The following is a 70,889-nucleotide window of genomic DNA, read 5'->3' as shown; positions in this document are numbered from 1 at the left end:
AGGGGTCGGAACGATTTTGTGTTTGACAACCGGAACGGTTTGCAAAGAGGGGTCGGAACGATTTTGTGTTTAGGGAGTAAGGAGATTGAAAGATATAGAATTACACAACGATTTATAGTGGTTCGACTTTCTCAACCAAAGTCTACGTCCACTAACTTAGCTCCTCACCAAGGATTTTCCAACAAATTCACTAATTTGTTCTTTCTTTTGAGGATAAAGAGTAACCTTACAAACTCTCTAGTTTTTTCAGGCTAAACTAGAACCTTTCCCTAGCTTTTACACGGGCTAAGCTAGAACATTTCCCCTTTACAAAAGGATAAAAGATGTAAACAAGAAAACCTCTCTAAGGTAGGTGTTTACAAGAATTAAGCTCACAAGAACAAAATATTTACAAGAGAAAGATGAAATAAGAATGAAAAACTCTTCTCTTGTGTTTGATTGCTTGGATGGTTGTTCTCTTCCTTCTTCAAGTATCCTTGCTTGTATTTATAGCTTCGAATGTGTTTGAAGTCGTATATAGTTGTTGGGGATATTTTGGAGCTGTTTGGGGATGAGAATCAATTAATAAAACAGCTTGGAGCGTGGGGGAATCGATTCCCTAAATATAAAATTCAAATATTTCGACTGTTAAACAGGGGGGAATCGGTACCCCCTTGGGGGAGAATCGGTTCCCTCCGAGCATTTTGTTTTTCTCAGAACCAAACCATTCAGTGGGAATCGGTACCCCCTTGGGGGGAATAGGTTCCCTCTGGACAATCTGGAATTTTTGGCTTTGAAACGGTTTGAAATTCTTTGTAAAATTGTTTTGAAATTATTTTAAGATCAAAACTTAATTTTACACTTGAGTAAGGATTAAAAATGACATTTGAAAGATTTGGAGTAATATTTTGATATTCGAATAATTATATCGAATATACTTAGAAAATCTTTTATAAAATCTAAAAATTCATTAACACTTAATTTGTTATATCGAAACATTAAAATGTTTTCAACAATCTCCCTCTTTTTGATATAACAAAACATTTTAGTAATTTTAAGATTTTCTAATTGAAAATCATTTTTGAAATCAAGTTTGAAAAATTACTCCCCCTTACTCTAACACTTCTCCCCCTTTTTGTTAAATAAAAAATAATCCAATCTTTGAAGTTCAAAATAACTTTGGAGAGTAAGTAGTAAATTTCACATTTAAAATTTATTTGAAAAATAAAAGCTCCCCCTCAATAAATGTATTCCAAATAAAATTATGCTTTTAAGATCTTGACACTTAAACAAAATTGAATTTCAACAAAGAATAACAAACATGTTAGTAGCACATGAAATTCAATGTATCCAAGTCTAAAATACTTTATGCAATACCAATTGTTGAATTTAAGATCATATGCATAAAGTTTTCCACAAAAAAATGTTATGCATTTGAAAAAATTTGATATCATTTGTTAGAGAAATATCATTTTCATTTAAACCACATGCATAAACATTCAAATTTAGGTCAAAAATTTAAAATTTGTAAATTCAAAGTATTGGAAAAGTTGATATCAATTGTTAGAGAGATATCATTTGCATTTAAATCCAATTTGACCAAAATTTTATTATGATGAACTAAAAATTCTTAAAAATTAATATATCTTTAAAATGTTCATCATAATCATATTTTCAACATACATGAGATTAAAAAAATGATGCATAATCATTTAAAACCAAAACTCATGCATGCTTAAAATCAAATGAACAACCAAATAACCAAAATTAAAAGCATTAAGCTTAGAGGTTACCCATTCCTTTTTCATGTGTGGCTAGCGCATCTTGAATATCATCACTTTCATCACCATTGCTCCCACACACCTACAAGAGACGTTTAAGTAGATTTTGGTATCCAAATTGCTTTGGATCCCTGAACGTTAGTTTCAATGCCTCTTGTTCCTTTAGGAATCCACACTTGTCTAATTTTAAAACGTTTTCCTTTCTTCAAAGGACAAGTATGTTCCATATGACCATGATAATGGCAATGTGAGCATTTTGCCATATTTAAACATAATAGGTTGTTTTTAGAAATTAATTATTTTTCTTTTATTAAGATTTCAAGCTTAACTCCTAACTCAAAATTTTCTTTTTCTAAATCATTTATTTTGATTTTTGAAAGCTCTAAATTATTTTTCAAAATTTTATTTTGTTTTTCAAAATCAACTTTTGCTTTCAAAATCAAATTATCTTTAATTTTGAGTTTTGAAATTAATTTTGTATATTTGGAATTCATGGTCTCAAATCCCAAATACAACATATTATAAGCATCTTGTAACTCATCAAAAGTAAATGAATTAAATTCATTTGAGTTAGAAGATACGTCGAATTCTTCTTGAGTGGTCATGAGGCATAGGTTGACTACTTCATCTTCATCATTGGAATCATCTTCATCGCTCCAAGATGCAACAAATACCTTATTCCCCTTTTTCTTTAGAAGAGGAAACCGAGGGACTCTTCTTATTGGTTGATTCATGTTCCACTTTCTTGGAAATCATGAATCTCTTGAGTTCCTTCAAGAGATTGACCATCTCTTCTTTTTGTTCATCATCATCATCATTCACCTCATCAATTGAATCTTGATAGCTTTCATTGATGGATTTGAAGGAAATACCTACCTCCTCATTCTTCTTCTTCTTCTTCTTTTTATTCTCTTCCCTTTCTTTATCTTCCTTCACCATCATCTCATGAGTGATAAGGGAACCAATTAGCTCATCGAGAGTGAGAGACTTTAAGTTTCTTGCTTCGATAATGGTCGTCTTCTTCGATTGTCACTCCTTTGGAAGAGAGTAGATCATCTTCCTCACAAGTTTCTCATTTGGGATTACTTCTCCATTTCCTTGAGACTGTTGACAATCACGGAAAATCTATCCATCATAGCTTTGATGTCTTCATCGGGTTTCATCTTTAAGTTCTCGTAGCTATGGTTGAGAAGACTTTTCTTTGATTCTCTTACTTCGTCGGTTCCTACATGAGTAACTTGGAGCTTATCCCAAATCTCTTTGGCACTGGAACAAGATGATATTCTTCCATATTTATTTGGGCCTAAAGCACATAATAGAATATGTATAGCCTTAGAATTAAGCTAAAAATTTTTCTTCTCTTCTCTACTCCAATCGTTGTACTTGCCGGGTGGAGAGGAGTAAACGTCCATGATTGAGTTCCAAGCTCCTAGATTGTAGGATTGAATAAAGTACATCATCTTATTCTTCCAATGTGCATTATTTGCTACATTGAAGAAGGGTGGCTTGTTGACCGGTTGTGAATCCATAATAGGATATTCTTTAAGATAATAAGCACCGGAGGAAAAAGTCATTTCTTTGTCGGTTGCGTCGGGAATTGGTAGAGTGTAACACCCCAACCCATACCCGACCTGAATACGAGTCCGAGATGTCACATTGACATTTTCAAAACCTTTATTCTTGTAAAATAACTGAACATTTGAATTTATATTAAGAAAATATAATCATATGTTGTATTTGTGTTTGGTATAAAATTTTGAGATAAAAATATGTTTATGAACAGTGAAATACGGTATGAACAATACCGTGAACAGTAATGAATAGTACTACAGTAACCTGCTACAGTGCTATAGTGTATCGATGCATTGCTACAGTGCATCGATGCATAAAACTTTGAATGGCTAAAGTGCATCGATGCATTGCTACAGTGCATCGATACACTGCTACAGTACACAAAATTGCACTATGGGTGCATCGGTACCCCTTGGGGGGGAATCGTTTCCCTCCGAGCATTCTGTTTTTCTTGGAGCCAAACCATTGAGGGGGAATCGGTACCCCATTGGGGGGGATCGGTTCCCTCTGGACAATATGGAATTTTTGGCTTTGAAACAGTTCGAAATACTTTGTAAAATTGTTTTGAAATTATTTTAAGATTAAAACTTAATTTTACAATTGAGTAAGGATTAAAAATGACATTTGAAAGATTTGGAGTAATATTTTGATATTCGAATAATTATATCGAATATACTTAGAAAATCTTTTGTAAAATCTTAAAATTCATTAACACTTAATTTGTTATATCAAAACATCAAAATGTTTTCAACAATCTCCCTCTTTTTGATATAACAAAACATTTTAGTAATTTGAAGATTTTCTAATTGAAAATCATTTTTGAAATCAAGTTTGAAAAATTACTCCCCCTTACTCTAACACTTCTCCCCTTTTTGTTAAATCAAAAATAATTCATTCTTTGAAGTTCAAAATAACTTTGGAGAGTAAGTAATAAATTTGACATTTAAAAACCATTTGAAAAATCAAAGCTCCCCCTCAATAAATGAATTCCAAATAAAATTATGATTTTATGATATTGACACTTAAACAAAATTGAATTTCAACAAAGAATAACAAACATGTTAGTAGCACATGAAATTCAATGTATCCAAGTCTAAAATACTTTATGCAATACCAATTGTTGAATTTAAGATCATATGCATAAAGTTTTCCACTAAAAAATGTTATGCATTTGAAAAAATTTGATATCAATTGTTAGAGAAATATCATTTTCATTTAAACCACATGCATAAACATTCAAATTTAGGTCAAAAATTTAAAATTTGTAAAATCAAAGTATTTGAAAAGTTGATATCAATTATTAGAGAGATATCATTTGCATTTAAATCCAATTTAACCAAAATTTTATTATGATGAACTAAAAATTCTTAAAAATTAATATATCTTTAAAATGTTTATCATAATCATCTTTTCAACATACATAATATTAAAAACAATGATGCATAATCATTTAAAACCAAAACTCATGCATGCTTAAAATCAAATGAACAACCAAATAACCAAAATTAAAAGCATTAAGCTTAGAGGTTACCCATTCCTTTTTCATGTGTAGCTAGCGCATCTTGAATATCATCACTTTCATCACCATTGCTCCCACATACCTACAAGAGACGTTTAAGTAGATTTTGGTATCCAAATTGCTTTGGATCCTTGAACGTTAGTTTCAATTCCTCTTGTTCCTTTAGGAATCCACACTTGTCTAATTTTAAAATGTTTTTCTTTCTTCAAAGGACAAGTATGTTCCATATGACCATGATAATGGCAATGTGAGCATTTTGCCATATTTAAACATAATAGGTTGTTTTCAGAAATTAATTCTTTTTCTTTTATTAAGATTTCAAGCTTAATTTCTATCTCAAAATTTTCTTTTTCTAAATCATTTATTTTGATTTTTGAAAGCTCTAAATTTTTTTTCAAAATTTCATTTTGTTTTTCAAAATCAACTTTTGCTTTCAAAATCAAATTATCTTTAATTTTGAGTTTTGAAATTAATTTTGTATATTTGGAATTCATGGTCTCAAATCCCAAATACAACATATTATAAGCATCTTGTAACTCATTAAAAGTAAATGAATTAAATTCATTTGAGTTAGAAGATACCTCGAATTCTTCTTGAGTGGTCATGAGGCATAGGTTGACTACTTCATCTTCATCATTGGAATCATCTTCATCGCTCCAAGATGCAACAAATGCCTTCTTACCCTTTTTCTTCAGATGAGGACATTCATACTTGACATGCCCCTTTCTTTGACATTTAAAGCAAATCGATGGACTCTTCTTCTTGGTTGATTCATGTTCCACTTCCTTGGAAATCATGAATCTCTTGAGTTCCTTCAAGCGATTGATCATCTCTTCTTTTTGTTCATCGTCATCTTCATCCACCTCATCACTTGAATCTTGATAGCTTTCATTGGTGGATTTGAAGGCAATGCCTACCTCCTCATTCTTCTTCTTCTTCTTGTTTTTATTCTCTTCCCTTTCTTCATCTTCCTTCACCATCATCTCATGAGTGAGAAGGGAACCAATTAGCTCGTCGAGAGTGAGAGACTTTAAGTTTCTTGCTTCGATAATGGTCGTCTTCTTCGATTGCCACTCCTTTGGAAGAGAGTAGATCATCTTCCCCACAAGTTTCTCATTTGGGATTACTTCTCCATATCCCTTGAGACTGTTGACAATCATGGAAAATCTATCCATCATAGCTTTGATGTCTTCATCGGGTTTCATCTTGAAGTTCTCGTAGCTATGGTTGAGAAGACTTTTCTTTGATTCCCTCACTTCGTCGATTCCTACATGAGTAACTTGGAGCTTATCCCAAATCTCTTTGGCACTGGAACAAGATGATATTCTTCCATATTTATTTGGGCCTAAAGCACATAATAGAATATGTATAGCCTTAGAATTACGTTGAAAATTTTTCTTCTCTTCTGATTGAGTTCCAAGCTCCTAGATTGTAGGATTGAATAAAGTACATCATCTTGTTCTTCCAATGTGCATAATTTGTTCCATTGAAGAAGGGTGGCTTGTTGACCGGTTGTGAATCCATAATAGGATATTCTTCAAGATAATAAACACCGAAAGAAAAAAGTCATTTCTTTGTCGGTTGCATCGGGAATTGGTAGAGCTTCTTCGAGGATCGTCTCAAGGTGGTTAAACCTTCTTAACGAGTTAGGCTCTGATGCCAATTGTTGGGATTTTCGAAAGCTCGAATCGATAACCAGAATGGTTTACAAAGAGGGGTCGAAACAATTTTGTGTTTTGAGAGTAAGGAGATTGAAAGATAGAGAATTATACAATGATTTATAGTGGTTCGACTTTCTCAACCAAAGTCTACGTCCACTACCTTAGCTCCTCACCAAGGATTTTCCAACAAATTCACTAATTTGTTCTTTCTTTTGAGGATAAAGAGTAACCTTACAAACTCCCTAGTTTTTTCGGGCTAAACTAGAACCTTTCCCTAGCTTTTACACGGGCTAAGCTAGAACCTTTCCCCTTTACAAAAGGATAAAAGATGTAAACAAGAAAATCTCTCTAAGGTAGGTGTTTACAAGAATTAAGCTCACAAGAACAAAATATTTACAAGAGAAAGATGAAATAAAAATGAAAAACACTTATCTTGTGTTTGATTGCTTGGATGGTTGTTCTCTTCCTTCTTCAAGTGTCCTTAGCTTGTATTTATAGCTTGGAATGTGTTTGAAGTCGTATATAACTGTTGGGGATGTTTTGGAGCCGTTTGGGGATGAGAATCAATTAATAAAACAGCTTGGAGCGTGGGGGGAATCGGTACCCCCTCATAGGGAATCGATTCCCTAAGTATAAAATTCAAATATTTCGACCGTTAAACATGGGGGAATCGGTACCCCCTTGGGGGGAATCGGTTCCCTCCGAGCATTCTATTTTTCTTGGAGCCAAACCATTCAGGGGAAATCGGTACCCCCTTGGGAGGGATCGGTTCCCTCTGGACAATCTGAAATTTTTGGCTTTGAAACGGTTCGAAATACTTTGTAAAATTGTTTTGAAATTATTTTAAGATTAAAACTTAATTTTATACTTGAGTAAGGATTAAAAATGACATTTGAAAGATTTGGAGTAATATTTTGATATTCGAATAATTATATCGAATATACTTAGAAAATCTTTTGTAAAATCTTAAAATTCATTAACACTTAATTTGTTATATCGAAACATCAAAAAATTTTCAACACGTCTGTTGAAGAACAAAGAAGTTGATTTTTCGCATGACGCCACTGTTTGATTAACCCGCAAGATTGACATATTATTTATTAAAAAAGCGGGGTATGATTTTGTTGAAAAACTCGATTAGAAGCGTGTCAAGGAGGTTGGATTAGATTAATAGAGGGAGGAAATGGACTCCATTGGCCATGATGATGAGCAACCAATTGGAGACGCAATGATGGAAGAAGCTCTAGAAGCTCCAGTTGAAGACGATGTCAAAATTAAGACCGTGATGGAATACATGGTCAATTTTCGGGAGCATATTGATTCCCTTGTGAGTGGAATACGAGCTGATATTTCATCATTGCGCGATAAAGTCTCCATGTTGTGTGACAAATTACGTCAACGACATTAAACGAGTTAGGTAATTCATTATTTATGTTTCTAAACATTTACACGTTCTGAAATGTATTTTATTTTCTTTTAACAGATGTGGACAACCAAGTGGTCAATGAAGATGACGATGATGATGATGATGATCCAAACAAGTATATCGTGTCAAGAAAACTTTTAATTTTTGATCTCAATGGTGTCCTTGCCTACATCCCAAGACTACCTGCATGTTTTAATTCTGTTCTTTTGTATCTATTATTTTAACATATAAGCGTAGAACTTTAATCTCATTTTCTTCATGTTGTAGATGTTGTCCTCAGAATAGGATTATTTGAATTTATGCAATTTTGTGTAGACAATTTTGTTGTTGCCATTTGGTCTTCCAAGAATTATTTATGAGCATTTTCTATTCGTTTGGGTAAGATGAATGTCATTACAGTTTGCTGACTTTTCTTTGTCTATGATTCCTACATATTTATGTTCGACTGTTTGTGAACATGATCAAGCAAAATGCAAAACATACGATAATGTTACCTACTGTAAAGATCTCAATGATGTTTGGAACGCGTGTCCTGATTTTAACGAGCTAAATACACTTTTGGTTGATGATTCAGCGGAAAAAATGATTCAGCGGAAAAAATGATTTATAATCTGGTAAGTTGCATTTATGTAATATGTCCACATACTTTTGACGCTGCTTCCCATTTGAACGACAGTGCTTTAGGTATGACACAAATTTATTCATGCTTATGCGAATTTAGTTTATTGTTTGTAAAATTGCACCTCATTAGTTTGATAATTGAAATTATTTATGTATGTCCTCAGAAAAAGGCGGAAACATACGAGAGTATTTAGAAAATTTGTTGAAGGCGCCTAATGTTCCGGACTTCGTTAGAAATAACCCTTTTTCATCGGATTAATTTCGTTGTCGGTACATTATTTGAACATTATTGTGTATGTATCTTTTGGTTTGATTATATTGTGTGTATATTTTCTTTAATTATTCCATATTTGCTTCTCTGTATACAGATACATCTGAGGATTGTTGAAATATCAATACTAGTTATTAATGTATTTTACATCTGCGTGCAAATGTATCGAAACACATTATTAAAGAAATGTTTTCTATGATCTCCACAACAAAGTTTTCATACTTAGAAATATTGGTATATTTATAATCGTTTTCTATATTGTATCCAAACTTAAAGTTTCCCATAAAGTGTCGATTCATATATAAAAAGTAACGACCCCAAAAACATCGAAACCGATAATTATAATGTAATGGGTAATTTTTCAATGTAACCGGTATAAATATACCAGTTTTATGAAAAAATAGGTCTACAACATGTATCGACACTTAATAATATTGTGTCGATACTTTTTATCCAGAATGGATGCCAAAAAGGGTGAACGCATAAAGTGTCGATACATTTTCAAAGAGTGTCGATCCAAAAGGGTTGCACGCATAAAGTTTCGATACATTTATTAAAAGTGTCAATCCCAAAAATATTGAAACTCATAATTATAATGTAATAGGTAATTTTGTAATATAACCGATATACATATACCGGTTTTATGAGATAATAGGTCTATAACATGTATCGACACTTCTTAATATTGTATCGATAATTTTTGTCCAGAATGGATGCCAAAAAGGGTGAACGCATAAAGTGTCGATATATTTTCAAAAAGTGTCGATCCCGAAAACATCAAAACTCATAATTATAATGTAATAGGTAAATTTACAATGTAACCGGTATAAATATACCGGTTTTATGAGAGAATAGGTCTATAATATGTATCGACACTATATAAATTTGTGTCGATACTTTTTGTCTAGAATAGATGCCAAAAAGGAAGAACGCACAAAGTGTCGATACATTTATTAAAAGTGTCGATCCCGAAAACATCGAAACCCATAATTATAATGTAATAGGTAATTTTGTAATATAATCGGTATAAATATATCGATTTTATGAGAGAATAGGTCTACAACATGTATCGACACTTTTTAATATTGTGTCGATACTTTATGTCCAGAATGGATGCCAAAAAGGGTTATATGGAGATGAGAAAAGTTAACAATTAGTTCTTGTACATGTTTCTTATACACAATAGGAGTCATATTGATACTTACGATATATGGAGATCGTTTTCATTCCATTCCGTCTTCGAAAAAATCAGTTGATGTAGGTTGTGTGCTTGTATTCAAACTGAGCTTGACTTGAGGACATGTTAGTTTGCTATCTCCCTCACCGTTGCAGTACCCACATCGCCTAATTTTTTTCTCGACCTTGTTCTTCGGTACTTCTTTTCGCTTGCGTTGTTTTCGTTGAGGGTCACGAACATTGTTTACTACAATGCTCTGGTTGACTGAATCATTCAAACCAAATGATTTTTCTAATTCTTCTATTAGTCTTTTCATCTCATCTCTTGCGGTTTTGAAAGACTCGTCTGTGTTTGATGCAATGTAGCATAACCTACTTGACGTTGAACGTAGAACAACGAACATTGCCATTTGTATCACTTCTGGAGACACATTCAAGTCAACATAACTGGGTGCAGAAGCCTTCGCATCATTAGTCTACCTACTTTGAATCAAAGTGCCGGGCAAATATGTGTAATACAAGTGCTTCAAAATGTGAAGTTGATGGCGACACAGAAGTCCAACGGTCTCGAATTTTTTATAGGAGCAAATTAAGGTTTTCGTACGAGAATCAAAACTAATTTCAAATTTCCTATTTTTTTCTTTGTACTTTGACAAAATATAATGTTGACATTCATATGATAAAGACTGAATCTCTGCCTCAATCCGGTACAATGTCTCCTGTAGAAGTTCATCTTGGAACGCACGAAAAGATTCGCGGGTAAAAATCACAGCAGTATGGCTTTCAAGGTCGACCAGTTTTGTGATCTGGAAAAGCTTCGTATGGGAACTTAAGTAATCTACTTTCAACTCGTTCATACGCATTCTACTAATTCCATCTTCAATTGCATGAACAACATCTAAATATGTCTTCTTGTGTTTCAGTGCAATCGCTAGTGAAGCATTCATATACTCGCACCTTTGAGTTGAGTGAATATTGGCAAAGAAATGACCGGTTAGATATGCTTGTGCCCATAAGTGCCTTGTATTTCCCTTCTCAATCACACATGGATGCTTTTCGACGTTGAATTATGAAACAACCGAACGTCATTGAATATCAAATTCCTCGGTTGTCTACCAGGAAGCCATGCATTTTGAGAATGTTGCTGTAAATTTTGGGTCACCAATGTTAGCTTGTGCATTACGAGAAAGATGCCAAGAACATAATCTGTGCTTAGCATAAGGGATAACAGATTTGATAGCCCTTTGCATTGCCCTATCCCCATCGGTGACAACTGAAATAGGTGATTTATTCATCATGGATTCTAAAAAATTCTGTAGCACCCACTCGAAAGATTGAGACGTCTTATCAGCGATTATGGCAGTGGAAAACACAATTGTGTTATGGTGATGATTGACACCGACAATAGGCATAATTGGTCGACCATACAAATTATCTTTGTATGTTGTGTCGAACGCAATTACATCACCGAAGCATGTGTAATCCGATCTCAATGTAGAATCTGACCAAATAAGATTATGCAATGCCCCTGATTCATCTATCGAGTATGTCATAAAAAACCCAGGATCATCATGTTTCTTATAATAAAAGTAGGCAATAAGCGCATTCACATCCCCATCGACAATTTCCTTTGCTTAACCTCTTTGAAGCGCATTGTAGAGGTCTTTATGTGTAAATCCAACATTATGATAGCCCCTGCCTGCTGCGTTAAATAGTTCATTACTTGTGACGTGCCAACACCGACCTCTTTCAATGTTGTTGCCTCATCGATATCAGCCTTACTTACAGCTCTGTTAGAACGCATAAATGGTGTCATAGCAGGTGTGCACAATGCATGATTATGTTTCTGATAAGACTTACTTATAACCCACTGATCGTTTGTATTTGTTGCTATAACTACGACTCTAGCCTTACATCATGTTCTTGTGACTGGCGTATAAGCACGTTGACGATCAACAATATTGACTTTTGATACTCGAAACCCTTCTTTAGAACAACAAAATTCTTGTGTCTTCACATTCCCTTCCACGTCAAGCCGTGTTGTTCCCTTACTTGCACTAAACCCATGTTCCCGTGTGAATCCCTTGTAAAAGTACCAAGCTTGATCACGTGAACAGAAGAGCTGACCAACCAATCTGTCAGATTCATCAACATTATGTACTTAATGGCATTCCTCGGTTGGCTTAACATTGTCTGCATCAATATGATCTATGGCAAAAGTTTTGTTGTGCAAGTTTAGTGGTCCCAGAGTTGATGGAGATGTAAGCAAAGGTTCATTGAACATGTTTCAGTTGTACTGCTTTCAATAGGATGTGGTATTGGTAGTGGTAGTTAAATGGTGGGTACAACATTAAATTCGCAGTACATATTTAGGTATGTACAATAACTACCTAAATATGTGTCGATATATTTTCTACAAGTATCGACCCAACAAACATCAAAACCAATAATTATAATGTAATAGGTAAATTAACAATGTAACCGGTATAAGTATACCGGTTAATTAGAAAACATGTCAACATAATGTATCGACACTTGTGGAATTTGTGTCGATACTTATTGTCCAGGATGAATGCACAAACGAGGTGCACGCATAAAGTGTCGATACATTTATTAAAAGTATCGATCCCAAAAACATCGATACCGATAATTATAATGTATTAGGTAAATTTACAATGTAACCGATATAAATATATCGGTTTTATGATAAAATAGGTCCGCATAAAGTATCGACACTTGTAAATTTGTGTCGATACTTTTGGTCCAGAATGAATGTCGAAAAGGGTGCAACCATAAAGTGTCGATACATTTATAAAAAGTATCGATCACAGAAACATCGAAACCCATAAGTATAATGTAATAGGTAAATTTTCAATGTAACCGATATAAATATACCGGTTTTATGAGAGAATAGGTCTAAATCATGTATCGACACTTTGTTAGTTTGTGCCGATACTTTTTTCCAGAATGAAATATGAATGTCCAACGAGGTGCAAGCATAAAGTGTCGATACATTTAAAATTGTATCGATATAAAAAACATCGAAACCGATAATAATAATGTAATAGGTAAATTTGCAATGTTACCGGTATAAATATACCGGTTTACTTCGAAAATAGGTTAATATAAGCGCTACCTATTACATTATATAAGAGCTACCTAATATGTTATTGTACTTGATAATATTTCTGGTTAAATGCTTATTTTATTATATAAGCGCTACCTATTACATTATATAAGCGCTACCTAATATGTTATTGTACTTGATAATATTTCTGGTTAAATGATATAATATTACCGGTCACGCCATTTTTTAACCGTTTTTAACCGCCGTACAAAAAAACTTTTAAAAAGAACAACATCCATAAGAGGGATAAAAAAAATCTATTATGAGTTCATCACAATCATTTAAAAAGAAATTTTAATTGGATATATCCAAACGATCAGCCAGTCAAAGTAAAATTAAAAAAAAAAAGATGCAAATAAAACATTATATAAAGCTTTGCGATAATAAGTGCCCAACCAATATAAAATATTTGTATTTACATTATCCAAGTAGTTCAATTAAACATGTATTTAAAAAAAATTAAAAATGTCTTTTGGGATTTATACCCTTGTACTTGTTCCACATACAATATTAAGAATATAGTAATATAATATTAAAATAAATAATATAAATAAAAGATTCAATTAAACTTCTAAACTATTCAAATATTGTATTGAAATATTTAAATTATATGAACTAATTAAATTTGAATTTCCAAACTCAAATATTATTTTGCAATATTCAAATAGAAAAAAGGTGAAAGTGGTAATAACTTTCAAAATTATATATTCATAAGAGAATAACCTAATTAATAAACGAAAGCATCCTAAATTCCTAATTGTGAAATTGAAAGCTGCCATGCAAAAACTCAATTTGACGGCCCATTTACCATTAAAGTCGTATGTACACGTAACAAAAGAATGTCAAAAAGAAAAGGGTAAACTACACGTTTAGTATTTGAACTATTATTTTTATTATTTTTTACTATTTAAACTTTATTTATTTTTAAAATTATACCTAACGTTTAATTTAATTTATATTTCAATTTGGCATCCTGATATTAAAAAATTAATAGAACTGTCGAAGTGACTTTTTTTTTACTCTATCCATCCTATTAAATACGTTTCTTTTAATTTTTAAAATTATGATATTCAAAATGTACTATTAAAAAAAGTCAACAAACAACAACACTTATATTTTCTTTTTTACCTTTGTATGTCCTATTCTTTTATACCTATAAAAAATAAATCTATCAATTACTTTTTAAGGATAATTTTATCATTTCTCTTGATTAAATATATCTCCTAAAACTATATGTATAATCAATACGAGACACAAATTATGGGATGAAAGGAGTATTTTTTTTTCTTCTAAATGATGATTTGACATTATCTTATGGTGATACGTCAATATCATCGTAAAATTTTTAATGATAGAATACTAAAATAAAATTTAAAGTAAATGTTATATATGATTTTAAAAAAATAAAATTTAAATAGTAAATAACAATTTAAGTTATAAAAATGTATAGTTTTCCTAAAAGAAAAAAAGGTTGAAAGTCAAAATAGAAAATTAAACGGAAAACCATAATCATCGTCGTCGTTCTCATTCGTCAGCCCCCTCTCCCTTCCCCTTCCCCAAGAAATAAAACAAAAATCAATTTCTTTTCAAACAAGGAAAAGGGTTATAAATACACAAACCAACCCATCACCTCTAAATATAATCTCTTCCAAAGCTTCCCATTTTTATTCATTTCCTTCTTTTCTTTTGTTTGGATCAGAATTCTTAGTTTTCCCAAACCAAAAAAAAAAAGCCCCAGAAAAAAAAACAAATTATTTCAGCTCTAGTATTGGCTTCACACTTGAGGATTCAGATATGCATCTCTATAATGCGTGGCTGCCCCCACCCGTTGCTGAAGAGACTAAGAAGGAGAAGGAATCTTTCTCTCGTGTCGTTGCTTCTCTCAAGGATATTTATCGACCCGATGACCCGGATTCCGTTCAACCCACTATCAAATGGATCTCTGTTATCGACCTGTAACCTTCTAATTCCTCCTTCTCTCTTTCTTCTCGCATGCCTTGTCTTTCCTTTTGCATTAATTTTTTATGTCGAGATTTGATTTCCGAAGAGTATCAGTTGGCTACTTGTTTGTCAGTTTCGATTTTAGTCTTGGTTGAATTTATATTCAGTAATGACTCCAAGGGCATCTTTTCTTTTTTCCTAAAAATTTAGATTACCCAATATAGTTAGTTAAGTTATTTTTTATGGGATTTTGACTGATCATTGAGTTCTTATTGAGGTGAAGAGTAAGGGATCTAAAACAGGTAGGTTGGAGGAAGATGCTTACCGTTAGTTTATGCTGGCATTCAATCTTGAAGAGCTATGTGGTGATTGCAACTTTGATTTTTTGTTGTTGTTGACGCCTTCAATCTAGAACTTTTGGTATTCAGAGTTGGGTAGGGATGGTGTTACTTTAGTTACGGGTCCTATAATCCCTTACCCTAATTGAGAAGGTTTACAATCACTTGTGCAGTTGGAACCATCTCGAATGCAACCAAGATGGCTGGCATTGCACATGGAAAACATGAAATCAATTATAGACTAAGCTCTTCCTTCACAGTCAATTTTGTTTAACTCCATCATACGTACTTGCTAGCAGATACATAGTCTTCTTGTTGCCTCTGATCAGAATAGAGTGTAGAGAGTAATCTGACAGTCAAGTGTTGTCACAAGTAATCTCCTTCCAAAAGACATGTCTGAATAGGATGTACAGCGTCACCACTTTTAAACTTCAGGATCTCTTTTTATTTCTGTGATTTGTCTCCTTTTTTGGAGCATAGGGCATGTCATATGACTATGTATGCTGAATTTGTTGGATGTTAATTTGGACATATTCCCTTGCATGTCTGTCCTATCAACATAAGAGACTTTGGTGTTCACTACAAAAAATGGCATTGTGCAGTACAGACACCGATGCTTGAGCATCTATGCTATCAATAAAGCTTGGTTGAGTTGCTCTCACAAGTGAAGTGACACCAACTTAGTTGGTTAAGGGAAAAAGGAAAAAAAAACTAAATCATACTAAATATGTAAATGTGACATATAAAAGTATAAATGAGGATTTAGCTACTTTTGAATTACCGTTATTTGATAAACTATAATGCATACAATTGCAAAAATAGTTCATTCCTATAGTTAGGTAACTGTTCTTTCATCAACCTTTTTTCTTACGAAATTTATTTTCTTCAACAGTTTTTTTTTATTTCACTCATTCACCTACGTAGTATGTGTTTCAAAATTTAGTCTTGATAGTGCTATTTATTTTTAAGGTATTCAGGAATTACATGTATGAACTTCTAGGTGCCATAAGGAGATGTTCAAAGCTGTTACTGCCTTACTGGATGAACTTTTTCATTCTTATTCTTAGTTGGACTGATCTATATTTGCTATACATAATTCATGAAGTACTTCCCCTCTAACTAAAAACTTCTTACGAGTGTCTATAATGTATTCAAGCTTATGTAAATATTTAGTTTAATGCTTACTTGCACCTTGATTATATGTGTCAAAATATAGTTGCTGTGAGTAGTTGGTGACATGGACTGCCTGTTTTTATTGGTATATATAGACGAGCTGCTACCGTTCTTTACACGCAATTAATGGTTAAGTACTTATTCTGCTTCAATTTTTTTAAAAAAAAAAGTAATCTGTCTTTTTGTCATGTGCTAAATGGTGTCTCTATGATTATTATTCTTGTCTACTATAGATTCAGTACTATGATTCTGAATTTATGCAAGTGTAGACTTCTTCATCTTTCCCTGGTTGTCTCTAGATGGCAGAAGAAGAGAGTATAACTTGCATGCATTGTGTCTTGACCGAATAAACTTTTTTCATAAATGTTTTTTTTTGTATTTATCTCTTGTTTATGGCACGGTTGTGCTTGTTCCCTTTTTTAAGTCCATGATAAGTCATAGTCAGTTATGAGTGCATCAGATCACTTTCAGCAAAAAGGATTTTAGTGTACTATGTGTTGTGCACCACACCTCGAGAGAAAGGTGAATTACAGGGTGTCGAATCTGACTTAGTAGTTATTTCTTTGCAGTTTTATAAAGGCCAAAAGTGATATATCTTTGGAAGATGTAGTTTCAGTTATTGACATTGGCTTAGAATTATTCCACAAATCGCAGAGCAAGCTATATGTGCAGGTAGTATTGAATACTAGAAAAAATGATCTTTTTATTAGTTCTATCAATCTTTCCTCTTTTTAATTGATTGCTCCTTGTAACATCTTAGGTTAGATGGGGAAACATCTTAGTCAGATTGCTTAATAAGTATCGAAAGAAGTTGTCCTTGAAAGTTTCGTGGCGTCCTTTGTATGATACTCTTATTCATACACATTTCACAAGGTTAGTTATTCGACATGTGCATATAGTACACAACCTTTGTATTTTTTTAATCCAAATTATTGGTAGATTTCTGGTTAACAAAAGCTTATTTTCCTCAATAAATCATCCCCATTTAAATTTCAGTCTATACTGTATCCTTTCTTCACTACTTAAAGTCACTCAATAGGTTAATATGATGGAATTATGCGTTCAATTCAATTTTCTATATGCTGCTTGTCCTTTGATTACGTATATTTTTCAGGAATACAGGTCCAGAGGGATGGAGATTGAGACAGCGGCATTTTGAGATGGTTACTTCCCTTGTTCGATCATGCCGGCGGTTTTTTCCAGCTGGTTCTGCTTTTGAAATTTGGTTAGAGTTTAGGCAAGTTATCTGAGGTTTTCTCAATTAGTTTTAGCCACGTTTTGGTTCTCCATATACTTCTGTGTTTTTTGTTTTGTAAATTGATGTCAATCTGTCTTAAGAAAATTAGTTGTTGTTTCATATGTTTCTGTTGAGTCAATCTATCAATGAATGTGGCCAAGAGGGGAGTGAATTGGCTATTAAAAATTGGTGGAAGTTTTTGCAAAGAATGAAAGATTGGCACAATCAATTTTAGAGTGGTTCAATTTCTAAACCAAGTCTACATCAACTACCTTAGCTATCACACTAAGGATTTCACAAATTCACTAGTTTTAGACATGCACGAATCGTTTTGTTTTACTGTTTATTGGAATGGAAATGAAGTCAGTAACAATGTTTTCATTTTTGTCAATGGAGTTCCTCTGTTCGCAGTATCAAAATTTTGAATCCTCTATAATACTATTCTTACGCTAAAAATTGGCTAGCCAATAAGAAATCAAAGTGGTTGCTACAGTCTTTGTATTGGGACCTTATTGGTCTCTTCATTTAGTATTCATGGTTCTCACAAGAACTCTAGGTTTGGTTTTTCCAGTACCTTGTGAAATACAATTATCTTCTATGTAATTGTTGCTGAGATTTTTTAATTGCTCCAATGAGTTTCCAATTCTCATTTTTCTTAAAAAAAAATATTCTCAGATCTCTTTTGGAAAATCCATGGCACAATGCAACCTTTGAAGGAGCTGGATTTGTGAGACTCTTCCTTCCTACAAATGCAGAAAATCAAGATTTCTTCTCAGAGTAAGGAAAACATTTATTTGGGAGCTGTCGTATGTTGTTTTCACCCGGGTACCTTGAGAAAACTAATTTCCAATTTTTTGACATGGCAGAAATTGGATTAGAGAGTGTATGGAACTCTGGGACTCAATCCCAAATTGTCAATTCTGGAACAGTCAATGGACTGCTATTGTGGCTCGTGTAGTGAAGAATTGCAAATTTATCAACTGGGAACGTTTCTTACCAACACTATTTACTAGATTTTTGAACATGTTTGAGGTGAGTGTATATTTCGAGTGATTGATCCTTATTATTGTTGGCTTGAAAGAAATGATCATATTCAAATAGTTGCAGTTGCTTAAACTCCTAGATACATGCACCCTTGCTGAAGAGCGATACAGAAATTCTTTCTTTGGGAACTATTTATCGTAGACAAATTTTTAAAACTGAAGCTATCTTAGCCTTATATAATAAAGGCTTCAATATGCTTTTCCTTGCTTATGCAAGTAATCTTTTGTCCCTTCTTTATCTCAATTCTTCTTTCCTGCTAGCTTTTTGGTTCTCTTGGATTTGATTGCAAGTTTCAGTTTCAATCAGCTTTGTTGTTGTTATTCCGCCCCTTCTTTTTCTCAATTCTTCTTTCCCGTTGGCTTTTTGGCTCTCTTGGAGTTGATTGTCTATTTCAGTTTCTATCAGCTTTGTTGATATTCAGACTATTCTTAATTTTTATATGTTAAATTTCTCATGCCCTCTCTGGCTGTTCCAGGTTCCTGTGGCAAGTGGAAGTGGATCTTATCCTTTTTCTGTGGATGTACCCAGAAATACTAGGTTCTTGTTCTCCAATAAGACAGTCACTCCTGCAAAGGCCATTGCAAAATCAGTTGTAAGATGAAAAAACCATGGCTCGTGTATTCAGGAATTTTGAATCGATGCTCATTTATGGTTCCTGTTGTAGTTTTTTATACTTAATTTGGCACATAATTTTTCAGGTGTATCTATTAAAACCTAGTAGTGTGGCACAAGAGCACTTTGAGAAATTGGTCAACCTTTTGGAACAGTTAGTTTACCACAATTTTTATATGCTTTAGTTCTGTTTTAAGTTATATGTTCTACTCAACTGGTTCTATCTGTTAATCCTCATTTTTTTTCTTGTTTTCTTTGTAGATATTATCATCCGTCTAATGGTGGTAGGTGGACATATTCATTGGAGCGATTTTTGATCTATTTGGTGATTACATTCCAAAAGCGCTTACAGCATGAGCAGCAGTAAGAATTTTCTGAAAAAATTGTGTATGCGATTTTTATTTGGAATGCTTTCCACTTATATGCTTTGATTTCAGGAACGTGGATAATAATATTCAGGTTGAGCTTTCCTTAGGAAAATCAGAAAGGACTGCATTTGTCAATGTACTGCTGAGGTTAATTGATCGTGGTCAGTATAGCAAAAATGAACATCTTTCTGAGACTGTTGCTACGGCAACATCGATCTTATCCTATATGGAGCCCTCTCTGGTTCTTCCATTTTTGGCTTCTCGATTCCATATGGCTTTGGAGACGGTTAGTAATGTCATATGCATTTTTTGTGCAATAGTGTTGTTAAAACTTTTTTGTTGGCTCATTTATTGTTCGATATGTTTTAATCTTAATAGTACATTGGTCCGACTTATATAACTCAGTTCTCGTAGCTTTTAAATGTATGCTTCTTTACTTGTGTTAACTTCTTTTGTCAACGTTTTGTCTATTAGATGACTGCCACACACCAACTGAAAACTGCTGTGATGTCGGTAGCATTTGCTGGGCGTCCTCTTTTTTTCACATCCCTATCAAGTAGTTCAGTTAAGTCGGTTGATCTTGAAGGTGGTGATGATACATTCATTGCTCTTCTCGTGATTTCATTATCAAATGCCCTACTTGGTATGGATGCCAACGATCCTCCTAAAACCTTAGCAACTATGCAACTAATAGGCTCCATCTTTTCCAATGTAAGCTTCAAGCCCCTAATTCTTGCAGTAAATTGGCTCATGTTTAATCTCTTTCAGAGACTTGTTCTTTTAATTATTTTTTGGTTTTATTCCCTCTAATCCACTTGTAATTTTAGATGGCTATGCTGGATGATAATATGGACGAGCTCTCCTTCATGCCCATGATTCGCTTTTCTGAATGGCTAGATGAATTCTTTTGCCGCCTATTTTCATTACTTCTACATCTGGAACCTAGCAGTGTTCTGTAAGTGATGGGTGCTAATTTGTTGACAATGTTTAGTTCAATTATTTTGGAATCATTTGTTTCTGTTTTTTCAGGAATGAAGGCCTTCATTCATCAGCAACATCAGGAACTTTTCTAGTTGAAGATGGTCCATACTACTATTGCATGCTTGAAATCTTACTCGGGAGACTTTCAAAACAATTATATAATCAGGTTCCTTCTTTTGGTTCAAATCATAAGGTCATGTATTTTTCTTTTCTGGAATTTGTTCCTGTTAACTTGTACTTATAATTGAAATAGGCTTTAAAAAAAATCTCCAAGTTTGTTCGTACAAATATTCTTCCCGGAGCAATTGCAGAGGTTGGACTACTTTGTTGTGCATGTGTTCATTCAAATCCAGAAGAGGCAGTTGTTCACCTTGTAGAACCAATTTTATCATCTGTTTTATCCTCTTTGAATGGAACTCCTGCTACAGGATTTGGAGGAAGAGGAACTCTGGATCCCTCGGCTTCAACCAAGGTGTTTTTTTCTCTCTTTCTCCCTCGTCAATGGTGTTCTTGGTAGCTTATTTGCTCTTCCATATTTTTGTGGTGGAAGTTGATATATATTTTCCTTTGTAGGCTAAACCCACCCTTTCTCCAGCTCTTGAAACGGCAATTGATTATCAATTAAAAATATTATCAGTTGCCATCAGTTACGGAGGCTCTGCACTTCTCCGTTATAAGGATCAATTCAAGGAAGTGATTGTTTCTGCATTTGACTCCCCATCTTGGAAGGTTACCCGCTCTTCGAATTAGATGTTTTATGGAAATATCTTGTTTTGCTTCACTATTTTTTTTTACATTGTATTTTTCTTTTGACTGACTTGTTTCTAAAAACAGGTTAACGGGGCTGGTGATCATCTTCTTCGCTCCCTGCTTGGAAGTCTGGTCCTTTATTATCCTACGGATCAGTACAAGTATTCTAAATTCATTTCATATGGTCAAATTATTATGAATATTCTTTTTAGTTTTTCAACTTGCCTTAGAACAAAATAAAGGAGATTCTGGCTTTTAGGTGCACCTTCATTCACCCTGCTGCTGCTGCATTAGAGGAATGGATCAGCGCAAAAGATTATTCTGATGGAGAACTGAAGGGACCTAAGTGGCATGTTCCAAGTGATGAAGAAGTTCAGTTTGCTAATGAACTTTTGACTCTCCATTTTCAATCGGCCTTAGATGATCTTTTAAGAATATGCCAAACTAAGATACATTCTGATCCAGGTAAAACACAATCTTGTTAAATAGTGTAGAAGTCTGATATCTGAAAAATTCAGGAAAACCCATAAGGTGAAGGGTGCTAATGTTTTTCATATTTCATTTTTGGGGATGTTCATGAAGTATTTATTTTCCAACAGTCATGGATTAATTCACATGATAGAATATTTTTTTCTTTTTGACATATACATGCAATTTTTCATGCAGGCAATGAGAAAGAGCACTTGAAAGTGACTCTTCTACGAATTGACTCTTGCTTGCAAGGTGTACTATCATGCTTGCCTGATTTCAGTCCACCTTCCAGGAATGGCATGATCCAAGACTCCAGTTATCCTTCTTTTCTAATAGCTGGAGCTACAGGTGCAAGGGTTGGCAGCACTCAACTGCGAGAAAAGGCTGCTGAGGTCATACACACTGCCAGCAAGTAATAGTTCTAATTTCTTTGTTTCTGAGCTTTACAATCTAGGCAGCTACAGTTTCTGAATCTTCTGCTTTTGCTACGTGCACAGATACTTACTAGAGGAAAAATCAGATGACAGCATTTTATTGATTCTCATTATACGTATCATGGATGCTCTTGGAAACTACGGTAATGGACAGTACATATGGATGAAATGAATATTTTAAACTTATGGGGGATACCGATAGTAAACAATAATTTGCTTTAACTGTTTTCCCCCTTTCTGACCTGTATCATCTTTCTCACATTAATTTATTTTCCAACCTGTTTAATATAGGAAGTTTGGAATATGACGAGTGGTCAAATCATAGGCAGGCTTGGAAGTTGGAATCTGCTGCCATTATAGAGCCTCCAATAAATTTTGTAGTGTCTTCACATTCTAAAGGAAAGAGAAGGTACAGTGTTCTATCTTGATGTTCCTTGTGGCAATTACTTGTACAATGCTAAAGAGGACCACGCCATCTAAATTCTAAAGCTATTTCTGCATTACAGGCCTAGGTGGGCTCTCATTGACAAGGCAGATATGCACAGCACTTGGAGATCATCGCAATCGTCTTATCATCTGTTTCGCACAAGTGGAAATTTCTCTCCACCAGACCATGTAATTCTGTTGATGGATGATCTTTTAAATCTTTCTTTGCATAACTATCAAAGTGTTCGCATGTAAGTCTTCTGCATATTTTAAGCTGTTTGGAGAGTACATCCTTGTCAAAACATGTTTTTGATCTTACTTGGAAATTGCTCTTTCTTGGTTGTTATAGGCTTGCTGGAAAATCTCTGTTGAAGATAATGAAGAGGTGGCCATCTTTGATTTCGAAGTGTGTACTCTCTCTGTCTGAGAATCTGAGGAAACCTAATTCACCTGAACATGCCGTTTTAGGTTCTTGTGCAGTGCTTTCTACACAGACAGTTCTCAAGCACTTGACAATGGTAATCATTCTGCACAAAGTGGTCTTAGTTATATTCTAAAATACTAGTTTGCTTATAACCATTCTTTATTTCAGGATCCAAAAGCATTCTCCTCATTTCTCCTGGCTATTCTATTAAGGTGACCTAGATTTCTTTGCTAGATTTACTTTAAACTGTTCATAAAGTTATATTAAATGTCATTGGTTTTATGCTTTTTCCTCGAATTTCAGCTCCCATCATGAATCACTGAAAGCCCAGAAAGCAATCAATGAGGTATAGTCTTGTCCTGTGGTAATATTTTGGAGGTCACTGTCAAATTTGTTGCTTATAATTTCTTTATGCTTCCAGCTTTTTGTCAAATACAATATCCACTTTTCTGGTGTTTCTAAAAGCATATTTAGGACGATGGACAATCATATAGATACCCCAGATTTTGCAGATTTGGTGTCTCAAATTGGTTCAATGAGTTTTGATTCTACAGGTTTGCATTGGCGGTAAGGATAACTGTTTGTGCAATTGATATGCTGTTCTTGCTTGCTTCTTTCTTATTAGTTGCCGACATTTATGTGGACTGCCGTGCATTTCAACTTTTGTTATAAATTGCACATGTGCATTATTTTCATTTTACAATTTTAAGAATTAGTTTCTACCAGACCTTGATATGTTGTGATATCAGACTAAGTCTCTTTTCTTCTTTTTGTTGGTGTTTTATTCTTTGGTTCCAGGTATAATCTGATGGCTAATAGAGTTTTGCTATTGTTGGCTATGGTTTGTCACAGTGACCTACACGTTTCACCAAAAATCCTCTCTGAAACTGCTGGTGAGTTTTTTTCTGTCACAATGGATTCTTTCTTTAACTGTCTGCCAATATTTGTCCCAATAATTTAGTAGGAAATTTTCAAACGTTTTTATATATATATATTTTTTAATTTTGCCTGCTTAGGTCACTTCCTAAAGAACTTGAAGAGTCAACTTCCTCAGACTAGAATACTTGCAATTTCGGCTCTTAATATGCTATTAAAAGATTCACCTCATAAGATATCAGCTGATGATCAACCGATATTCTCTACGAGTTCACAAGAAAATGCTAAATCTTCCCTTGAAGGAGCATTACGGGAGATATTTCAGGAAGAGGGATTCTTTAATGAGACCTTAAATAGTTTGTCTCATGTCCATATAATAACTGATACTGATAGTGGCTCTTCCAGAGGAAATCATGGAAATTCTTCCTTTCAGAGCTTAGCTGACAAATCAATTACCCGTTTTTATTTCGACTTTTCAGCTTCGTGGCCACGTACTCCTAGTTGGATCTCTTTATTAGGAAGTGATACATTTTACTCGAACTTTGCCCGTATATTTAAGCGGCTAATACAAGAATGTGGGATGTCAGTTTTATTGGCTTTGAAAAGCTCATTGGAGGAGTTTGTAAATTCCAAAGAGAGGTCTAAGCAGTGTGTTGCCGCCGAAGCATTTGCTGGAGTGTTGCATTCAGATGTCAATGGTCTTTTAGAGGAATGGGATAGCTGGATGATGGTCCAGTTGCAGCATATTATTCTAGCTCAATCTGTTGAATCCATTCCTGAGTGGGCTGCTTGTATCCGTTATGCAGTTACCGGGAAAGGAAAGCATGGAACACGTGTTCCCCTTCTGAGACAACAGATTTTGAACTGTTTGATGACACCTTTACCTCCATATGTAACTACAACTGTAGTTGCAAAGCGCTATGCTTTTATTTCTGCTGCACTTATAGAGCTATCCCCACAAAAAATGCCTGTGTCTGAGATAGAATTGCACAATAAACTTCTGGATGAGTTGCTAGGTAATATGTGCCACTCGTCAGCCCAAGTAAGCTTGCCTCTCATCTACTTGTCAGTTTCACATTAAAATCATTGTGGGTGTGAGTTAGTGTTAATCTACCGCCCCCCTCTCCCTCTACATATATGTATATTGTCCCCAGATCTGCTCTGAGTTGTTGGACGGATAACCTTAAAAGTCTGGATGTGAATGTGGATGTTATCAAGATGTTTCTCTTATAATAAATCTCATAAAATTTTGTGTTGGGCAGGTAAGGGAAGCTATTGGGGTTACCCTTTCTGTGCTGTGTTCTAACATTCGGCTTCATGTGTCATCTTCACAAGATCATTCAAATGAAAGGGGAAAGACTGCAACTAATAACCCACTTAAGCAGGAAAACTGGGTTCAACTACTGACAGAAAGAGCTTCTGAAGTTGTTAACGTTCAGAATTCCAGCCTGTCTGTTGGTTTAGAGAACTCAACAGATAAAAATATGAGAAATGCTCATCAGAATGGTGATTCACAGGATGATGTCAAATGGATGGAAACTGTAATAATTTATCTTCTTTTTTAATTTACTTTTAATTTTATTTTCTTTGCTTTTCTGTATCTCGGTTTGATCACTTTTCCTTTGTAACATGGGCAGTTATTTCATTTTATCATCTCAACTTTGAAGTCTGGAAGATCTTCATATTTGCTTGATGTTATTGTGGGGCTTCTTTACCCTGTAATTTCCTTGCAGGTATGTAAAAGACATTCTTTTAGGTATTTGTTTTGAATTCTTTCAAGTGGGATATGTTGTATCTCTGCATCAATTTGAGTGGTTTATATTCAACTTAGTGTGCTTGTTCTCTCTCTCAAACATTGTAGTCAAAACAATTTTTTTCCCTGCCAAAAAATTGTGGCTTTGACTATATTGTTTCAAAAAATGGAGATAGGAAAAAGGTTCATTATTATCAATGAAAAAGTATCATTACGTTAGAGGTGGATTCTGGATTTAATCATTCCTCATTCAGTTGAAAATTTCATGGCATTTACAGTATGGCTTCCTGTCATTGCATTTTTTTCACTTTATTTCTTTTTAAATTTTGTTTGAACTTTTATTTAGTTCTCCAATTTATAAGGGCTCTACTTTTTTTACAACGAATTATTTGATCGTCATTAAGAAGCATCTGTTGTGTGAGCTGTGGTAATTTTGGTTTAATCGTCATTAAACATTTTGATGGCTTTGCATCTTTGAATTTGGATGCAAATACCTTGGTTTATGATTTTAATACACTCTTAATCTTGATTGGCTTGCTGATTTGTAATTTTTGGTTGTTATATGCAACTTTCATTTAACTTGTATCCCCCATCTCAATGGAGTTATTTACTTCTAGCATATACTGATTTTTTGTTCTACTTGAGCCTCCTCCGTGCACAAATTTGTTTTACTTGCCGCTGCACATTTTTGGTGATCTGTAGGACACAGCAAAAATAAATTATGATATGGCATCTCTAATATCTAGGCCTATATCTTTGTTTTCTTTCTTCATTTAGAATACATCATCTCTCAGAATTTTTGGAGAAAATTGATATAGAGCTGCCTCATTGGAGCTCTTTATCTCTCTAGAAATTTGGCTTTTTGATTAGCTGATTTGCTAGTGTCTGATTTTTTGCCATCCCGACTTTATATCTAAGATATTTTGGCCTTTTGAAGGAAACGTCAAACAAAGATTTGTCAACTTTAGCGAAGGCAGCATTTGAATTGCTAAAATGGAGAATCGTTTTAGAACCTCATCTACAGAAGGCTGTTTCTGTTATTCTTTCTTCTGCAAATGATCCTAACTGGCGAACTAGATCAGCAACTCTAACATATCTGCGAACTTTTATGTTCAGGTGTGTTCCTTCTTTAAGGAGTTGGTAATTTCCTATTTTAGCAAGGCTAGTGGCAGGAGTCGCCTCAAGCATATAGGTTGATAAAATTTCTGTATGTGTCATAATTACAGTTGTGTTTTATTACAGGCATACATTCATTCTCTCAAAAGGAGACAAACAAAAAATCTGGAAAACAGTTGAGAGGCTCCTTCAAGACAGTCAAGTGGAGGTTGGGTTCTTTTCTTTTTCCCTGTCTATATCTTTTATGACAGTTAATATTAGACTTTATGACGTGGGACATTTTATCAATAAAGAGAATGAACTATAAGAAGTTATCAGTTATGGTCTCAGAATGAAGTACAAAATAACAGAATTTGAAGTCTTTGTGCTTTCACAATAATTGTTTTACAAGGGATACCCTGGTTCAATATGTCCTTTGCCCCACTTTGAGGATTAAGATCCTTGGGAAGGAAACATGATATTATTACTTTCAACTGAAATGCTACATTTTCTCAGGTAAGAGAGCATGCTGCAGCAGTGCTAGCTGGCCTAATGAAAGGTGGGGATGAAGATTTAGCTAGAGATTTCCGTGAAAGAGCTTACATAGAGGCAAATACCATTCAACGAAGTAGAAAGACAAGGTATTTATATGTCAGTTATATGGTCTGATGGAAACTAATTCTTTTAGATGCTAAAAAATTAAATTGATTAATGCAAATCAAAAGAAGGAAAAGCACCAACAAAAGGCGGCTTTTTTTGTTTTAATGGGGTTAGAGATTCTTTCTAAGTTCTATCCTCACGCATGAGAGAATAATTAATGCTAATCTTGCTAATGCAATGATGATAACTTTAGTTTCTATAATGAATCTCAGTTTAAGTCTGTTCAAAAGAAAAACTATCAGATGCTTGCCCTACAGTGCTTCATAAGAATACAACTATGCACAAATCATAAATCCTGAGCATTGAAGTTGCTTGCTGTATTGATAAATAAGTATTGACTGGGTTTCAGACATATCTCTGACATCACTGTACATAGTGATATTTGGTTGTCACCCCATGTATGCTTACATTAAAGTTAGTCTTCTTGGGGCATCCAAAAGTTGCTTGCTGAATTAATAAGGCTTATGAATTGACTGGGTTTCGGACATCTCTGACATCACTGTACATAGTGATATTTGGTTGTCACCCATGTATGCCTACATTAAAGTAATTGTCTTCTTTGGGCATCCAAAAGTGCCCCTCAAGACCCAGCGGTGCACCTTGAGGGTAAATTGGTCTGTGTAGGCGAAATGACTCAGAAAAAAGGAAAGGTCCTTGGTTCGAACTGAGGGAGGTGCACTGTTAAGGAAGTATACCTTGAGGGGCTTGTGGCCTGTGGGTACCCAAAGAGGACAATACCTTTGGTGTAGGCGTACGAATGGGTGTTGACTGAATTCTGGTACACATGGTGAGTGGTGAGACAGATGTCTGGAATTCTGTCATTTACAAGTGCTATAAAATTTGTATGTTACCATCTATACCGGAAAACTTAACTAGCATCTTAATCATAACTCGTAATTAAGTAGCTTATTTACAAATAAAAGACTTGCATTCACATTAACCTGTGAAGGAGGTCCTGGTTTCAGTTTTCTGTTGATATCTATGCAAATCTAATCATAAACTTATGAATGCAGGAATAAAAATTCTGGACACTCCGTGGCATCTGTTCATAGTGTAGTACTTGCTTTGGCGGCTTCTGTGTTATCTGTCCCATATGATCTGCCCAGGTTGGTCTATTTTAAATATGATTAATAGTTCAAATGTTAGTAATAATTCAGGAATTATTATGTAGATCACCAGAAGTTTTACTGGGATAAAAAATTAAAGCGCTATTTCTAAATCCATGGGTTTCAGTTTGAAACAGTTAAAAGAACTACAATTGCTTTATTTGTTTTCACAATGACTGCTCCAGGGGCAATTTTAAAACTAAGCATCCTAACAAATATCATTGGTTAGTCAAATAAATACTTTTTAGTTTTAGTAATTTCCATTTAATTGCATACCATTTGTAGAATGTATCAGTTCACCGAGAACCGTATCAATGGTCTCGGAAGTATTATTAGGTACTTGTCAGAAAAATATTTATGTTGTTTAAAGAAGCTTGGTTTCACTTCTATTGGCCTAAAAATAAATGGACAGTTTTTTTGGTATTTTGATAATATAATTTTTTCTAGAAAGTAAGTATTTCAGAATCTTCCATGACTTGAGAAGAAATGAAGAAAATGCTGGAGAAACGAGTTCTCAAAAGTGTAAAATTTTCTATGGCTGATTAACTCATCTTTCCTTGGTACTTACGACACCGCGGAAAGCTTTTGAAGTTAAATTATTAGGCATCTAGTTTGTTTAATATATTAACGAAAGTAGGTAGGTACCTTGACATGCATTTTAAATTTTAATATGGCTTGTTCAGTCTGTATAATATGGAATTATGGATCTAAACTGGGACCTTAGGAAACTTGGCGACTCTAGGAAAATAAGATTGTTTGAGGCTTGTTAATTTTCAAAACAACACTTTGATTTGTTCAGGCTTCTGAAGTTTTTTTTCTTCTTGCTATGTTATTAATGTACAAGTTCTTTTTGCAGTTGGTTACCTGATCACGTCACATTATTGGCTCTCTTCAGTGGGGAGCCATCACCTGTAAAATCAACAGTGACAAAAGCAGTTGCAGAGTTTCGGCGAACTCATGCAGATACATGGAATGTTCAAAAGGATTCCTTTACAGAAGAGCAACTTGAGGTATATGCATACAGCAATGAATGATAACGGATTTTCGATTAAGCTGGAAAAAAAACAATGCTTAGCTTCTATTTGACTATTTTCTCTTTTATGTTTGCAGGTTCTAGCAGATACATCGTCTTCGTCATCATATTTTGCTTGATCTAGATTGCTTTCCTCGACACAGAGAGAGAAGATTTAGCAGAAATACAATGATTTATAAAATAGTAGTGACAGTTTTATGATTTTGTTGCAAGTTTCATCATAGTTGAACTATAGAATGAGTTTTATTTACATTGCCAAATATAACCTTTTGTCCCCCCCCCCACACTAGAAGTTTATTGTTGGCCATGTAATAGAAATTGTTGCTTACATTTTTATTCTTTGTTGTTAAAGGCTTCTCTATAAATAGGATTGATAAGATCAGCAGATGGTATATCCCATAAGACGCAGTCTGTATTGAATATGCTTGATGCATTCTTAATTTCTTTCCCACCTTGGAATTCTTCCCCGTTTTCGTCCTTTAATTTCTCATGTGGCCTCGCTTGTTCCCCTGCGGTGCATGTGCTTCCCGTACACATACTCTGGCTCCACGGCGAGCCTGAGCCGCCCCCTTCATTGGCAAAAGATGATGTGCCGTATTGATGATATCCGCTCACGGATTCTGGGAAAACACCGCAAACCCCTTTGAAATTAGCCGATGTTGCTCTCATACTAGTAGACTCCCACGGCTTATTCATGGGTAGCATGTCTGGTTCTTGTATAGCCCTTGATAAATTCAGTTTGATCATCTCAACATCTTTCTCATCTTGTTTGCTGCTCACGTGAGGAACTGTGGTATTATTCCCTTGAAGCTGGAAATCGATGCGTTTCTTAGTGAGGAGGTGGAGCATTTCATCCTTGAAACACCCGAGGGCCGCTTCCGCTAGATGAGCCACTTGTGGCGGTGCCAGCGTGGTGGCTATCTCAGCCATGAGGTGAGAGAAAGGCTTGTGGGTCACTGGATCAATACCCATGCCCGAAAGTTTCTTCTTGAGCTTGGTGTTCCAATGATTTTTAACGTCATTGTCAGTCCGGCCAGGTAACTGAGCTGCAATCAAGGACCAGCTGCAATAGGATGCCATTTTCGACGCAGTTAGTAGCCAAACCGAAATATGAATGAATAGAGCAGGAAAAAAAAGTTGAAATAGGGTGGCTTTTATCTGGTCTGGTCTAGGCAGGTCATTGTTTCACAGTGTGTTACCGGTTGCCAACAACAGAGTGAAGTTTAACAATGGTTTGCTCCTCGGTATCGGAGAATTGGCCATGCTTAAGGTCAGGCCGAAGGTAATTAGTCCATCGCAAGCGACAGCTTTTCCCACATCTTTGGAGACCTGAAAGTCAACACCATCCCAAATTCCTTTTACTTCTAAAACAATATAAAGAATACGTATAAACACAATTGCATTGCGTGGCACGCAAGGAAAGGGGAAATAACACAGACCAGCATTCTTGGGGATGAGGCGCCAATTGCGGGTGCCATGTTGGGCGATGTAGGAGGAGAGCTTGTTGTCTTCCTCAGGTGTCCACTGTCCTCTTTTCACATTGTCCTTCTCACAACATGGAATCCGACCCATCTTTATTTCTTTTTGTTTTTCACTCTTCACTCCATAAACAAATGCTAAAAACAAGGACAAGGACAAGGCAAAACAAGGAATGGGTTTTGTTTTGTTTCCTTTGCTGGGTGGTAATCTTTGATTATGAGATTGAAATAAAGAAGAGAATAGTTTGGGGGTACATTTAAATTGTAAAGGTATAATATTTATATAGAAAGGGCAAGAGAAATAAGAGAGGAACGGCATCAAAGGTGCATGATTTTATTAAAGAATTCAACGCTGTTGAGCGTGTGAAGGATAGGCCGGTAGCTCACCCTCAAGACGCCCGGTCAACCCTCTCTTTCTTTGACTTCCATCATTCATTTTCATGCAACTCTTCTTCTGCTTCCACCCCCACGTGTGCTGCTGCACCCTCACATTTCTTGCTTTACTTATCACAAATCATTTATTGCCCCTTTTACTACAACTTTCCACTTGGAAAAAAATATACTTTTTAGTCCTCCAAAACTATACAAGCATACACATATTGCATATTCAAAGTAAATACTTTGACCATGAACCATGTGATCTCAATGGTTAAAGGATAGTTGTCATTCCTAGTGTTCTCAGGTTAAAATGCACATCTGCAGAGGTGTTAGAGCATTTGTTGTCAAATAATTAAGAATCGTCTAAACATATTGTAATAATCACCATATACTAATAAAAAGAAGTAATTACTCTCTTGATGCCAGATTTCTACCCACATCCTACCTTAATTATGTCTACTTATGTTTGATGAATTTAAAGTCTTCCCTTTGTTCTAAGTTAGCAGATGATCAACAGATTCAGAATTTGGAGCAAATTCAGATTTTACCAAAAAAGAAAAAAAGTATCATAAGTCCATAAATCATAATATAAAACTAGTTGTTAATGAAAAGCATTCTGTGAAACTAACAAAATATGTAGTTTCTAACTTCCTAATATACAAGTGCGATGAAAATGATATCTTATCCAAGTTTTGCACTAACAATCCCCTGAATCGATCCTACCAATCCCACAATTGTGACAAGAAAGCAAAAAAAGCTGAAAGTCCTAAGAACAATCCATTTTCTGGACCAGGGCTGGATTTTCCTCTGCACGAAGTACATCTCCACAGGGAAATATATGGCCAAAGGCCAAAAGTTCAGTGCCCCCAACACTCCTAGTACTTGGTTGAAGTAGGGGAATATCATTGCAATCAAGGTCGTCGACGCAACGTAGGCTGTCCGGAAGCATAACTTGAGAGGATTCATTTGGAATGAAGGCAACAATGGGATTTTGACTGTGTACAAGTTATTCACGAATCCACTGCTTGGGAACTTGTTGGTAAACCATCTCTCCACAAATGCAAATACCGGCTGACTAAATATCTGCAACCAAAAAGAAATAAACAATAGCTGGTGTTAACATGATTGTAATAATATATATTTTTTCATTGCGACTAATTCATTTTTCTTGAAATATCGTGCCACACAACCGTTTTTGACTTGTATATACATGGGAATAGTTAGACATGCCAATTAGACAAGTCAGGTTGATTTTGAATTGTGATCATTTTGGCCAAGTCACTTTAGGTTTGAGTCGATTCAAGTTCGGGTTGAAAGAGCCATGTTTTCGGATACGATTACAAATTCAAGCTTGAATAACATAGATCAACATTTTCAACTATGCTCTGAAATGTGATGAATTTTCAATGTAGGGTGACATACCTGATATCCTCCCACTAGATGAAGAACAATGCAAGCATTAGCAAAGTCAATGAGCCAGTAGGGCTCAAAAAATCCAAATCCTGTGAGGAGATTCCCAGGCGTATTGTTGCCAAATGCAGCATATCCAAAGCAACCACAACAGAGGTAGAAGAAGGTTGTTACAAAGATTGCTACCATTGAGGCTCTTTTCATGGTCTTGTTCTCTGGTGGATTTGACTTCAAGGTATCCTAAAATCAAACAATTTCATGATTCAGTTAGGATCCTACATATTCCCTGGGTCAAATTTCGGTTTCTGTCCGTCAACTATACTTTAAATTGACATAGTTTAATCAAGTAATGAGATTGTAAAAATAGATGGATTACATTATATCAAATATGAGGACAAAATCTCAAATTTAAGTACAGTAAAGGGGCCAACAACATAATTTGAAATTCATAAGAGAATTCAGCTTATACTGTGAAAACAATTTGTTTTAAGAAAGGAATCAAACCATACCTGTATTTCAAGAAGAATGATTGTATATGGATAGGAAAATGCAATGTCTCCAAGTGCCTGAAATATTAACCATAGTTTATCAACCACACTAGCAGCAGGCACTCCGGTTATACTCCCCTTAATCGTCCCATTTTCTGCAATCAAAGACTTGAGTTTTAAGTGCAAATCCATTCTGATAAACTCTGAACAAGTAACAAAGATGAGGAAAATTAAAGGAAAGTTTTCGAAGGTATTTATACCTATGACTTGTGCAAACCCAAGTCCAAACCCTATGAAGGAATAAGTAAAGGACATGATTGCAGCAACAACCGAAAGCCACGCCATGTTATGGAAATTTGGTATCTGTGACATCACAACTTGAACAGCTCCAAATAGCAGCATATAGGAAGTATCCCCATATGAACATGGAGCATCATGCCCTTCTCTGTGGTAACAGTTTGATTTCTGAATCGCTCTGCATTAAGCCAAAAAAAAAATAAACATAAAAATAAGTAGGAAAAAAGTAGCAATTAATTAAGGAAAAGAAAAAAATCAACTTAAAGACAGCCATATGAAGCAAATCTTGTATGGGGTAATGGATACCTATGTTACTTGGAGTTCAATATGAGAAACGAGTGTTGGTACGAATTTTATTGAAGATTATTCGTATGTTTGAAGGGTTTTTAGAAGATCATATCCCAATACTCATGCCTGGGTATGACCAATATTTAAAGAAAAATGACTAGAACTAAAGGATTTCATCAAGTACCTCATACAGGTTGAAGTTGTTATTACATAAGCAATGCAAGTCCCATACAAGCTCAGGTTCTGAAGAGAAGCACACAACCATGTGCGGTTTCTACCTGAATTATTCAACCAAATTAGGTTCATAGGAGGCAAGTTACTAAAGGGAAATGGAAACAAGAGATGACGAAGAGTGAAAATTTAGCTCAAAACTACCGAGATAATGCCGGACAGCATCCGCGTAAGACTTGATTCGTGTTCCATCATCGGAACGATAACAATCAGAAAGAAGGAAGGCTGAAATATAGGTGATAATAGCGAAAATAAGCAAAGCAGTAGGCCCTGCTATCCATCCTAGCTGTGAAGTACTCCATGCCAAGGACAAAACCCCAGAGCCTATAACAGCAGTGATTATGTGTGCCACACAACTCCACAAGGTCCCTGATTGAGTTCCCACGCATACACATCGTTAAATCTCTATCGGACCGAAACCAAAAGAACATAATACTAATAATAAGCACTTTAGTCCTGAAGTCGGCATTACCAGTTCTTGCAGGATGTCCATCATCATCGCAACCACTATTAGCAAGTTCGAGGGAGTGTTGAACCATTGTAGACCAGTACTTTGAAGAAGGCGACACGTTTCAATAAGAAAATTTATGAGCTGCAAATCCAAAATAAAGGGTCTAAGGCCAAATTTGAATACAACACCAGATCACCCCTTAGCACTCAAAACACTTGAATGAATGTCATTCATACTGGCTATTTTCTTTTAATATAAACAAAGATCCATTAATCCACTTGATTCAAATCAAGGCTCTTGCAGATAGTACATAAGATGAAGCATAATTAAAAAGTAAACCTCTGGAATATATATTAAAAAAAGCACAACTGTTTTAGATATCATAACAAAGTTGTTTCTCTTAATCATGAATCACCAACGAATCCCTCACACCAAAAGTATGATCTCCTCTAAGTCCAAAAGGATCAGGTTCATTCAAGTAATAGCTATATAGATCTTTCAATTTCAATCAAATGGTCTTTTCCGGACGTTGTTTAGACAGTGATGTGACCCCATTAATGTAGTTAGAGATGCCACCGACGACAAGTTAGCAAACGGTTGATGTAATTGTAAGAAACATGGAATTGGAAAGTTGTACTTTACAAATTTTCCTACTCATTTATGTATTTTTCTTCATTATATGGTAATCTCTAATCACTCCTCGGATCCCAGTCTAACTGGAAAGAACCATTAGGTCATCTGACTTTATTCAATACAGAAAAATTGTGGTGAAGGATTTACAAATAAGTGCTGAAAGAGTATGTATACTGTATAGTAATCAATACTGAAACTATTACTTGTTGAACACAATATAATTATTATATACTTACCAGGCAGCAGTAGTTAGAGAAACTAAAAAAGTTGGAAGCAGATGAAGCTTGGCCTTGTACCTATATGTAATTGCAGAACTAGTAGAAAATATGTCCTTTGTGGTCTTAATGAAGCCGGACTCGGGTATTTCGAAGGGAAAATTTTCAAAGAGGCGTTCAACCTGGAGTTAACAATGGTCTTAATGAAGCCGGACTCGGGTATTTCGAAGGGAAAATTTTCAAAGAGGCGTTCAACCTGGAGTTAACAAACTCTGTCCTCAGTTCCGACCCACACATACATACATATAGATAGATTATACATAAAAAGGGTAGATAGATGGATATAATTGAAGTGATTATAAAGGGATGTCATCAGAATCTTTAAGATATGAAATAAGCAGTAGTAGGTGGGGTACTAGTCGGCTAGTCTTGCTAAAATGAAACAAGGTATAAAAACGAGACTGGCTTGGTTTGCATCAAAATTTAGGTACTACTCTTTATTGATAATCAATCTATCCACCTTTTCACTCTCTTTTGATTGAAATAGGGTTTTCATTAATAAAAAAGTCTCGATCCTTAATTAGTAACATTCATTGAAGTTTGAAATTTAATTTTGTGATATGATTTGACCCCAGAGGTCATGGTTCTTATAGCATGAATGCGTGCAAACTGTGGAGCTAAACAGTAGATTAGCGAATCAATCTAGGGCTAAGCCTATAGTTAGATGTCACTTGTTTTCAACAAGCACTAGGAAAATGACTGTTGCAATAATGTTATCCATTTGTTTCTTTCGAAAAAAATTTCACAAAAACAAGCAACAGATATGCCGAAAGCATTTGAGTATCAGTTGAACCCATTCTTTCTGTAGATTCGATGGATGTCATTCCATGTATACTAGTGCAATTAAAATAATAAGATTTTTTTTCATGGGGAAGGAAAATAACAAAGAAAAAGAAAGACGTGATTCTCATGTAAGTTTATCTAATTAAGTGTGTGGCGACAAATTCTACCGAATTTGCTGAGCTGATGGGTGAGGTCAGAACTTATATGTAAAACAAAAGTGGTTCACTTGCGTTTGACGTACAATAATAAAAGGGGGTCAATGTTTTGGGAACATATAATCTGATGTTTTTGTCATTGATGAAAATCCCAAAACTCTTAGCTGGCTTTATTTGAGCCCACAAGTTATGATGAATCCAGTCATGGACCATTGGTCAGAGTCGGTTGTTTTGAGCCTGCTGATATTGATATTATCAACTACAATATAAACTTTCAACACATGTAATTAGACCAGTCCATTGGGGTAATCAGATTGATTTTAGATCGAATTATTCGAGTGGAGTTTTTATTAATATAAGATTATTTTGAGTTTAAATGATATATGTTAGATCCTTCTTGTTTCAGATTATCTTTAAGCTCAAATTAAATAGATTTGGAGTGTTGAATTTCTATGAATAAACCAAGTTGGATCGATTCAAATTCAAGTCAATCGGATAGGATGTTTTGAGTTGGATCAAACTGCAATGTCTTTAATTTTGGGGTAGGGTTCTACTTTTTCCTATTAATTGGAAGTCGGTAGTCATCTTCTAAGTAGACAAAACAAAGAGGTCAATGAGGGTGGGAAACATGAAGCACATCTTTTCATATAATATACTAAAGTTTGAAAATCCAAAGGAGATTTTAGCAAGTGGAGAAGGACAGAAAACATGAAGAAATCTGAAATCAGATGATTAGCAACATTGTGTTAATATGTATTTGTCTCGATGTGGCTTATCAGAATAGGCCATCAATGCAACTACATGATACAAGAACTAACAAGGACGACGACAACCAGGGCAGTTTCATATGCTATTAAATGGCAAAAGTAAAGAAAGAAGAAAGGATCTTACTTGATGCTATTAGAAGAGGTTATGACATACGCAACCGTAGTCCCGTACAAGCTCTCGTGTGCTATTATTCCACACACTCTCTGCTTCTTCTCTCCTGCAATTCATCAATGTTTTCAACAACTATATCACAAATAAACAAACCATATTTCTGAAAGGATTCGTTTATTTTTCAACAAATCTACACTAATACCAAGAGAATATTTATTGCGATAAAAAGCCAAATACCTTGCGATCAGAACTCAGACCGAGGAGCGTCAATTACACTAATATATATATATATATATATATATATTACTAGCAAGAGTAGTCAAACACAATGAAGACTTGAACCAGTAAGCAGATCTTTACGTATTTATATACATATATATACTTTTAGTGACGTTTAGAGTCCATAAATCAAGGCGACATGTACTTGATTCCTTATCTAAATCATCTTTCCAAGTTTTATCTTCTTTTAAAATCTTTATGAATTATGAATTATAATTCAATTCGATTCAAACTGAAGTTAAGGTGAACATAGAGTTAAATAGTAACTTAAAGTCTAATTGATAATTAATTGTATATAAGAGTTAATTGTATCACATGTCTCCAAACTATGATCCTCCATTTAAATTGGTCCTTAAACTTTTGAATATTCTAATTTCATCTCTAAACTATGACTTTCATTTTATATTAGTCCATAAAATTTTGAACATTCCAATTTCATCCCCAAAATATGACCCTTATTCTAAATTGGTCCCCAAACTTTTGAAACTTTCAATGTTATCCCCAAATTCATCCAAATATGGAATTGGTTTCAAGCATAGTTTAACCTAAATTTTTTTTTTCAAAAATATGATAATATAATTTGGTCTAACGATTTTATCAATTACTATATATATATATAGTCTGAGAAGAAATTGAAATATTCAAAAAGTTTGGGAGACCAATTTAAAATGAGAGTTTAGGGTTTAAAAAACTAAAACCCTAAAAAAATTCTAATTTTTTTTCAAAAATATAATAATATAATTTTTTAAATATAATCTCTCTGTCCCACAAAATTTGTTCCTTATTGACTTTTTAAAAGTCAAAATTTTTAAACTTTGATCATGATTATTTTAAATGTTTTAAATAATTAAATTTTATAAAATATATATATTTAAAAACTACTTGATTGAAGGTCTTTAAAAATATATTTTCATATTTTTATCGATAATAAGTTTTAAATAATAGTGAGTCAAAATTTAAAAAAAAAACGACAAAAAGAGTCAATAATGGATAGATTTACTGAGACTGAGGGAGTAATAATATAGCTTGGCCTAACGATTTTGTTAACAAAGAATGTGATTAGTATATATGTACAGTTTGGGATGAAACTGAAATATTCAAAAAGTTTGAAGACCAATTCAGAATGGTCATAGTTTATGGATGAAAATAAAATGTTCAAGAGTTTAAGGACTAATTTATAATGATAGTCATAGTTTAGGAATGAAATCGGAATATTTATAAAAAATCCTTTATTGGTTGAATATTGCTTGCTCGATATTTAAAGATTTCTTGATTTATTTCATATTAATCTCACATCGATTAAAATTTTGCATACGAGACAGACTTTGAAGGCTTACCCAAATACAAAAGAACAGCATCCATGTAAGAATGGACTCTGTTGGGGCCATGTTGAGGGTGAGGGAACATGTAGCAGTCACATAGAAGATAAGTGGAAACCATGGTGAGAGCTGCAAAGGCAAGCGTGGAGATTGGACCTGCAATCCATCCCAACTGAGCCATGCTCCAGGCCATGGATAATACTCCTGCCCCTATCACACCGGTTATTATGTGCGCTATCGCTGTCCATATGGTTCCTTCACATTCAACGTCAAAAATTAGATCCGATATGTACCTCTGTAAAATCCGAACTACATTAACCGATCAATAGATTGGATACCAATGGCTAATTTCGAAAATGGAAAAATTAGACCCCAAAATCACTCATTCAATGCTTTTACCAAAGTAAGGCAGATACGCTGAAAATCTGTCTACGACCAAAAGATATGGTAAAGAAAAAAGTTATGCCAAATGTGTTGCCTCAAAGACCAAGTTAACATTCCAATTCTTTTAACTTTAGGAAGATTTGGAGTAATCATAAATTTTAACGGATCTTTTAGGTAAATTCATTACTCCAGTTTTTGCAAGTCAAAATTGTATCTTGAAATTAGATTTTTCAAAATTTAATGTAAAATCAACTCAACCCAATTGGACGTGATTATGAAAACTTAACAATTTAGATCCATTTAATTTGAACCTGAAATGATCTAAACTTAAACCAACACAATTGACTCAAATTTAGAATTGTCTCTGATTTAAAACGACTCGAACAACGACCTTAACAATTAATCTGAAATAACATGAATCCTTGTGTTCTAAACTTGAAAATATTATGAACTTAAAACGATCCTAACTAAATCTAAATGAACCAAAGTGACTAGAACTCAAAATGATCTAAACACATAAGTATGTGACTTGACAAACTTGATATTTAACCCGAATGATTCATAATTAAAATTGATCCAAACCACATCTAAAATAGACTTGAAATTAGTGTCACTATCAACAGTTACTAATATCTATTTGTAATACTAAAAATATGAAATATATCTGTCTTTCAAACTGCAACTACCACTCAACGCCTCATGCAAACCCAACATCTGCAGATTCAAATCATTTCTTGTTTTCCACCTTTCGTTCATGTTTAAGCTGCTGCTTCTATTTGAGGTTACTAATTTGCTTTTATTTTTGGCTCAGAGGTTCCCTGATCATTTTCTTCCCATAATATAAGAACTGGGAAATCACTGTAACTTCATTTGAGGAACATTGCTTTATCCTATTGGTCATCCTATAAAATTTGACCCATGATATGAAAGCAATCAACTATATATGCATAAAGTGATAACACAATGAGCAAAGAAAAGGGTCATCAGTTAAACAACACACACACACACATATATATATACCAGTCCTGTTAACAGGTTCTGCTGATACTTGAGTTGAGGAAGAAGAACTTCCCAGCAATGGAGACTGGCTGTCTTCTGCAACTTCATGGCCCATGTCTGATGTCTCTTCTATTTATTCAAGATTGATGAAAGGAAAAGAATAAAGACGTGGTGGGTGTTTCGAAAGGTTTGTAGATCACTTTTTTTTTTTCATTTTTATCTCGTTGAATCTCGTATTATTTATATCCATACGCAAGTTGAAAGTTTGGTAAGGTTTGAAGAATTTCAGTTAACCAGATTTATCAGCTATGGTATTACATTCCCATGACATATATATATATATATATATATATATATATGTACACACACATACACATATATATATATTACTAGCATGCTTGAATCAAAATATTAAGTTACTAGCCTACTGGTATGTTATGAATCCATTGCATATAATTTATTTTCGACATAGAGAATCTCTCTCCCGATTGTGTTCTTATTTACGATCTTATTTATTTGCTCTTCATTATTTCTCTGGTTTTGTAACACTTATTCTGTGTTATTCATGTTTCAATTACTTGGGGTTTTAGTTCAAATATTAGTGTTACTCTGAAAAATCCCATTACATCATATTACTGTATCACTACCGTCTTTTAAGCAAAAACAAGACTATTTTCATCCCCAAAAGCTTGAATCTTGATTTGTCACAAGATTATAATTATAAAAATTCAGTTTAATCCTGCATTTAACATAGCTTTGGGAAAACAAATGGAAATCTGCTTGTCAACAAACTATTTACACCAGCATGCGATGCTTTGTGGGACTTTTGAAATCTGCCTCTGCAACTTTCCAGGTTCCAAATTCAATCCCCGTAGTACAACTGTTTCACTGGTCAAGTCTTCGGTTGCTTCCTTTGATCTGTAATATCGAACCGATTACATACAGCGCAACCAATACTAAAACAATGAAAACCACAAAGGAGAAACCAAATCAAAAGAAGGATTTGGAGAAGGAATGGAGGAAGAGCTGACCAGCTGCCGAAGGATCTTCATGCACGAAGAAACTCGCTGCGACTATCAGATAGCAAAGTAGTTAGACGTCCCCTCCTGCACGTGAAATTAAAGGAAAACAAAGTTAACTTCACCTACCGTCCACAGCCTTCTATTTTTCATTCGCTTTAATCCTTAAAAATGATACCGATTACTCAAACTCGAATATAAAGTTCTTGATATACCAACCTGCAGAAAAAAGGCTACAACTATAACAGTAATGAACAGTATTGTTGTCTCAAAGAGCTGGAAGTTCAAGTCCATTTCCTGCCCCATCGCCCACCCAATAACCACACAAAATGGTATCTGCAGATTCAAAAATAACACGAGTTTAGAAGACCGAAGCAAAAGAAATGTATTAGCGATACTACCATAAGAAAATCGGTTTCAGCATCGCTCCAAAATTGAGTATAAATTCTTCATGACTTGAACACCGTTCATGCTTTAACATCATTACAAGTGATGTAAAAAAGTGGATAATCCTAAATAATTGACAAAAATGAGCCACACACCCCAACCTGAGAGACAGATATAGTAATGAATTATATGAAACTCATTTCTTGGTGTTACAGAAACTGAAAAATAAAATCAAAAGTAAAACCGATAAGTCCCGAACATTCGGATGTATATGGACATAATGGAGTTGCATCAATAGAAAAACAGGTGGATCCAATGTACAATACATACCCCAAACATAGAAATTTGAGTTGATGACCCTATCGCCACTCCCAGGGATATGTCCTGAAGATAATTTTTATTAAATAGCAAAAATTTGAATTTACGAAATAGAAATAGAAGTTAAGAGAATCACTTACAAGCTTGTCTTTCATGGCAAACATGATTGCGCTTGCATGCTCAGCAGCATTCCCAATTATGGGGAGTAAGATAACACTAATAAACGCAATTGGCACATTCCATGCATCAGATGCCCCCTAAGAAACAATCATCAGACAAGAGAAAGCTCATAGAAAATCAATCAGCATATAAGTATATATACACGTATAAAGGTCCTATAATATGTAAAGTAATATCTCATATTAACTAAGTAATATCATACAATATATATCAACCCTAATATTTGGCCTAGAAATCTGTAACACCCCTCTCATGTTGGAACAAAGATATTAATCATGCCTAGCTGGTTACTTGGATAATCAATCCGAATCCCGTTAAGAACCTTTGTGAAGCTTTTAAAAGGAAAATCAATTTTAAACCCCTACTAAGTTATAATTAATACCCCAACTGGAAGAGAGAGAAAAAGCTAATGCGGACCTCTAACCAACTTTGAAATCATTCTATCAGTTATTCATGCTCAGATTGGCTTGACTAGACATGACATTAGAGGATGCTTATCATAAAAGCAGTATTTATGATTCATTAGGTCATCGCTCCCGATTTAACAACTTGATTCTTTGAGTGAACTATGACCTCAAATGTTTTAAGCATATCCATCTCATTAACCAAGAAAGAGGAAATATTATTGAAAAACAAATGTTACCTTTATGGTATCCACCAAATAGTCCGACAGGATAGAAATCCAAGCAGTCATGATAGCAAGCCAAATTATTGATTCCCATTTGGAGATCTCTGGAGCTTCATCATGTTCATCGTCATCGTCATCGTCATCGTAATCGTCATCGTTCTCCCTATTGATAGTTCCTTCCTGATATTACACCATTTGTCATAACACTTAAATATGCTACAAAAAATAACAAGGCAAGTACCTATTATATTCAAAAGATACTAATAACAATAATAACCGACCTCACCAACGGGGACATAGGTATCCTCTTGACTTTTTAACTGGAAAACAAGATAGGTAGCATAAGCTAGAAGCATAACACAACTGCTAAACCTCGAAAGAGCCAACTCCGACTTCCCAACTTGCCGTTCAGTGTGTGTGTAGTGGAGGACTGCTGGAAAGAGTAAGCCCATGACTGCCATCAGCAGCAGTCCTGAATTGACAACAGCTGTTGCCTGAATGTAAGTTTACTTCAGTTTAGAGTGATCGAATAATGGAAAATAGAAGAAATAAGATCAGACAACATACTAACACTTTTACCTTGCTGAAGACCTGTTCCTTTCCATGATGTACAAGCCCTCCACAAAAGAATGAACATCCAAGAACAAGCAACATATTTGACAAAATTGAGCCCAACAACGACAAGTGAACTACACGTGTCATTCCACTTTTCAGTGCATAAATTGAAATAATCAATTCAGTTGCATTCCCAAATGTAGCATTTAGAAGACCACCAACTATAACTCGTTTCAACAGATGAAAGACTATTACTGACACGGAATTTATAATTAAAAAGAGAAAAAAAAGAGGGGGTTTTAAGTGGAACCTTGGCAAGCAAGTTAAAACCAACAAACAAGTTTAATAAAGAAAAAAAATCCATAAGAATTAAGAATAGGAAAAAAAACCTGTAGGTCCAGTGTAAAAAGCCAGCTGCCTAAATTCAATCAAATGAAAAAGCAATGTTAGGCGGCAATAGAGCAACTGATAGCATCAAAATACGAAATTCAAAGAAGAACACGAATCCATACTCAGTAGCATAACTCAAACGCACTGCCAAAGGTGTTATACCTAGTAAGCTTAGAAAGAAGACCCACCCTTGCAATCTACCTCCCCATTTAAACAACTTAATTCAAAAAGAAAACCAAACAAAAAAAGAGCATCAAAACTAAAACTCACGTTACTCGCGCTCATTTTATGAACCATAATTGCTAGAGGCCCAAAAGGAAGGAGCAAGTTGAGTTTATTCGAGAAAACTACGGTCTTTATGCTCTTATAAACACCATTCCTTGTCATTTTATTACCACCAACAGGCAAACCAGAGAATGAAACTGGTTGATTCGAATGAATAGGATGTGTCTTTTGAGCATCCATTTAAGAGGAATAGAGGCACTCATCATCGAGATCATGCATTGCCCCATCATCTAGTAGTCCCATCTGCAACAATATGCACTAAAACATTAGAAATGCAGGCTCTAAATACACTAAAAAGGAATTATCAACTTAAAATGCATATCCATCAACCAAAAGAAGGGTTGAAGAAAAAAGAATTGAGTACTATAAAACATTAAAATATGAATAACAACGTACTTCAAGGTGGGGTTGAACTTCGACTTGCCCCTTGTCATTCATCTTCAGCTATCAAGAGAGCTATAAGTTCCCCACTGCCAGTAACATAAAAAGCACCACAAAATCACGCGCTTGATCTTTAATTGCACAAGGTTTAAATAACATAAGCACAATGGAAATTTGTGCAAGAGAAAGGGAAAAAAACAACATTAGCAAGCATGCTTAACAGACAATCAAGCCCCTACTATCAATTTCATACTATAACAAACTCAAACTTCATATTTTCATTTCCAAGCTTTATATGCATCTAACTAGAACCTACTTCATCAAATCAAGCCCAAGAAATAGTACAGGGTTCAATACCAAACAATCAAAAGCATAGAAGAATATATAAAAAATCTGAGAAAAGGCATAGAAAAGAACACACCTTTATAGAAAAATTTTGAAAAAGCTGAAATGGGAATGAATAAAAAAACCCAGAAAATTAAATAAAGTTAAATACTTTTCTTCACCGAAGAAAATCAAGAATTTTTTTTCTTCTTTGGAAAGGAATATAACATCAAAGAAATAAAAGCAGGTTGTAATTTTGAAAGCGTTGGTGGGGTATACATGAAGTGTGTCAGTTGCTAAGTTCTCTTCGTGTAATTTGAACTGCTTGTCTTCGTCTCGCCGTTCTTAGTTATTTCACATTTAGTCTGTAGACACTAATTTTTTCTTATTTTATTTTAATATTATTATTATTATTATTTTATTAATATTAATATTATTATTATTATTATCATTATTATTAAATAATAAATATTTTTAAATACATATTACAGGCCCATTTTACAAGAATCCGGAGGCCCAACAAAAATCAACCCAAAACCCAGTTGAAGCAGGCTCAGATCCGACCCGGTCTAGACTCGATCCGGTCCAGACCCTGCCCAATAGACTCGATCCAGACCCGAATACATCTAGGGTTTTCATCATCTTCTCTAGCCGCCAGCTCCTCGCCATCGTTAGATGAAGATAAATCCACGGTCCAGATCGAGCTAGAAGAAACACTAGGGTATCATAACCCTAGGGCTATGTTCGACCGCCGCCTCAGCCAGCTGTTGCCACGCCTCCGCCGAAGCCTCCAGAAGAGTCAAAGAAAGCTGAACATGTTGCAACCCTTCGGTGAGTCACCACCATAGCTTCGGTGACTCACCGAGGCTTCCCCTATTACCCGGTCCAAGAAGAGCTCTATGGTGGCTTATAAAAGTCACCGAACCTGCAAAGGAACAAGAAAACATGGAGACACAGGGAGCAATACACCGAATACCACACACGGACAACAAGCAAAATACCGAACATAGATGAGAGTAAAGAAGCAACCATAACAACCAATAGGCAACCAAAAGAAGAAAAAGAGAGAGAAGACTTACCACGGTCGTCAGAGCCCCATACGTCGACGTAGAACCAAAAGATCGAAGGTAAAGAAAGTTAGATCTACGTCGTTCAAAAGGGTTTTAGGCTAAAATAAGCTTGGATTTGGGTTTAGGAAAATAAGGGCTTTAATTTGATGTATTTTTCTGGATTCCAGTCGGCCACCGTGGGTGGTGGCCGGCGACGGGATCGACACCGGAGCAGGACTATCAGCCGGTGACTGGTTTCCCTCCGGCGAGGGAATCCTGGAGAGAAGGCAGAGAGAATTTCATCTTTCTCTTTTAGAGAGAGAGAGAAATTGAAAATGAGAGAGCTTGGTTCTTTTGGGGCCGGATTTGGGTTTAAATATCCTCCCCATACGACGTCGTTTTGGGGGAGGGATGTTTGTGTAATTCCTCGCATGGGAAAATCACGTACGCAACCCCTCGAAGTTTGTAAATTTCCATTTTGGTAACTGAAATCAATTTATGTGCCTTTTAATTCGGTATTTCAATTTTATTTTATTTATATTTTAGTCACTGCCTTATGTTTAAATATTTATGGTAAATACCATATTTAGTCCTTTTAATTTTAATAATTTATATTTTAATCACATGTTAATAATTAAGGCTAAATTACACTATCAGTACCTATATTTCATAATATTTCAAATTATGCCCTTTAATTTGATATTTTATGATTTAATCCTTGATATTTTAATAATTTTTTTTATTTTTTTACCATAATTTTTATTACTTTTTAATTTAATCCTATAGTTTTAATTTTCTTTATTTTAGTCATTGTTTAATGAAAATTTTAATTTAATTTTTATTATTACTCTTTATGCTTCGATATTTTAAATTTAGTACTTTAATTATTATTTTTATTTTTTTTTCATTTTAGACTCATAGGTATAATTTGACCGATTAAAGGACAATATTTATTTATTTTTAAATATTAAAAAAAGGGTTATCTTAAAGTAACTAGATATCCTATTCTGATATTTTAAAATAAATAAATACCCTATTTATTAAACTATGAAAAATCAAATATGCATATTTAGTCGAATCAAGTTATTTCAATCTAAAATTCTCAGGAATAAATTATAATATTCTTATTATTTCAGTCGGAAAGAGAAATATTTGTCTTAAAACATTTTAGGGATTAGTTTCTCTTTGATTGGAAATATTGGAATATTTTCTATTTTTCCTTAAGAATTTTCTTTAAATGAAATTATGCGATTGATTCTGAAATAATAGTATCATAAATTAAATTTATATTTGAATTCTTATATTTCCACTATTAGAGACAATTTATAATTGACGTGTACCAATTTTGGGCGTTGTGGGGGTGCTAATCCTTCCCCAAATGTAGCCGACCATGAATCCCTTTTTTATTACTAAAAATAATGAATCTTGGTTACACGCAAACCAATTTATCTTTTAAAATGGTGTTTTCTTAAAAACTATTTTAAAGATGATTTTTAGGTATTCGACCTACCTAACCCAAAAGGCTGATGGCGACTCCAAACATTTTCTTAAAAAAACTATTTATTTATTCACTTACTTTTCCGCCAAGAAATATTCATGCCCGAGCGAAAACCGGTTACGACAGCTTGGTGACTCCACTGGGGACCCTGATGAAACCTAAATAGTTAGAAATTAAGAATTCAGTTTTATTTAATTTACAATTTTTTTGATTTCTTTCAATTTTTTCCTTGTATGTTAATATTTGACTGATTTTCATGTATTAGGATTTACTTTTTGATGTGGTTGTTTGTCAAATGTTTGAGAATTTCTCCTCACACACAACACGTGCATTGCATAAACATAAGCTCTATACTCGAGCTCTTTTCCCTTTTAAGTGGGAGTGAAAGCGACGTCTTCGTGAGAATTTATTCTCCGTTTCAGACCTATCAAGTAGCTTCCGGGATTCATATTTCTTATGTCTTCGTGAGGATTTATTCTCCGTATCAGGCATAGGGAAGTGTACCCTCTCGAATTGAACTCGGTCCATTTAAGCCTATAATGGGTGAGAGTTGAGGGTTTGACAGCCCAATAGGGCACCAACAAGGACAATTCGAGTACCTTTACTCTTAGAACTGAAACCCTACATATAATAAACCATAGAAATTCACCTGATCTAAGGCAATGCTGAAACTCTGTCCATAGGTGTACACAAAGGAGAAATAAACTCTAACTTTTGCCTTTTAGTTTATTTGATTTTTTTCTGAATAAATATATACTGACTAGTAATCATGTTGTTAGGTTTATTTTTCCAAACAAAGCATGGAACTAGAAAGCATGAGGTTAGGATATATATTAGATACATGATGAATAATATTTTTTTATTTACATTAATTGGTACTAACCATTTTATTTTTTCTTATTTTTATCTATTTTATAGATACATTTTATTTTGTTCTAACTTGTTTATATTGATTTCTTTTGCTTGCATTGCATGATCATGCCATAACCAAAATGTGTTGATTTGTGAGTGGTCATCAAATTGAAAAGTTTTCATATATGGACAAAGAGTTTTATGATCAATCAAACTATGACGTAACCAAGGAATGACATCCTGAGGGAGCTCCGAGGATAAAGGAGAACTATGCACCCAAAGATCGTATGCCCGTTGAAAAGCAAAAGGAGATACGAGAAATAAGAGAGAAAATGTCCAAGATAATGGGTAGAATATATGTTTTGGCCAAAGGAAAGGAGAATCCTGCACAAAAAGAGAGAGAGCTTAATGAATATAATCCTGCAATCTCATATATACAAGGGACTTCTGATCCTAACCAATTTGAGAAAATACATATAGTCATCATTCGTATTCACAAGTTGTTTGGAGATACCAATGAAATGGTGACAACTGTAAAAGTTCCCATAAATGAGAAGAAATCATGCAATATGAAATCGTCAAGGTTTAGTTTGCTCCCGATGTTGGAAATTCAGGTTCAATTCAAAATAAAAGGTGGTTCTCATTTTGATACTATCCCTATATCATATAAGGAGCTGTACGAGAAGCTACTTGAAGCGGCCCCACATTATGTGAAACAGTGGCAACCTCCGTATCTGAATTGGTATGACATCAGTGTTCATTGTGAATATCATGTCGGAGCTTAAGGGTATTACGTTGAGAATTGTATTGCCTTCAAACATCAAGTCCAATGTTATTTGGATCATGTAATCTTAGAGTTTATGATAAATGATTGACCTAGTTTGGTAACTGAAGGTCATGTTAGATTAATACCAAAAGTGTTCAAAGGTAAAAGTATCAGTAGGGGCATCAAGAAGGAAGAAGATTTGTTGATGTACGATGCTCAAATAAGTCATTTAAAGATTGAAAACGATAAATTGAGCACAGAAATAGAAACCATGCATGAGGATTTTCAAAAGGTCAGTCAAGCCTTTAAAATATTAGTATAGGAAATACTTCAGAAGAGTGGATAACAGGGGTCACTAAACTGAAAAAGAACTGCAAGATACATGAAGGTCGAGCCAAGAAGTTTTCTCATGGTTTACGAGTTGCAGAAGAAAGACGCAATACAACTGTCATTGAATTGGGAAAATGTCAAGCCAAAAATCAAATATTGAATAGTACTATAACCAATATGAAAGCATCATATCAAATCCATCAGCACGAGATTGATACTGAATTAAAAGCCACTAGAGCCAAGAACAAGATATTGATGAAATGTTTAGATGATTATGAAAATCTTGTACAAGAACTCCGTAACCATAAAGATTCTCTCACAAGAAAAAATGAACAACATTGTCTACAACTCCGAGAATTGACACAGAAGACGAAAGAAAAAGACAATGTCACCAAGGAAGTTGCTTCCCAAGCAAGCAATGTGGCTAATAAACTGGTTGATTTAGCTGGCTTCACGAGAGAATTGAAACAGATTGACAACTCAACACCTGAGCACGAGTGGAAATTAATTTGGCTTTTAAGGGAAATAGAGAAGTTAGGAGTAAAAGTTATTCCCTATATGTAAAATTTTGTTTGATGTATCGAAACTTTTGTGTTCAATGAAAGCTGTTTTAAGATGATAACTCTTGATTAACACATTTTGCATATATTTGCATTTCATAGTTTGCATTCCCATTTTTGCATTTTCGCATTTACATTATATTTTTTTATTTATTTAAGTATTGTTATATGTATTAGTTATAAAAACATGTAAATAATTCATGAAAGGTTTTGTAACAGTTAAACCGATATCATTTATCCATACTATTGTATCATCATCATGAAAACAATGATGCAATCTCATGAAGGATTACAAGATCAATGGCCAGAACTTGACAGGGTTACATCAAGATACGATGAATGAAGCATTAAATTTTTTACAATATGGATCGAATCAAATTATTCAAGTGGTGGCAACTGATAAAGAAGAGATAACTATTAAAGAGCAATAACGCTATCAGATTAATGAGTCGAGAATGATAACATACCCTGGGGCATCCCAATCAAACCCAAAGAATAGCCTCATTGATTATTCACAATATGATGAGGGATTTAAGAGGGTGGATGAAGCAATCACAAATATGAAAGGTGTTAATACCTCCCACAAAGAACTAGAAACAAGAGAGCTTAGCTTGGTCCTAGATTTGGTTATTCCCCATGAATTCAAGATGTCTGATTTTGAGAAATATGATGGTACCAATTGTCCCCTAATCCACCTGAGAATGGTTTGCAAAACAATGGAAGGATATTTAAATTTTGATGATTTTTTAATTCACTCCTTCCATGATAGTCTTGTTGGGCCAGCAGTAGTATGGTACAATCATTTGAACCAATAGCAGATTAAGAGATGGGTTGATCTAGCTGATACATTTTTGGGACAATATTGATATGTTAAATGTATAGCTCCCAAACGTAAGGATCTTCAAGGAGTAAAGATAAAAGCCAATGAAGGATTTCAGGAGTATGCCTTAAGATGGAGAGGAGTGGCAGAACAAGTTCAACCTCTCATGTTAGAAGAAGATATATCACATATGTTTCATGATTCCCTTCCTACTCATTTCTTTGAGTTAATACTGGCAAATCCGACGAATGAAATTGAGAATTTCGTGACAAATGGAGAATTAATTGAAAATGCAATTAGCGAAGGAAACTTAAAAGTCACACCCAAAAGCCCAAATGATCAAAAAATGAAAGCTGATGATGTGAATGAATCTCGCATCCAGGGTCCCCACAAATACAAAAGAAAAGGAGCAAGTAGTTGTTCGGATCAACTAAAGAAAGTCACATGATCAAGAAATACTTTGGAGGTGTTCCAAACTTCCATCTTAGAACTATACCCTCATTTTATTAAAGGTCAGTACATCACACCAAGACCAATGAAAGTGACATCAAAACCTTCTTCTCATCGCTATAATTAAAATAGTGTTTGTGATTTCCACTTAGGGGTATCTGGGCATTCTACATGCAATTGTAGACCACTATTAAAAGAAATAGAGATGCTTATTGACAATGAGACATTGACACGATAGTTGGTGGAACAATGGATGACAAACTCAAAGTAGGGCATCAAAGCATGATTAAATCAAGTGTTGTTGCATTGGATAAGTAAAAGGGCATCTTAATCAAAGAAGAGATCATTGCATCAGTCATAGTGCTTTATCTCATTTTGCAGCATCTTGTTTGAACATGTTTTTTTCATTTCTCTGCCTTTTTATGATAAATAAATTTGTGTTGCTTTTATGGTTATGAGCAAGGAATTAAATTTTAATCTTAAAATTTTTTAGTATCAAGTAAATTAAATATTCTTTTAATTTTTCAAGAGCTATAGGTCTTTGGCAAGTGATAAAATTAGACATTTCATATCTCGTCTAACGCCAGAAATACATAAATGATCTATTCTTGACCCTTCCCAGAACCAAGTCCTAACCCTACATTTATCTGAGACTCTGAAATAATACTTCTACCTACTTTTGAGACATCAAATCCATATGTTTATCTTCTTGGATAAAGTTGATTTGTTTATAACACTACCTTCCACCATATACACGACTTCAAAAGTCACATATTTTTCCTTCCAAATACAAAACCATCATACGGGTGAAACCAAAAGACATCAAAAGTACCAAACTTTTAATTATCCTGCAAGAAGAGACGATATGAGGCATCATTAGACCAACTTGTCGAAGAGAATTTCGAGTAATTGGGACATGCTCGAAGTAAGAAGAACAAGAAAAAAAGAAAAAAAGAAAAAAGAAAAAGAGAGATTGAATAATTATATCATGCATTAATTATATTGTTTTTATGTAAATAAATGTTAATCCTGAATATTCATCCTCTGGGGATACCTCTTTTTACAAAGACTTTTGTGTATGAAATGATGAATGATCTTCTTTCATTTATCCCTTCGCAAAAGGAGAAAAATATATCATTTGTCATCCCCATTTGAGCCTGAATTATTTTTCTTCTTATTCAACCCTAACTAAGGATAATCCTCTACATTGGGGGGAAAGGTGAAGGGTATCTGCTCAACGGAATAAAGATTGTCAATCCAGTTTTATTACGAAGGCAGATCTCCATGAAATAAAGAGAGCTTTGAACTACAAGATAGGTCAAATACAAAATGCTTGAAGATCAATCCAGCCAAGAGTAACGAAAGAATTTTAGAAATGAAAGAGGAAAATGAGGTTCTCAAAGAAATTAAATTCTTATACTCATTCATCAGAAAAAACAAAAAGAAAAAAAAAAGAATGAAAGAAATTGAATCAAGATGGGTGACTTGTTGAGCCTCAAGTTACAAGGTTGATCAAGTGCAATCAATTTAAAGATTCATATTCAACAAGAAGTGCAAGAAATGCTGGAGATATAAGAAAATGGAAATGAACACAAAAATTGGCAATCTAGAGGGATCCAAAAAAAGAAATGATGAAATACAAGTAGCAAAGCAGATCCAAGTCAAGCAAGTCAAGATTGAAGGCATCAGAATGAATTGATCACTGGTTCAATTACCCTTAAACACTTATTTGGGCCTTTTTATCCATTTCTTTCATAACCATAAGCGTTGGCCTACGTTACGTACCTGAAAAGTCTATTCTAATCATACATGGATTTCTAAGTGAAAGAGACTATCTTCAGATTTCATTCCGCTTCTCAGGATTGATTTTTATTTGCAAAAATTAGTTTTTAAAAAAAATCTTTAATGTATGATATTAAAAATGATAAAGGGGGTTCAAGATGTAAATTTTGAATAACATCTTGAAACCAAATGAGGATTCGAGTTGAAAACCTGAAAAGGCGGCTTGAATATTGAATGGTGCAACAATGACATAAGAGACGACCTTAAGCTCCTGATGAAGCACCGCACATCCCAAATATGTTCATGAGACTTTGGAATCAATAAGCATCTCTATGAGATGAGCATAACAATCATTTCTTCAAGTTATTGGACACTCAAAGGGACATATATGCTGGGCCAACCTGAGAGACCTTACCTTACCAGAATCAACTTACACCTTAAATAAGTCAATAATTTTGACACTTGCCATAAGACTATGATTTTTTTTATTTAAAAGTGTAGTTGATTAATTTGATATTCATTAAACTCATGTTTTATTATTTGATTCAATTTTGAACCTGTAAAGGGTAATACTTTACAAAATTCTTTCATTTTTTGATAAAGAAATAAGGAAAAACATTTTCAAACATGACAGACTCAAATGAGGAAGGTCCTTGAAGCAAGTTGTTACTTATTTTACCCCTATTGGATAAAAATAATAAACGAAGCCAGAATGATAAAGCATTTCACATTCTTGAAAGCAAATAGTCTAAGAAGCCAGAAAGTCTAGAGAATTGAACTTGTAACGCTCTCTTGTGACATTATCAGCAACTCATCAAGAATGATTACCTTGTACTAAAGGGGCATGTTGAAAGCCCATTTCAGACAGAAATGATCCATGTGGGGCATTTTGAAAGCTTACATTAGTATGAAAGTTTGGGACATTTTGAAGGACCATTTCAGAAAGAAATGATCTATGTGGGGCATTTTGAAAGCTCATGTTAAGGCATTTTGAAGGCTCACATCAGTATGAATATTTGGGCATTTTTAAGGCTCACATCAGTAAGAAACAATGTTGAATGCATTTTGAACGATCATATCAGCAAATGTTAGGGCATGCTGAAGGCCCATATCATCCTGTGGAAAGATCAGTGAATTGAGCAAATATTTCCAATGAGACAGAAAGTTGCATTATTCTGATGATTTGATACTGGCAAGCCAAAGCGTCCCACTTGTATTCCCACTGAGTTTTGTTCTTAAGTGTCCTTGTGACGTCCTAAAAAAGCTTCGAACACTATGCAAAGAGTTCAATGATTGAGAAATTTGGGCAGAAGCCACGGGAAATGATGAATGTGGTGTTGAATGTTTTATGAACCAGTGATTATGGTGCTGAACCAATGTTGTGATCATATGGTGTTTCCATTTGTTAACCCAAGATGAAGGTTGTATTTCAACCCCAAGGTTCAAAACTTCAAGAAATGTGAAGATTTCTTTACATGGTATGGGAGCTGAAATTTTAACAACAAGAAATTAGTGGAGCCAACTAAGGTTAAACGATAGGTTGTTGTTAAGCATCTCGACATGATATGGTCTGAATGGATTTGTTCAAGATCCAATTAGATGTGGAGACATGAGTGGAATTAGGATAAATCCTCCTTGTGATGTGTTTCAAGAGTCAAATTTGAACAGACGTTACTCTCCTAATTAATCTCTTTGAGTTTGGCATATTTACATCTGCATTCTCCAAAGATGACAGATTCTCCTTTCAAAGGTGAAAGCTTTATTGGATTTCTACACAAGTTCAGGCAAAGAAAGTCGGTTTTATCATAGACAAAATGGGGGTACCAAGGTCATAATTCTGACTGCAGCAAGAGTTCCATAAATAAAACATTTCTTTTGAGACTTTAATTCAAACAGAGGCAAAGAAGACACAAAGATGTAAATTGATTAGATGATTTTTCATAAATGTAAGCTTGATAGCATAAGTTGCTACACTAATATATGAAGAAAATCCTAGAAACAAATGATCAAGTGAAGGAATACTAAATTTGCCACTTTGGAGTCAAATGAAGATGGACTCAATATTTTTACATTCATAAGAATATCATTTGCATAATGCATTACATTGATACATTTGATTGCATTCAAACACAAGGTTTTTACAGGTTTTCATATGAAATAAAAAGATTCATGATTAAAAATACCTTACAAGTAGAAGATAGAATTCAAACCTCAAATGCAAGAATCACGTCAGGAGAGGCAAACATCTAAAGAATAGATAGTCGCAATCCACAAGTGAAGCATTATTTTGAAGTGGGGTATGTTACCCAATCGACAAGTTATTTCAAAAAATGAGAAAACGATTTCCAAAGTTTCTCATTTAATCTTTTATGAAAATGAAATTGTTGAATAGTAAGAAAGTGATTTCCAAAGTTTCTTACTTAGTAAACTATTTCCTGAATTTGTAAGTCCTTCGGGCCATCAGTAAGTCTTTCGAGCATGATGCTTAAATCCTTCGGGTCATCTATAAGCCTTTCGAGCAAGATGATAAGACCTTCAGGCCATCCATAAGACCTTCGGGTAGGATGTTTTCAAATGAGATTTTAAAAACTAAGCCTGTTTTAGGGGTTTCTTAATTATCTCAAAATAGTTGTTAAAGGAAGCTAAGCCTTTTAAGGGGTTTTTTGACAACTAAGAAACTAAACTTTCGAGGGTTTCTTGCTTTGTAAGTCATTTGGGCCATCTGTAAGTCTTTCGAGCATGATGTGTAAATTTTTCAGGTCATCTGTAAGCCTTTCGAGCATGATGCTTAAATCCTTCGGGTCATCTGTAAGCCTTTCGAGCAAGATGATAAGTCATTCGGGTCAATCATAAGACCGTCGGGCAGAATGTTTTCAACATTTCTGTTGCTTGATTCACGATATTTCAAATCAACGACGTCTCTCAAAACAAATTTTATCTTACCTGAGATAGTTCCTCTTCGAACAAATTTCTTTGCATTCAGTTAACATTTTTATCCAGATATTGAATATATAACAGGAATTCCAGAGATTAGCAAAGATTTCAGCAAAGAATTACCATACTTTTCAAGCTTTGAAAATATGGATTTCAACAAAGATTCGAATCCATCACTTGAGGGTTTAATAACTTCGTCTTAATCAAGAGAAGTCAAATGGAAAAAAAATTATTGTCTTTTCGTCTTTGCTCTATTCTTGTTAACACAAGAATGAGCAAAGAGGGGCAGCTGTAGACACTAATTTTTTTTCTCATTTTATTTTAATATTATTTTATTAATATTATTAATATTATCATTATTATTATTATTATCATTATTATTAAATAATAAATATTTTTAAATACATATTACATGCCCATTTTACAAGAACCCGGAGGCCCAATAAGAATCAACCCAAAACCTAATTGAAGCAGGCCCAGATCTGACCCGATCCAGACCCAATATGGTCCAGACCCGGCCCAACAGACCCGATCCAATCCCGAATGCATCTAGGGTTTTCATCATCTTCTTCATCCTCCAATTCCTCACCACCGTTAGATCAAGATAAATCAACGGTCCAAATCGAGCTAGAATAAACCATAGGGTATCATAACCCTAGGGCTATGTTCGGCCACCGCCTCAGCCAGGTGCTGCCACGCCTCCGTCGAAGCCTCCATAAGAGTCAAAGAAAGCCGAACACGTTGTAACCCTTCGGTGAGTCACCACCATAGCTTCGGTGACTCACCGAGGCTTCCCCTATTACCCGGTCCAAGGAAAGCTCTATGGTGGCTTATAAAAGCCACCGAACCTACAAAGGAAAAAGAAAACACGGAGACATAGGGAGCAATACACCAAATACCACACACGGGCAACAAGCAAAATACCGAACAGAGAGGAGAGCAAGGAAGCAACCAAAACAATCAATAGACAACCAAAAGAAGAAAAAGGGAGAAAAGACTTACCACGGTCATCAGAGCCTTCAAAATTATCTTAGTGCATCGGTACACACTCATAGTGCATCGATGCACCTGCCCAGAATAGGCTATTTCATCCGAAAATCATCAACACTTCTCCCAAATTTTCATGTATAAAATCCTTATTATTCTACTCAATTCATCTATAACAACTTTAACCAATTCCTATCATTCCAACACCTTATAATCTTCCATATTTCATCCAAATTCTTAAAGCTAAGAATTATACCAAATTTTCCATGTTATCCAAACTTAATTCTAACACTTCTAACTTCTTATTCTCATGGATGACAAGTCAAATTCATTTAAACCTTCTTATTCAAAATTTCACTTAAAACCCCATTTTCTTTAATCTTTCATAACTTCTTCATCTTTTGCTTTTAAGACAAATTAAGCTTTCCTTAAGATTAATTATCATCTAAGGATCAAAACCCAACTTAAATTTCAGCTAATAATCAACAACGAAGAAATATTACCTTTTGCTTGAGCTCTCATGTGGATGAGGAAGAAGAAAGAAGATGAAGAAGAGAAGTGAAGAAAATATCTCCTTCATCTTATCCCCTCATACATATATATCATCATTTTTTTTCAAAGTCAAATGAACATTTTTCCCTCTCATTCTTTTAATAATTACTAATAACCCTTCAAAAATTATTTTTAAATAAGTCATTAAACTATTCAACTTTTCCACTTTAATCACCAAATTTTGAAATTTTACAGTTTAGTCACTAACCCGATATTGAGGATGTTACAAATACCCTATTTATTAAACTTCGAAAAATCAAATATTCCTATTTAGTCGAATCAAGTTATTTAAATCTAAAATTTTTATTATTTCAGTTGGGAATAGAAATATTCGTCCTAAAGCATTTTAGGGATTAGTATCTCTTCAATTGGTAATATTGGAATATTTTCTATTTTTCCTTAAGAATTTTCTTTAAATGAAGTTATGTGATTGAATCTGAAATAATAGGATCATAAATTAAATTTATATTCAAATTCTTAGATTTCCACTATCAGAGACAATTTATAATTGACGGGTACTAATTTTGGGCGTTGTGAGGGTGCTAATCCTTCCCCAAATGTAACCGACCACGAATCCCTTTTTTATTACTAAAAAGAATGAATTTTGGTTACACGCATACCAATTTATCTTCTAAAATGGTGTTTTCTTAAAAACTATTTTAAAAGATGATTTTTAGGTATTCGACCTACCTAACTTAAAAGGTCGATGGCAACTCCAAACATTTCCTTAAAAAAAAGCCATTTATTTATTCACTTACTTTTTCGTCAAGAAATATTCGTGGCCGGGCGAAAACCGGTTACGACATAGTCATTGTTAGAAAATGATAGTAACAACTTTTCAAGCAATTTCAAAATTTGGTTTAATATAAAAAAATGCTTAAATTATATATTTTTATTTTTATTTTTATAAAATTAAATATTTAATGTGTTATTTTATTATCATTTTAAAAATTAAATAGTTAATTAATTCTTCCGATAAATATACTATATGTAGTCTGATTTTTATTTTTTATTAAAAATATAAAATCTTTAATGTTTTAAAACTCTTTTACAATCTTTAAATTAAAAAAATACTATCCTTAAATTTCTAATCTTCAAAGCACATCTATCATTATCAAATTAATTACTACCGTTCACTATTTTCGTTGTTAAACTCTCACTAGTCGATCATCACCTCTTCTCGTCATCCATCATTGGATCTTCACTGATCGATTTTTCTTTTATCGACACATGAATTTCTAAATCTCTTTAAACGATTGGAGGTTCAAGTGGTGCAGTCCGTCGATCAGTTCAAACAACAATGCATGTTTGTAGATGATGATGCTGAACCAGTGAATGACGATTGGTGAATGAGTAGTCGCTTGAATATGTCGCGACTAATGTGCAGCATGAACTTATCGATACAAGTAACAAGGTGGATACCCAAATGTGTATCGGATATTGAACTCATAGAGACTGGTACAATAATAAAAGTTATCAAAGTCTGAAATGTAAAAACTATGTAAATGCAAGCTGAATAAAAGGCAAAAAAGAAAAAAACACAATGTAATTTGCAGATGAAAATAAAGAACATAAAGTAAAACAATATCAATTGATGTTTGGATCTAGAAGAACGATTAAGGTGGAGTAAGTTACCTACTAACAAAAGTATGAAGAATCAACACATTAGATAAGATTCACAACATATGTGATCTAACCAAATGACATCTATCAATGAACACCAAATATCGACAATTTTACCTACGATCTAGACAAGGGGAAAGGAGCTTACTCTCTCGAGTCTCACTCAAATAATTACACCTAACCTATATTTCTATAACCCTAAGTATGATTATCTTCCCACTTTGTCGAAACAAACCTGTTGGGAAATAAATCAAGTACAAATAATTTCCCTATAACCAGATTAGTGAGAATGCAAAATAAAAGCGGAAAAATAATATCCGAAATTGATAACGGAGTTCAGCCAATTGTGCTTACGTCTCCGGACTGCTGTAGATCTTTTACTAAGAGAGAAAATTTACAGGTGTTTACAAAACACTCACTACTCACAAGAAAACTCTCTAGTATTGGGAGAAAGAAATGATTTTTGGGATGGTTTTGAAGCTAAATGAGCTAGGGTATTTATAGTTGAAACTTAAGGACTTAATCTTGTAAATACCCTAAAACCTAGGGATTAATTGTGATTATCCCATTATCATTTTTCAACAAACATCTACCAAACTTTGAAAAACTATTTTTCAAAGAAACATTTACCAAACTTTGAAAACCATTTTCAAAGAAACATTTACCAAACTTTGAAAATCATTTTTTCAAAGTTGGTTACCAAACTTGAAAACCATTTTAATACTTTCAACAATCTCCCACTTGAAGACTGATTTTAATCTGTCTTCACACCTCGATCTATGCAACAGCTTTTCTAGTCTTGTTACTCTAGCATGCCAACTGAAGTTGAACACAACTTCAGTTTGTCTGTAGTCACCGTCTTTGTCAACATATCTGCCGGATTTTGAGCTCCACTGATCTTTTCAAGTTTCAAAATCTCATCTTTCAGAAGAGACCGGATAAAATGATATCGCAATTGTATGTGCTTTGTCCTGGAATGAAAAGACGGATTCTTTGCTAGATGTATAGCACTTTGACTGTCGCAATACAAGGCATTGTTTTCTTGTTTCTTGCCTAACTCTTCCAAGAAACTTTGGAGCCAAACCATCTCCTTGCTAGCTTCCGTAACAGCGACATATTCTGCTTCAGTTGTGGAGAGAACAACTATCTTCTGTAGTTGAGAAACCCAACTCACTACGGTTCCTCCTAGAGTATAGACATACCCTGTAGTGCTCCTTCTGATGTCAACATTTCCGGCTAAGTCAGCATCTACATAGCCTGTCAGTATCGTATCTCCACCTTTGAAACAAAGTGCTTTGTTTGTGGTACCCCGCAGATATCTGAGGATCCATTTGACTGCTTCCCAGTGTACCTTGCCCGGATTATTCATGTACCTGCTAACAGCTCCCACTGCTTGAGCAATATCTGGTCTGGTACAAACCATGGCATACATCAGACTTCCAATCGCTGAGGCGTACAGCACCTTCACCATGTGTGCACGTTCTTCCTCCGTCTTTGGTGACTGTTCTTTGGAGAGTCTGAAATGAACACCTAAAGGTGTACTTACTGGTTTAGCATCTTGCATGTTGAACCTGGAGAGTACTTTGTTGATGTACTCAGCCTGTGATAATATCAAAGTCCCTGACTTTGTGTGTCTCTTGATCCTCATCCCAAGAATCTGCTTTGCAGCGCCCAGATCCTTCATGGCAAACTGCTTTGACAATTTTTGCTTCAAGTTTATAATCTCTTGCATGTCTGAGCCTGCAACGAGCATTTCATCAACGTACAACAATAAAATAATGAAGCTATTGTCGAACCTCTTGATGTAGCAACAATGATCTGCTTGGCATCTGGTAAAACCACTGCTACTCATGAAACTATCGAACTTCTTGTACCACTGTCTAAGAGCTTGTTTTAAACCATACAAGCTCTTCTACAACCTGCATACCAGGTTTTTCTTGTTTGCCTCTATGAAGCCTTCTGGCCGCCTCATATAAATTTCTTCCTCCAAATCACCATGAAGGAAAGCTGTCTTTACATCTAACTGCTCAAGATGTAAATTCTCTGCAGCTATAATTTTCAACACCAGTCTGATTGTAGACAGTTTCACGACTGGAGAGAAAATGTCATTGTAGTCAATACCTTCTTTTTGTTGAAAACCTTTGACAACCAATCTTGCTTTATAGCGTTTGCTCCCATCGTGCTCTTCTTTGATCCTGTAAATCCACTTGTTGTGAAGCGCTTTCTTGCCTGGTGGTAATTCAGCTAATTCCCACGTCTGATTTGACAAAAGCAAGTCCATCTCATATTTCATGGAAGACTCCCACTTGACTGAATCCTCCACTTGCATTGCTTCATCATAGCACTCTGGTTCACCATTGTCAGTCAGCAACAAGTAGTGCAAAGAAGGAGAATACCGTTGGGTTGGTTTAGGAATTCTGGAGGAGCGTCTCAGTTATGGTGTGCCTGGTTCTTCCTCTTGAACTGCTTCAGGACTGATCTGAACATCATTTCCAGAAATCTCCTCGAACTCAGCAAATTCCTTTGTTTCAGCTTCGGTATTACTTGATTCTGCGGTTGACCTGTCTTTGTACATCACATTTTCATTGAAAATGACGTCTCTGCTTCTAATGATCTTCCGATTTTCGTAGTCCCAAAACCGATAACCAAACTCATCACCACCGTAACCAACAAAGGCACATTTGTTGGACTTAGCATAAAGTTTACTTCTTTCAGCAGAGTCTATGTGTACATAAGAAATACAACCAAACACTATTAAGTGTGAAAGGTTTATTTCTTTCTTGCTCCAAACTTCCTCTGGTATTCTGCCATCCAAAGGAACTGAGGGCCCACGGTTGATCACGTAAGCTGCAGTGTTGATAGCTTCAGCCCATAGAAATTTGGGTAATCCGGCAAGTATCCTCATGCTTCTGGCACGTTCATTCAGAGTTCTGTTCATGCGCTCTGCTACGCCATTCTGCTACGGTGTTATGGGAACTGTTGTCTCCATCTTGATCTCATTGTTTGCGCAGAAATCTCTGAATCTACTATCTATGTACTCTCCTCCATTGTCAGACCTCAACCGCTTGACTTTTAAACCAGTCTCATTTTCCACCATAGCCTTCCATTTTCTGAAGGTATCGAGGATTTCTGATTTCTTCTTCAGAAAATAAACCCACACCTTCCTTGTTGAATCATCGATGAAGGTGACATAATATAGTGAGCCTGCAAGATATGGAACTGGGGATGGTATTCTCTAAATTCTAACCTTTCTGCCTTGGGTGTCTTGCCAAGCTTTGCAAAACTGACTTTCTTTTGTTTGCCAAAGATGCAATCCTCGCATAGTCCGACATCTACATTCTTTAGATCCGACAGCTTCCCTTTTGACAGAAGTATCTTTATTCCTTTCTCGCTCATATGGCCAAGCCTTTGGTGCCATAGGTTTGATTTTCCATCAACATCTGCTACTGCAATGATATTCTCTAAATTTGAGGTTACATAGAGAGTACCAGTCTTCTTACCACGAGCAATGACGAGTGCTCCTTTGGTAATCTTCCATTCACAACCTGAAAAGGTTGTACTGTATCATTTTCCATCAAGTTGTCCTACAGAAATCAAATTTCTTTTGAGACCAGGAATATGTCTCACTCCTGTCAGCTTCCAGGTGGTCTGGTTTGGCAGCTTTAGTCGGATGTCTCCTTTTCCGACGATCTTCAAGGTTTCATCATCAGCAAGATGAACCTTCCCAAAATCACCACTGACATAGTTCTCCATGATTTCTTGGCATGGCGTGGAGTGGAAAGATGCCCCTGAATCCAAAATCCATGATTCAATCGGACTGTTGACGCTTAAAATCATGGCATCACCTGTCTCCTCTGTCATGTTGGTAGATTCCTGTGCACCGGTATTTTTCTTCGGTGCTCGGCAATCTCTTTTGAAGTGGCCCTTCTTGCCGCAATTATAACAGGTAAAATCTTTATTTCATGTTCTTGATTTTCCCCTTCTGGATTTCGATCTGCCACGATTTGAATTTCTTTATGAAGTTCTCCCTCTGGACTCCGTGTGCAAGGCTGAGGAGGTTGATGCTTCACCCGATTCTCTCCGTCGAATTTCTTCGCTCAGTACCAGATCCCGAACATCGTCGAATTTTAATTTGTTGTTTCCCGACGAACTGCTGACTGTTGTAACAGTGGCATTCCAACTGTCTGGTAAAGATGATAAGAGAATTAAAGCTCGAACTTCATCATCAAATTCAATTTCCACTGAACTCAACTGGGTTGTGATTGTGTTGAGTTCATTTAGGTGTTGTGCCACCGATGCCCCTTCCGTCATCCGCAAATTGAATAATCGCCTCATCAAATGAACTTTGTTTGAGGCCGATGGCTTCTCATACATACTGGAGAGAGCCCTCATAAGACCCGTCGTGGTCTTTTCCTTTGCTATGTTGAAAGCAACATTGCGGGATAACGTCAGTCGGATAACTCCGATGGCTTGTCTGTCGAGAAGAGCTCAGTCTTCATTCTTCATGCCCTCTGGTTGTTTTCCTGAGAGGGGTTGATATAGATTTTTCTAGTATAAAAAATCTTCAATTTGCATCTTCCAAAATCCAAAGTTCGCACCATCGAACTTTTCAATTTTCACCTTCCCTTCGTCTGCAGCCATCGCTCCCACTCGAATCTGGCTTCGTTTGGATCGTTTCTGACAATTTTTGCGAACCGTCGTGTATTAGAACACCTTTGTCGACAAACTCGTATCACCGACCGAATTTCACTATTCACTAAATTCACTATTCACGTGAATAGTAACTCGAATAGTAACCTCGCAAAAAATTGACAAAATTCACAACCCAAAAGCTCTGATACCAGTTGTTGGGAAATAAACCAAGTACAAGTAATTTCTCTATAACCAGATTAGTGAGAATGCAAAATAAAAGCGGAAAAATAATACTCGAAATTGATCACGGAGTTCAGCCAATTGTGCTTACGTCTCCGGACTGCTGCAGATCTTTTACTAAGAGAGAAAATTTACAGGTGTTTACAAAACACTCACTACTCACAAGAAAACTCTCTAGTATTGGGAGAAATAAATGATTTTTGGGATGATTTTGAAGCTAAATGAGCTAGGGTATTTATAGTTGAAACTAAGGACTTAATCTTGTAAATACCCTAAAACCTAGGGATTAATTGTGATTATCCCATTATCATTTTTCAACAAACATCTACCAAACTTTGAAAAACTATTTTTCAAAGAAACATTTACCAAACTTTGAAAATCACTTTTTCAAAGTTGGTTACCAAACTTTAAAACCATTTTAATACTTTCAACAAAACTCAGGTACTCAGATCTCTTTAAACTACAATGCAACTCTCACTACTATGGACGCTCTCATACCTCACTCAGTGACGTCTTGAATCAACTGAGCTTTGCAAGTCTATATTTCTATAGCAAATGCGCAATAAGTCATATATAAAGAATTATCGAAACAAGCTATTAATTAAAAGAAGTATGAAATCGTTTGAACATAAAAAATGAAAGAGTCAGATCAAGTTTAGAAACGAGTCTATGATCACGCAAGTATATGTTTCTCTCGAGCTCGAATACAGCCAGTGATGAACCTGTTGCGGCGTGTCGATCCCTGTAATCTCTCGATTTACAGATCTTGTCATTAATATCAACTCTCCAAGAAAAATTCAAACTCTCATGGTGTTTGGCGAGCAAAAAGCCTAAGAAAAATATCGAAGAAATTGACGATGAAAGATAAGTATAAAAATAACAATCTAATTTTTATTCAAAAATCTAACCTGCTATCTTCTCTAATCCATCATACAAAAAATGTCAAGGATCATTCCTTATATAGGCTTGTCACCTCACACTAATGTCAAAATAGTTTGTTGAAATTGTTATACCAGTTACCCTGTGGTTCCTGCTCCAAAGGTAGCACCTTTCTTTATACAAGGCTTTGTTCTTCTCATTCTACCTGTATCAATACTCAGGGATGGACCTAGGTGGGTGGGAATGGGGCGATCTCTCCCTAAAAATTTTAAATTTCTATATAATTTAGATATTTTCTATTAAAAATCTATTTCGCTCCCCTCCCCTAACGTATAATTATGCGTCCATCCATATTGATACTTCAGTAAACATGTTAACAATCAATGTGTCGAAATATAGTTAAAAAATAATGCAAATGCAAATAGATACTATAAAGGCATGAACAAATGAGCGACGACTAGTGAATGACAAAGGAGAGTTTAAGGGGATTTAAACATGTCATGCTATGGCAAAGGGAGCGATCGATTGATAAGAGTCTGTCGATAACAGAATGGGTGATGGTGATTAATTAGATAGTATAGGTTCGTCGTTGCTGCCGAATCCGTGGGTGATTTAAGAATTTGAGGATTAAGACTTTAGATTTTTTTAAGCGAGCTTTAAAAATTAGAATAAACTACGCGTTTAGTATCTAAAGTATCAGTTTTGATCAATTTTAGTATCTAAACTTTCATTTTTTCAAAACCATATCCAACGTTTAGTTTTTGTTTCATTTAGTACCCGTCGTTAAAAATTTAACAGACTGACTGATTTGACATAGCTCCAATGGATGGATGACCAATATGAATGGTGACCACGAGAGGCTGACGAGTCGACTAACATAGTCCAGTTTGAAACCCATCGAACGATGGACCATGGAGATCGAAGGATGAAAAAAATCTAAGAGTTCATAACCGATTTGGGGAGATTGGGGCGTTTCCTAATGAAACGGAGGCCGAAATCGCATCTAGGAGTCGAAAAGGTACAGGTTGGAAAGTTTGGGCCTCTTCGGCTATTGGATGTGATGGCCAGCGACTGTAGACACGGACGACAAGCCCGTCCGTTAAGTTTTTAATAGTGGGTATTAAAATGAAACAAAAACTAAACCACAAGTATGATTTAAAAAAAATAAAAGGTTAGGTATTAAAATTGATAATTTAGGTACTAAACGAGTGGTTTACCCTAAAAATTAAAAGGTTTAAGTTGTTTTTAAAATTAAATTATATATTATGTATGTATTGGATGACATAGTTTTTTATGGATATTAGTGATTAACCTTTAAATGATAATAGAATAAAATATTAAACTATTACTATGATAAAAAGAGAGTTAAGTTTCTAAAGCAAAATTCTTTTAAAGATTTAACTCAAAATTTTGACTAAAATATGTTGAATACTTATATTTTCACTTGAATATTAATAATAAAATTTCACATCATCGAAATGAATTAGTAATATTATTAATTTAAATTTGTTAATAATATAATTAAAATAAAATATTAAATTATATCAAAAAAGAAAAAAGATCAAATATAAAATTTTAACTTAAAAGAAGGATTAAAATCATAATTAGACCTAGGAATTAACAAAGTAATAAACTAAAGGTAAACTACACCAGATACCACCAAACTTTAGGCATTGTATTATTTATACCATTAAACTTTCAATTTTTCCAATTATAATATTGACTTTGATTTTCATTTTATTTATACCACTAAACCGTTAAATCATTAACGACATGATGATGTGGTTAATGGTTGTCGATGTAGACACCTCACCAAAATGACATCGTTTTGATCTGATTGTTAATGATTTGATGGCCCAATGGTATAATTGAAATGAAAATTAAAGTTCAGTGCTATAATTGGCAAAATTAAAAGTTTAATATATAAACGATACAATGCTTAAAGTTCGGTGGTAGCTGATGTAGTTTACCCTAAAATAAATAAACAAGTTTATATTAATAAATGTGAGAATACATGTGTGATGCCGGACGGATGGACCCCATTTCTTAATTTAATTTAATTTTAGTTTATACTAATAATAAAAATGATTTAATTGAGTTGGTTAAGCTACCTGGAAGCAGCTTTGATTAATTATTGATTTGATCTGAGAGATTCAGATCGATTTAGCTTCGTGGAGGCCACCCTTAATTAATACATTAATCAATAATTTATTACTTGTTTGTTTCATTACAATTATTATTTATTAATTTAATAGTTAATTTTCTAATTTTAATTTATTTCTATTTCAAATGTATTATTAATATAAACTTTAAAAAAATTAATAAATTTCAATGATTTTTTTAAATAAATATTTTATAAATTTCATGCAGTGATGAATAATTGGGAAACAGTTGAGTTGTAGAAAATGGGTTCATACAAAAAAAATGAATTTTTACATAAAATGGTATATATTTGAAGATATTAACAGGATTGGGAGAAAAGATATTAATAAGAGGAGTGGTGTGGGGCGAGGGGAATTTTTTTTTTCGGTTCTTAAAATTTCGATTGATTTGACGGATTTAAGTTACACATCTAATTTGATAGGTAAATTTATCACGAAAATTTTTAAGATCTACTTAAATAATATCAAACTATTTATTATTTAGATTAATTTGTGTTGATGGAACCTTAATATTTATGGAAAAGAAAAAAAAAACATAGAATGTCATATTTCATTAATTAATAATTGCTGTAATTATGGCAGGCGACATAATTGACATTTTGCACTGCATGCAAAAATGGGAAATTGTTTGCCATTTCCACGTCTATTTTTCTATTAATTAACATCTTCTCTCGACTAATCTCTGCAATAAATGAAGAAAAGTTGCTACAACCTGAGTGTAAGAATGGATGGTATGTTAGAAGATGAATTTATAAAATTTTAGAGTAAAATATATAAATAGTCTCTCGATTATGGATGTTGATTTGTTGAGTTTTTCGACTATTAAAAGTTGTAAAATAGTCCCATAACTATATGATGTTGCTATGTTTAGTCTCCTGACTATTACAAGTTATAAAATTATTACTCGACTATTCATTATATTTCAAACTTGTCTTTTTTCATTAAAAAGTTTATGATCTTCTGAGCTGGACCTTAAGCTGTTGACTGAGATAATATAAAATTTGATATCAAAATCTCAAACGATTATATAATTCAAACGATTCCGGGATCAAATTTTATCGTATCTCAATCAGTAAGTTAACGTCCAACTCAAACGACCATCAAATTTTTAATGAAAAATAACGAGTTTGAAACATATGAATACTCAAACGACCATTTTGTAAGTTTTAATAGTCGATGATCTCAATAAAACAGCGTTGTATATTCAGAGAACTATTTTATAATTTTTAATAGTAAGGGATCCCAACAAAACAACATCCTATAAATCATTTATGTACTTTATTCAAAATTTGAAGGAATAAAAGTAAATTATAAATAGAAAATACAAATAAAATATATGAAAATTTAAAATCTTTAAGAAATTAATCGCCAACAAAATTGAATTTTCATCAGAAAAGCTTGGAATGGTTACTTTGAAACAGGTTATTTGGTCCAGCCATCTTTGTCCCAAAAGTTTCTGAATCCTTCATCAATGTCCAAATTTAGCTTTTGCCCCACAAGTTGCATTATCATATTCTATATACGCTTCTTATTTTTCAGAGATGATCAGCACAATGTATGACCAGTCCATTAAAAGAGCTGTCTGTCAAAGGTTTACATTCTTTTGTGACTAATTCCATAGCACATTTGGATTTTCACTCCAACCTTATCTAGTTAGTCTTGTTACTTATGCATTTTCCAGAGTTATCAGTTACTTCAACATAAACTGGTTGTTACACCAGTCCATGCACATTTCATTCTTGAAATGAAGTGAACCTCTCAACCGCAAACAGTTCAAACCGTAGACAATCGTCGAAAAAGGGCTCAAAACGGAACGCGACACAGTTTTCGAGTCTCCTTATACCACCGCAACATTATACTTCGGTTCATATAGCTCAATGAGAATGTTCCAGAGGTACTGCTCTTCCTTTGGGACTCCTAGAGCAAAGGTAACCAAACCAGATTCGCCTTTGAATTCGTACACCACGTCTTCCGAATCGACCGTTATCCTTTGTGGTTGAGTCAATGAATAGGCGCCAAACAGACCGCAGCCTCGAACTTTCAAGTTAATAGTTGTAACAGGGTCCTCAGATTCACATTTCAATCCCTTGATGGCCCCTCCTGAATTGAACATCTCGATTAGGCCTATGGGAGCAAATTTAGACCCACTGGACAGTGCCATAACAGGAACAACAGTAAAAACTTCATATTCCCGGTGCTTTAACGTAATCGGGATAGACGCGTTTCTTGCGAGATAAGTCACTTCTCCTGCATCACGGAGAATTTCATTAATCTGCAATTTTCATTTGTATTAAGGAATGAAATAAAAGCTTTGCAATACATACCACCAAGATGTGAATATAAGATGCTATCCCCAGTCCAACCATCCTCAGCTACTTGAGGCAGATACTCAACATCTCTAGCTTTAATAAAGCCTGTGATAGTGGCAGGTTGTTCATCATGGTTAACCATCTTCTTCGTAACCCCGCACCATCCGGCTCCTTGGCAATTGAATACCCCGATGACACCGGTAAAATCGTTTAGGTTCCATATTTTCAGAAGACTGCAAAACCAAAGCGTACATAAGAAAATTAGGGAGGAAGTTGATCCCAAAGGATATTAGCAGATTAGTCTAACCTTTTTCCATCTCTGACTGGATCAGAAAATAAGCAGTCTCTAGTTGGTCTTCCAGGATATTTCGCCCTCAACACGGAACCATCGGGAAGTACAAGCTTCTTCAACAGATTGAAATCATGATGTCCAGGTTTATCACTGCAAAAGCGAAGATCAAGCATCCAATATAAGAAATCAAAATTTCAATTGATTACAGTTAAACAAAAGCCATTAGAACTAATGACCAAAAGTTGCACCTGACATATATAGCACATCCTCCCACAGCACGAGCAGCTCCGTGGTATTCAGTCATTGGATGTAAGCTCTGGCATAAGAATTAATGAATTTATTTTCAATTTAAAACCCAAAAAGCATCAAAACAAAATGGTGAATGTAATACGGAAGGGTGGATAATTATAACTTGTTAGCTTACATGAAACATGTCCCAATCTGGCTGCATAAACTCCCCGATGAAAATGGTATTATAAGCGACTGATGCAATGTGAATCGTATGAGAGGCAGGATCTCTTGGGAAGAAATCATCTGAAGCTCTCATAACAGCCGTGTTCTTTGCACTGCAAAAACAGATTGTTAACTCATGAAAATACATAACTACGGGTATGCGCGATAACATCGTATAACTGATTAGAACAGCTACCTATATAAAGTGTCGGTGTTGTGACTCATACAAGCAATAATCGCATTGTCACGGAAATTACTAGATATTGAGGCCTCTAATGCCTGATGGTATTTTCTAGTGAGTTTTACTCTTCCACCATGTCCGGTTCCAAGAGTTTCAAGAATGCTTTGAACATCAACTTTAACACCATCAATACCAGAAGATGCCAGATATGAATGAAGATCATTGAAGAATTCAAAAGCTTTCTCCGGATTCACTAAACCAACACCATTCATAGTGATGGACTGCAAAACATCAGAATAATCGTTCGACCGTACCCCTGGAGATGAAATAGGATATACTAACTGTAGACACCCGTTTTTGTCCGGGTCTTTTTTATATTATTTAATTTTATTAATTATTATTAATTATTATTATTATTATTATTAAATTATATATTACAAATTTTGTACAGGCCCAATTACACACCCAAGGCCAAATCAGCAGCCAACC

General features: G+C 34.5%; 5 protein-coding genes across 9 annotated transcripts in view; 1 reads left to right on the top strand and 4 right to left on the bottom strand.

The window, feature by feature from the left end:
• Nucleotides 1-14,814: 14,814 nt before the first annotated feature.
• On the top strand, nucleotides 14,815-30,307 carry LOC120202135 (proteasome activator subunit 4-like). 2 transcript variants are annotated; one of them, XM_039202616.1, is made up of 35 exons: nucleotides 14,821-15,088; nucleotides 17,155-17,257; nucleotides 17,346-17,458; nucleotides 17,700-17,822; nucleotides 18,498-18,599; nucleotides 18,689-18,854; nucleotides 19,342-19,458; nucleotides 19,565-19,632; nucleotides 19,740-19,841; nucleotides 19,916-20,132; nucleotides 20,321-20,557; nucleotides 20,674-20,801; nucleotides 20,876-20,993; nucleotides 21,081-21,299; nucleotides 21,401-21,556; nucleotides 21,662-21,738; nucleotides 21,837-22,042; nucleotides 22,244-22,460; nucleotides 22,546-22,625; nucleotides 22,774-22,891; nucleotides 22,989-23,159; nucleotides 23,258-23,426; nucleotides 23,501-23,544; nucleotides 23,636-23,678; nucleotides 23,754-23,899; nucleotides 24,131-24,225; nucleotides 24,349-25,250; nucleotides 25,471-25,749; nucleotides 25,846-25,941; nucleotides 26,899-27,077; nucleotides 27,204-27,285; nucleotides 27,573-27,697; nucleotides 28,730-28,822; nucleotides 29,679-29,832; nucleotides 29,933-30,307. In XM_039202616.1, the coding sequence occupies exons 1-35, from the start codon at nucleotides 14,928-14,930 to the stop codon at nucleotides 29,972-29,974; spliced, it is 5,448 nt and encodes a 1,815-aa protein (XP_039058547.1). In that variant the 5' UTR covers nucleotides 14,821-14,927; the 3' UTR covers nucleotides 29,975-30,307. The 2 variants fall into 2 exon arrangements, with proteins under 2 accessions (XP_039058548.1, XP_039058547.1); XM_039202617.1 differs by lacking the exons at nucleotides 27,204-27,285; nucleotides 27,573-27,697; nucleotides 28,730-28,822; nucleotides 29,679-29,832; nucleotides 29,933-30,307 and having other exon boundaries at nucleotides 14,815-15,088; nucleotides 26,880-27,076.
• LOC120202136 (transcription factor MYB80-like) lies at nucleotides 30,153-31,498 on the bottom strand. Its single transcript, XM_039202618.1, has 3 exons — nucleotides 31,295-31,498; nucleotides 31,055-31,184; nucleotides 30,153-30,918 (listed from the first exon to the last, which is right to left on the bottom strand). Exons 1-3 carry the CDS (start codon nucleotides 31,425-31,427, stop codon nucleotides 30,189-30,191), a joined length of 993 nt encoding a protein of 330 aa, XP_039058549.1. The 5' UTR covers nucleotides 31,428-31,498; the 3' UTR covers nucleotides 30,153-30,188.
• Nucleotides 31,499-32,350: 852 nt separating this feature from the next.
• On the bottom strand, nucleotides 32,351-40,712 carry LOC120202134 (probable amino acid permease 7). Of its 3 annotated transcripts, XM_039202613.1 has the most exons (8): nucleotides 35,746-35,854; nucleotides 34,898-35,017; nucleotides 34,570-34,794; nucleotides 34,379-34,472; nucleotides 33,870-34,084; nucleotides 33,631-33,764; nucleotides 33,134-33,361; nucleotides 32,352-32,794 (listed from the first exon to the last, which is right to left on the bottom strand). In XM_039202613.1, exons 2-8 carry the CDS (start codon nucleotides 34,962-34,964, stop codon nucleotides 32,393-32,395), a joined length of 1,365 nt encoding a protein of 454 aa, XP_039058544.1. In that variant the 5' UTR covers nucleotides 34,965-35,017; nucleotides 35,746-35,854; the 3' UTR covers nucleotides 32,352-32,392. The 3 variants fall into 3 exon arrangements, with proteins under 3 accessions (XP_039058546.1, XP_039058544.1, XP_039058545.1); XM_039202615.1 differs by lacking the exons at nucleotides 34,379-34,472; nucleotides 34,570-34,794; nucleotides 34,898-35,017; nucleotides 35,746-35,854 and adding exons at nucleotides 37,614-37,707; nucleotides 39,218-39,454; nucleotides 40,604-40,712 and having other exon boundaries at nucleotides 32,351-32,794; XM_039202614.1 differs by lacking the exon at nucleotides 35,746-35,854 and having other exon boundaries at nucleotides 34,898-35,688.
• A 1,010-nt stretch (nucleotides 40,713-41,722) lies between these two features.
• Nucleotides 41,723-45,218, bottom strand: LOC120202133 (vacuolar cation/proton exchanger 2-like). Of its 2 annotated transcripts, none has more exons than XM_039202611.1 (11): nucleotides 45,147-45,218; nucleotides 44,741-44,788; nucleotides 44,332-44,587; nucleotides 44,182-44,251; nucleotides 44,059-44,087; nucleotides 43,694-43,890; nucleotides 43,396-43,608; nucleotides 43,130-43,294; nucleotides 42,447-42,563; nucleotides 42,319-42,372; nucleotides 41,723-41,937 (listed from the first exon to the last, which is right to left on the bottom strand). In XM_039202611.1, exons 3-11 carry the CDS (start codon nucleotides 44,522-44,524, stop codon nucleotides 41,767-41,769), a joined length of 1,209 nt encoding a protein of 402 aa, XP_039058542.1. In that variant the 5' UTR covers nucleotides 44,525-44,587; nucleotides 44,741-44,788; nucleotides 45,147-45,218; the 3' UTR covers nucleotides 41,723-41,766. The 2 variants fall into 2 exon arrangements, with proteins under 2 accessions (XP_039058542.1, XP_039058543.1); XM_039202612.1 differs by lacking the exon at nucleotides 45,147-45,218 and having other exon boundaries at nucleotides 41,728-41,937; nucleotides 43,130-43,233; nucleotides 43,264-43,294; nucleotides 44,741-45,104.
• Nucleotides 45,219-69,002: 23,784 nt separating this feature from the next.
• Nucleotides 69,003-70,889, bottom strand: part of LOC120202131 (probable galactinol--sucrose galactosyltransferase 1) — a 1,953-nt gene continuing 66 nt past the window's right edge. Inside the window, exons 1-7 of the mRNA XM_039202608.1 lie at nucleotides 70,866-70,889; nucleotides 70,416-70,741; nucleotides 70,191-70,332; nucleotides 70,015-70,082; nucleotides 69,782-69,916; nucleotides 69,490-69,707; nucleotides 69,003-69,412 (exon numbers count right to left, since the gene is read on the bottom strand). The exon at nucleotides 70,866-70,889 is cut by the window's right edge and continues 66 nt beyond it. Coding sequence (XP_039058539.1) covers nucleotides 69,003-69,412; nucleotides 69,490-69,707; nucleotides 69,782-69,916; nucleotides 70,015-70,082; nucleotides 70,191-70,332; nucleotides 70,416-70,741; nucleotides 70,866-70,889 — 1,323 coding nt within the window. The remainder of the gene's footprint in view (nucleotides 69,413-69,489; nucleotides 69,708-69,781; nucleotides 69,917-70,014; nucleotides 70,083-70,190; nucleotides 70,333-70,415; nucleotides 70,742-70,865) is intronic.

Source organism: Hibiscus syriacus, unplaced genomic scaffold, assembly GCF_006381635.1.
Source record: "Hibiscus syriacus cultivar Baekdansim isolate YM2019G1 unplaced genomic scaffold, ASM638163v2 tig00008256_pilon, whole genome shotgun sequence".
Lineage (NCBI taxonomy): Eukaryota > Viridiplantae > Streptophyta > Magnoliopsida > Malvales > Malvaceae > Hibiscus > Hibiscus syriacus.
The sequence above is the reverse complement of the archived record's forward strand: the minus strand, read 5'-3'. Positions and strand labels throughout refer to the sequence as shown.

Bases quoted from the DNA above. Each gene is read 5' to 3' on its own strand.
- LOC120202135 (XM_039202616.1), top strand. From the start codon at position 14,928: ATGCATCTCTATAATGCGTGGCTGCCCCCACCCGTTGCTGAAGAGACT. The intron at 22,626-22,773 runs GTAATGGACAGT...TGTTTAATATAG, and splicing joins GGATGCTCTTGGAAACTACG to GAAGTTTGGAATATGACGAG. The intron at 23,160-23,257 runs GTAAGTCTTCTG...TGGTTGTTATAG, and splicing joins AACTATCAAAGTGTTCGCAT to GCTTGCTGGAAAATCTCTGT.
- LOC120202136 (XM_039202618.1), bottom strand. From the start codon at position 31,427: ATGGGTCGGATTCCATGTTGTGAGAAGGACAATGTGAAAAGAGGACAG. The intron at 31,185-31,294 runs GTCTGTGTTATT...GTTGACTTTCAG, and splicing joins CCTCATCCCCAAGAATGCTG to GTCTCCAAAGATGTGGGAAA. The intron at 30,919-31,054 runs GTAACACACTGT...ATCCTATTGCAG, and splicing joins CACTCTGTTGTTGGCAACCG to CTGGTCCTTGATTGCAGCTC.
- LOC120202134 (XM_039202615.1), bottom strand. From the start codon at position 40,697: ATGGGCCATGAAGTTGCAGAAGACAGCCAGTCTCCATTGCTGGGAAGT. The intron at 34,085-37,613 runs GTAAGATCCTTT...GGCTTAATGCAG, and splicing joins ACCTCTTCTAATAGCATCAA to AGCGATTCAGAAATCAAACT. The intron at 33,765-33,869 runs GTATAAATACCT...CTTTGATTGCAG, and splicing joins TGGGTTTGCACAAGTCATAG to AAAATGGGACGATTAAGGGG.
- LOC120202133 (XM_039202611.1), bottom strand. From the start codon at position 44,524: ATGGATGCTCAAAAGACACATCCTATTCATTCGAATCAACCAGTTTCA. The intron at 43,891-44,058 runs GTTTTTTTTCCT...AACGAGTTATAG, and splicing joins TTTTTACACTGGACCTACAG to TTGGTGGTCTTCTAAATGCT. The intron at 43,609-43,693 runs GTAAAAGTGTTA...ACTTACATTCAG, and splicing joins AGGAACAGGTCTTCAGCAAG to GCAACAGCTGTTGTCAATTC.